This window comes from Sminthopsis crassicaudata, chromosome X, assembly GCF_048593235.1.
Source record: "Sminthopsis crassicaudata isolate SCR6 chromosome X, ASM4859323v1, whole genome shotgun sequence".
Taxonomy (NCBI): domain Eukaryota; kingdom Metazoa; phylum Chordata; class Mammalia; order Dasyuromorphia; family Dasyuridae; genus Sminthopsis; species Sminthopsis crassicaudata.
Window position 1 is genome coordinate 56,580,608 of NC_133623.1, and position 65,783 is coordinate 56,646,390.

The window sequence follows — 65,783 nt, forward strand, 5'->3', positions numbered from 1 at the left end:
ACAATCCAGCAGGACCTCCTCCTGCCTCATTCTTGTCCCTGTCCTCCCTTAAAATTCCTCTGGAGGGATTTCACCAAAGCACTAAAAGCCTTCTTCTCAGTCTTTTAACACTCAAAGGACTATGATAGGGTATTGATTGTGTTAAATCGATTCCATTTTTTAAAAATTTTATTTACAATTTGTCCTATCTGTGCATATTTACCATAAATACATTTGTATGCTGATTACCAGCAGATGTTGCAATTTTACTTCAAACAATGTTTATCCTGCAATCTCTGCAAAAGCACAAAGGTCATGTGTCAGCTTGGTCCTTTGAGGTATTCTTCCATTGCAGTCCTTCTGCATTAAGAGGCCTCCAGCTGTTCCTCTGCTCTGCTTTTAGCCTTGATATTGGATCAGCCCACTTCTTTTTTCCCTTTCCACACTTTCTGGATGAAATGAAATGGTTTTGCGTCACTGCTAGGCGCATCCTCATTTGAGAAGCATCTGTCATTTTTTTGGCCGTGTGTAATTTTGACCTTTCTGAGATCCTTCTGGCGTCCCTGCTTAGCATCACCTGGAAAATGTCGGTGTCAGGAAGATGTGATTTTTGTGTTAGGGAGCGAAGGCATTCGTGGGAAGAGTTGTGTGAATTCTCGGTTGTGGCCCAACGTGACTTATTCCTCTGAGGGCATTTTGAGTTATCCCATCCATCCATCCATCCATCCATCCATCCATCCATCCATCCATTCATCCATCCATCCTAGATGGATGCACATGGTTTGTAAACATCCCAGGTAGTCCGCGAGCTCTCTATGTGTCCACTTCCCCTCATTGCCCGGCCTCCCGCCCCCACCCCTTTTTGGAATCCTTGGACTTGTCTCCCGACAGTCTCATTCTTGAGAGCTGCTCGTACTTCTAGGGCTGACTTCTGCTGTAGAATTGTAGGTCAGGAGGAATACAAGACCATTCCTGGTGAAGGAACAAGCGGACATTGGTACCTACCTGCCCCCGAGTCCGGGACCCCTCCTCCCCCTGACTAGAGGGGCAGCTGTTGCCAGGCATGATGTAAGCTCATGACTTGTGGGGCAGATGGAGATTCCAAGAGGGTTTCCATCCAAGGGCATTCCTTGTGTGATCCCATCCCTGAGATTTTTTTTTTTCCACTTTGATTTTCCTGGGGCCACGTCCTGAGGAAATGATTTATTTGGGCCAATTTAAAGTTTTTTATGGAAACAGCAGTCTCCCCCTCCCTATCTCCTCCAGCTTCACAGGGTGAGCTTCATACTTCAAATCCTGGGTCCCCTCTCTGCCAGGAGCATCCCATGGACATGGAAGGGGGGGCTCTTAAGTCCAGGAGCTTCCCCCCACCTCTCTTCTGGGGGGCTGCCTCTGCTCGGCTTCTTCCAGGGCCCTATTAGGGTTCATGGAGAATTTGATTGAATGCCTATTATTGAGGTGTGGAGTGGGAGGACAGACCTAGATAGTGATTGCCGAATGCTACAGCCTCAAAGCCTTTCTGTGCAGCGTGGGGGTCTCTGCTAATTCCAGAGCCATTGTGAGGAACGGCAATTGATAGAGTTGGGAGAGAAATGGAGAAGACATCTTGGGGAACTCTGGCAGGTCAGGAGCAGAGGGACTTCAGGGAGAGCCAGAGGAGACAGAGATTTCAGAGGCGAGCAGAAACACGAGACGAAGGCGCTTCATAGAGACAGGCAGCCAAAGGCAGAGGAGGGCAGACAGAGACTCTTGTGTGAGCTCAGGCAAGACTAGCTAGCATCAGCATCTCCTATTGTTCTGGGGAGAAAAGTCTCCTCCCCTCCAGGGACTGGGCTTCACTGGGCCTTTTTACGGCTCACACACAGTCCCAGTTGGTCTTGCTCTAGTCTCCTCGGGACAGCTGAGCCCCTTTGTCCCCGGAGAGCCGGGCGTCAATGTCCCTTTGTGTCCCCTTTGCACAGAATTATTTCCCATTCCCAGGGTTTACAGAGATGCTCTCTCAGCCGACCCTCGGGACTGAGTGAGGGGTTCTCCTCCCCCATTGTACACCAAGGAAACGGGCTCTGGACAAGGCGAAGCGCTCAGCCAGACCCGCCGCAGCGGCCAGGGCCTCCTGGCTGCCCGCCCAGGATTCCTTTTGTGCCGTGCCCAGTTAAAATGGCTGCACCCTCCAGTGGGGCTCAGAGGACAGTAAAAGGGGGGACATGCAAGGAAGAAGGCCAGCCCGGGCAATTTTAACCCTCCCAGTAATAGTTCCAGTGAATTAAATGACCTTGGGCTAGTATTTTCCTCTCTCAGCTTCAATTTCCCCTCTTTATAAAGGGAAGTGCTCCCTTTCATCACTAGGAGGGAGGGAGGGGGCAAGAATCGGGGTGCAACCTCTGTGCGCACCAGGAGGTGGCGCTCTGAGCCCAGGCTGCTCCAGCTCCCTTTCCTGCACCTGCTCACACCCAGGTCCCGAGTTCCCTTTCCCTCCATTGGCACAGGGGCAGGTCAAACCTCTCTGGCTGCTGAGGTTCTCAGCCTTTCCCAGTGAGCACCCTGTTCTGGGCCAGAACTTGAAACAAGGTGCTAAGTCGGTGGAATTGAGGAGACGGTGGTTAAATCTAGTTTAGCATCGATTTAATCCTACAACAAATAACGGTTTCCTAGTGATATGATTGATGCATACTCAGTGTGGGGCATGTGAGGAGGAGCTCTCAGGGCCAGCAAGGACAAGCACACAAAAGCTCTCGGAGCCTCGGCCAGGATTCAGTCCGGGAGATTCAGAGGCTGAGAATCTCAGAACCAAGACTACACAAGGCCTCTGAGAAAAACTAGCCGAGCCCCAAGGGAAGGAGATAAGACTTTGAAGGAGACAATAAAGGATTTGGGCTTTAACTCCTGGCTGCATTTGGGGGGATTACAGAACTGAAACAGAGGCTGCCTCCAGAGACCCCAAGAAATCTGCTCCCAGAGAACATAATTTTAGAGAAGAATACTCCAGCACCCCAGCCTAGAGTGGCCGGAGCAGTCCAGGAGATAAAATACTGGATCTTAACCAAAACGGACTTTAGTTTCCTCATCTGAAAAATGAGGGGATTGGATTACATGGCATCCGAGGTTCCTTCTAGCTCCGGCTCTCTCATGGTAACCAAGGAAGGTCTCAGTCATATTTCCAACACTAATTCATAATTTGGCTCATGCTTGCCTCTCCTTTCCACTGAAATTCTAATCTTCCTTAATTTTCAGGACCTGAATTACCCACTCAGAAATTAGAGTACATTTCCTGAATCAAGTTCAAACTGAAAACTACATAATCTAATCACGGGAATGGCTACACTCAGCCTCTTCTGTTAATGTTTGTTTCCTCTGCTCCTGTTCTGTAGTTTATTTTCACCCACACCAGCACCCTGATTTCAAAGCTGCTTGAGGAGGAAATGATCTCTACCATCCCCGCTCCTGGGTGGCAAGCCAGGCTAATGCTGTGTGTGTCCCTTTGCAAAAGTCACCATTCTCAGCATCTGGCTGCTCCGAGGTAGGCAAGTCTGCGACTGGACACCTCAGTCAGCTGAGGAATGAGGTCAGATGCAATCTCATGCCTTCTCCCCCCCCCCAGATCTCTGGCCTATTTCTGTAAAATTCCTGCCAAACAAGTTCTTCCATTGGGGGGGGGGAGACAGACACAGAGAGAAGGGGGGGGGGAAGAGAGACAGAGAGAGAGAAGAACAAGAGAGATAAAGAGAAACAGAGACGCAGAAAGACAGGGAGAGAAGAGACAGAGAGAGGGAAGGGGAGAGGAGAGAGAACAAGAACGACAGAGAGAGACAGATACAAGAAGAGAGGAGAGAAAGAGGACAGACAGGAGGAGAGAAGGGAGGGGAAAGACAGAGAGAGAGAAGGGAAGAGTGTGGGAGGGGGGAAGGAGGGCGATGGAGACCGAGCACAAACAGCGGCAGCCTTGCAGGAGCCTGTTCAGAGCTTAAGACCCGGCCCAGCCCCCACAGATGTCCTTTATGACAGCTGAATCTCTCCATCCCTATTTCTCTTTGGCATTTCATGAAAAGACAGGTGTAATGTAAAATGAGGGAGTCGGAATAAATCAGGGGATTCTCCAGCAGAGGTTCGTGAATCTGGGGTTTTAAAAAACAATGTGATAGCTCTATTTCGACATAACGTTCCCTTTATGATTCCACTTAATTTGTGGGCTTGACATTATTCCGGAAAGAATCCATAACCGTCATGGGACTAAGGGCCGGTAACACACACACAACCCTGAAGACTCCCTGTTCCCTCCCAGTTCTGCTCCGCTCCTCCCGGGTTATATTAGTGGATCGCGGCAATCCACCCAGGATGAAACTCCCACGCCGATTCAGACGCGGCAGCAAGGAAGGGAGAAAACCCGAGTACAAACCAAATCAAAGCAATGGCGGGGGAGAGAAAAGGATGGAGGTCGGGTGGGATGCTTTCGCTCTGGAGAGGCTGAATTCTAATGGAGCCCCAGCCCGGGGCGGGGCGGGGCAGAAAGAGGGGGACTCGCCTAGATCCTGGAGCTGGGGGTCACCCTTTAATGGGAAGGGCTCACTGAGTAGGGAGACGGGAGCCTGGGGACCCCAGCACATGCACCTGTCTAGGCCCGGTTACTGGGGCTGGGGGGGAACCCCCCCCCCAGGAAGCCTGCAGCATACCCTCGGGCCCGGGAAGGAAGGCTGCCGCCCGAGGTCACCGTGGCTGGGCTCGCCGTAGTGCCGGGGGCCAAAGCGCCGTCAGGGACCCACGTCCAGCCCGAAGCTTGGGGGGAGGGGCGGGACAAAGGGACTCTCCGGAGGCTCGGTCTCCAGTCGAAAGGTCGCAGGATCTAGGGGTAGTCGGGCCGATGGATCGTCTAGCCTACTCGCCCCGCCCCCACTTTGCAGAGCCCGCAGGAAGCAGCGCAGTATAAGATCTCCTCTGGTAGGAAGATGGAAGACGGAGACGTGTTTTCTGCACCGAGACATGGCTGGCTACAGTCATTTTGGACGCTAGAGTGTGTTTCCTCCCCGCACCCCCTCAATCCGCAATCCCCCAGCTAGTCCCCTTCCCCACGCCCTTCGGCCAACCACGTGACGCTCCCCCTCCCGATTCTCCAGTGCCTGTGGGCAGGTGATTGTGGCCTCGCCCTACCCCCTCTGCACAAAGGCACTAATCAACGTCGAGGATCTCCGGACAGGCAATGACCTTAACCAATGAGGAGAGAGAGGGGGGAAACCATATCACGGTCGCGGGAGGAAGATTGGTGGTCTGAAGCAATCAGCCTCGAGTACGGCTGAACTGACGAGGCAGTTAGCCAATGAACACAGAGAGAGGCGGGGCTCCACCTGCGCGCCGGGAGCACAGCAGGCTCGAACTCAAAGAGGGCCATGGCCGGGCCCTATCAGACTTGACTTTGTTGCCAGGCGGCAAAGCGCCGGGAGCGCGCACAAGGGAGGAGGGGCAGGAGCGGTAGCCCAGCCAGAGCCAATCAAGGTTCACCTCAGCGGGCGGGGGGGCGGAACTGGCTTCTGAGTGACATGTAGAAGAACCAATGAGAATGTTGAAGGGGCGGGGCGGGGTTGCTCCCCCTATCGGGAGGGGGCGGCGGGTGACGGGCGGGTCCCTCCCCCAATGAGAGGCGGGGGGAGGCGGGTTCGCGCCGCCATGTCGCGGAGGCTGCTGCCCCGGGCGGAGAAGCGGCGGCGGCGGCAAGAGCAGCGGCAGCAACTGGAGGAGCCGCAGGAGCATCAGGAACCACAGCAGCTGCAGCGGCGGCGCCGGCGGGCGGCGGGAGCCATGGTGAAGATGGCGGCGGCGGGTGGTGGCGGCGGCGGCGGCCGTTACTACGGTGGAGGCGGAGGAGGTGGTGGCGGCGGCAGCGAGGGCGGCCGGGCCCCAAAGCGGCTAAAGACGGACAACGCCGGCGAGCAGCACGGAGGCGGCGGGGGAGGAGCCGGGGCGGCAGGCGGAGGCGGCGGCGGTGGGGTGAGGCGGGGCTGGGCCGGGGCCTACCCGGGCTGGCGGGTGGGCTGACGAGCAGACTGAGAGCTTCATTTTGGGCCGGGCGGGCGCGCGCCGGCCTCGTGCCGTTGGGGCCGCGGGGAAGGGGGGAGGGGCGAACGTTTTCTTGGAGACTCGAGCCGGTCGGGCTCGCGCTGCGGGAGCCGCCACTGCGCGTGCGCGGGGCCGCCGAGGCGATTGCTCCTGGGGCGGGGGAGGGAGGACGGTCGGGGTGGCCGCTGGCGCTCGCCACCACAATTTGCGCTTGCGCGGCTCGCCCGCGTGGGTGGCAGTTGGGAGGCTGCGCGCGCAGGCTGTGAGGGGGGCGATGCTAATGTGCGGCTCGATGTTTGCGCCTGCGCAGTGGGTCTGCCATCCTTCTCCCGGTCCGTCTGTTGGTCACACGTGGTGGTACCTTTCTCTTTTTGTGGCTGACGCTTGTAGAGGCTGCTCGCGTTGCCATGGTCTTAAATATCCGCCGTCTAAGTAGCTAAAGCCTCCTTCCCCGGCCCGGGCTATATGCCCTCCCCACAGAGAGGGGCTGCTCCCCCCTCGACCCCACCCTTCCTGTAGTCAGGACCCAGAAGCCTCCAAGCCCCCACTTGGGGGGCCTTTTCTGCTGTTTCTGGGCGAGGGTCGCCCCCCCCCCCCCCGGGGGGCTGGGCTAGGCTGCTGCTCTGTGAAATTTGACTTTTCCTGCCTTCTAAGGAGCCCAGAAGACCCGTTCCAACCCCGCCCAGTCACTGCCCCTGAGGGACCCGGCAAGTTGGTTTGGCACTTTGAGCCTCCGCTTGTTCACCAGTAAAAGGACGGGTGCCCCCGATGGCCCGAGACCCCTGTGGCTCTCTGTTCTGTGACCTTAGCTGGCCTGAGCTGGGGGGGGGCGCGACATTCCAGGAAGAGCTGGGGCTCCCATCCTGCCCCGTGTTTTTTAGCCACGAGACTCCATGGGAGCCCAGCCAAGGCAAACAGTCCCGAGCTTGGGCTGCAGCAGCAGAGCGCAGGGCTGTCCTTGTATGGGCTCTGCTTCCTCCTCCCTTTTCGGTGGTTAAGATCTAAGATCTCCCGAAGAGCTAGTTTCCTCTGGGGGCTCTGCCTTTGCTGCAGAAGCTTAGTGTTGCTGGGGAGGGGGGAGGGGGGCAGAGCCTCTTTCATCAGGGGCTTTGCCTCAGCTGTCCATTTTTCCAAATTTGCTTTGTTGATGGCTTTTGTCTTTACGTCACAGTCATTTCTTGGCTGAGCTTTTGAATCTGAGGTATTTTGGATTCCCCGGTAGTTTCTGTAAGTGAGTAGTAGCTTAGAGGGAGAAAATGAAACAGGCCCTTGTTTCCTTTCCTCAGGAAAATTACGATGATCCCCACAAAACCCCAGCCTCCCCAGTCGTCCACATAAGGGGCCTGATTGATGGTGTGGTGGAAGCTGATCTTGTGGAGGCCTTGCAGGAATTTGGGCCTATCAGGTATGGTGGCTTTTGGGGGGGAGGGGGGCGCCCTGGAGAAACTTCCATATTTTCTTTCCTAGCCAAGTCTGTCTGAGGTGCTCTCCTTGTGCTCTAATAGTTTTCATCTAATCATTTGTCTGCTCTCAAGTACAGAATAGAGGAGAGTTCTGTATTTAAATAATTTTTTTTGCAATTAGCATATATGTCATAAATCTCCTTCATCTTTCTGCTCACCCTTCCAAAGTCCTGGTAATCCCTATTGCATAATCAACCAAAATCCTACTGACCACGTCCAGAAATTGTCGGCATAGCTCTAACTTGATTCTTTGATATCATGGCTGGCCATCACATTGACTGCCATTCTTAAATCCTCCGAAGTTTGTTTTTATGTTATTGTTATTTTATGATTGTTCTCCTGACTCAGCTCACTTTGTCATTTTATCCAAGTTTTCTCAGAATTTTGAAAACATCCCCGTCATCCTTTCTCACAGTAGGTTGACGTGCCATAACTTGGTCAGCCATTCCCCAGTTGATGGGGAATCGTTTCCAATTCCATACCATCCCAAATAGCCATTTTCAATAATTTTAGACACAGAAACCCTTTCCTTCTTTCTTTGGACCCTCTGAGCTCTCAAAGTAATTTGTTTCAAAGGGTTTGCATGGTTGGATGACTTGGGGCGTTGGTCCAAATTGCTTCCCAGAAGGGCTGCACCAATTGAGTTTCACCAACATGGCATTCATGTGCCATTCTCCCCTCCCCCCAAAAAAAAACAACACATATACACAACTTTGCAACATTTGTCATTGTCAACTTTGCCAGTCTGCTTTAACTAATATTTGGGGGCAGCTGGGAGGCTGGGTGAATTGAACTCGAGGCCTAGAGTCAGGAAGACCCAGCTTCACGAATCCAGATCTGTCTTTAGGCACTTCTTAGATGTACGATCCTGGGCAAATCACTTCAGATTTCCTCATTTTAAAATGAGCCGGAGGAGGAAATGACAAACCATCTCAGTGTCTTTGCCAAGAAAAAGCCCTAGAAATCCCCATACAACTGCATAAAATTAGTAGCTTGGATTTCTTCTTGAGTCTGTCTGTATCCTTTGATCATTTATCAGTTTTTCCCACCAAAGACTGGATGCCAGTATTCCATGCTTTTGCCTAGAGCTTCCACTTCAGTTGATGGGACTCTTGTCGTTTCATCCTGGTCTCAACCGTTCAGCTCACTTGTTTGCTTTATATCTTCTAAGAGAGATTTTTTCCGTTTTGTGCAGACCTTGACAAGTCTTTGTCGTCCACATTATCCCTCAAACCTCGAGTTTTCGTTTAGGCCTTTTTAGGAAAGGTTGGGCCTTCTTGGTTGGGGTCCCACATTTGTTGTATAGTGGGAGGTTCACTGGATTTCTGCCATCAAAAACTCAGGTTTAAATCTTAACCGAGCTGCTCCATTTATCTATTTATGTGATGTTGGGCAAATTATCTTAGCCCTCATAGGATTTCGTTTTCCATATTTGTAAGATTGCGAGCGTTGCACAGAATTCCTGAGGCCTCTCTGGCACTAATCTAAAATCCAGTGGTGTTTCTGGCCAGAATTAGCCATCACTCCGTCTTCCATTCAAAAATCCTGGCCTTTTGCTGCGGCATCAACAAAGCTGCCCTGGTGGGCTGCGGCCTCCTGCCCCTTAACTCTCCCCCATCGCCGCCTCTCCTAAGGGAGTCAGTCCTGTAATTCACTGCCGCAGTTGGGAACTAGCTTGTCCTTTTATACACTGAAACCCGGAGGAGTTGGGCAGTGCTCAGTGGGTTCCTTCCGTGTATGTTTCGGCGCTCACATTCGTTCTGGGTCAAGACGTGTCGGTCCTCGCCGTGCTGCTCCCTGGAGTGTTCTGGGAGTTCTGAAGACGCCTCCTTTCTCCTAGTTATGTGGTGGTGATGCCCAAAAAGAGGCAGGCTCTGGTGGAGTTCGAGGACATCCTGGGGGCCTGCAACGCTGTGAACTATGCAGCGGACAACCAGATCTACATTGCTGGCCACCCCGCCTTTGTCAACTACTCGACCAGCCAGAAGATCTCCCGGCCCGGAGACACAGACGACTCGCGTAGTGTCAACAGCGTGCTGCTCTTCACTATCCTGAATCCCATCTACTCCATTACAACGGTGAGCCGGGGGGCTGTCGGGGCTGTCGGGGGAGGCCGGGAGGAGTTTGGGGCGTTTGCTGACCATCTCTTGTCTCTGGTTCCTCAGGATGTCCTTTATACCATCTGCAACCCTTGTGGTCCTGTCCAGAGAATTGTCATCTTTCGAAAGAATGGCGTCCAGGCCATGGTAGAATATCCTTGGTGACTGGGGTGTGCGGAGCCCCCAGAAGTGGAGAGAGGCAGGTGGTTGGGATATGGCCGCCTTGGCTTGCCCAGGTGGCATTTTGGTGACGGCTGTAGTTTGCTGTTGGGAACAGGATGCTTTGGGTGTTGCTGTGGCGGGCACATCCCAAAGGCATTTAACCACAAAGACTGTTTCCCCATGTATAACGTGGGCACAGTTGGCCCTGCTGGTAGGCTGGTTTGTTTCTCTGAGGTGTTTGGGCTTAAGTGACTTGCCCAGTCACAGCTAGGAAGTGGCAAGCACTTGAGATTGCATTTGAACTCTGGTCCTCCTGACTCCAGGGCGGCGCTCTACACTCTGCGCCATTGCTGCCCAGGCTCTGCTGCTTTTTACAAGATGTGCTTTTCAGATCCATAAGGCATTACAGACATGGGAGCCGTTACTTACTGTGGGTTGTTCACCCGGAGTCGGCCATTGTGGCTCTTGGTCCAGTCGGACACATGCCCCGGGGGAAGGCCGGGGTTGGTACAGGCTGGCATGGTTTGTTTCTCTCTGAGGACCATTTCCTTAACTAGTGTTCACATTCGACTCCGTGCAGAGTGCTCAGCGAGCCAAAGCGTCCCTCAATGGGGCGGACATCTATTCTGGCTGTTGTACCCTTAAGATTGAATATGCTAAGGTGAGTGAGCCTGCTGGCAGACTGGCTGCCCAGACCCCAAAAGGGGACCGGTGGTCTCTGGGCCCGGGGCGGGGCTGGCGCCAGAGCTCCCGACTGCCCGGCAGATGCTGCTGCCGTTCGAATGTCGCGCCAAGGTGGTGTCGCCTCCGACCTGACGTTGTTTCTCTCTGTGTGTAGCCGACACGTCTGAATGTGTTCAAGAATGATCAGGATACCTGGGACTATACCAACCCCAACCTCAGTGGACAAGGTAACCTTGCTGCCTTCTTTGTCTTTCACTCCCCCCGCCCGCCATGCCTGTCGGGGAACTCGCACATTCCTAGGTCGGCCTCAGTGTTATGTAATGCCATTGGACTTAGACAGGTCAGGGAGGGAGCAGGGGTCTTCTGTGGCGGCTGGCTCACGGCTTCTGCTTTGGCACCCGAGCGGGAAAAGAATGGGCTGTGGGACCGGGTCTTGGGGTGAGGAGCTTGTCTGTAAGCTATTTCTTTGCCTGAGCTCCTGGCCCATGGGCTGGGTCGCCCCGCCCTTGGCCACTGGCCCTGGGGATAGCCCCTCCCGGCCTTGAGGGCAGTTTGGTGACTGGAGCACAAGGACCTCAGAGGTTCTCTGGTCTGCCCCCCTAAGCTCATGTTGTTGACAGGGAGACCAGGCCCAGAGAAGCGAAGTGCGTGCCGGGGCGGTACTGAGCCCCAGCCCTTGAAGTTCTTTTCTAAATTGTCCGCTGTGAGGGGACAAGGGGTCAGCCCAGTGACAGGTGCTCTAGGGCAGAAAGGCCCAAGGGCTGAAGGCAGGCAGAGTAGTGGGCTCGGAGCTCCGCACCAAGAGAAGTGAGGCCGGGGGGAGGGAGAGTCTGGACTGGAGCCTGAGGCTCAGGGCTGGGCCCTAGAAGAAGCCACAGGCAGGCCCGGGCCTCGTGCCAGGGCGGGAGGAGGACGATTTCTGTCCTCAGTCAGGGTAGGGGAGCGTCCTCCACCTTGTTGCTCGGCCAGTAGCACCCGCGGGGGACGTGAGCGGCCGGCCCTTCCCTCACCAAGACTTAGCTGGCTTCTTGGTTGGAGAAGGTGGGGAGTGGCGCTGCTGCCCTCGGGCTTGTGTAGAGAGGAAGACCCCCGGGGCTCCTCCCCTGACTCCCGCGGGGGGCGGAGGCTTGGGAAGTGGCAGGGCAGGGGGGCTTCTCCCCCACCGCTCCTCATCGTGCTGGGCCGTCCTCGGTTCCTGAGGCCAGCCCCACATTGGTGAATCCCAGGGAGAGCAATGGCATTACATGAGTTGTAACAGAAACATGGAAAGCCCAGCTTTCTTCTCCAAGGTACATAGTAGAACATGTGCAGAGCGGCAGGGGCAGGCCTCTGGTTTTGACGGCCCTTGCCTTTCCTGGCCCAAGGCTGGGGGACAAAAGCAGGGCGGGGAGCCGCCCTGGCGCTCGGAGCGAGCAGGGGTTCGGCGGCCCCCCTGGGGACCGTTCCCTTGGCGGCTCTGCCTCTGTACATCGCTCACCAACACACAGGGTAGGACCCCCTAGCTCTTCTTGGAGAGAACACGCAGCCTCCTTCAGGTACCAGAAACAGCCGCAGATTTGAGCTCACTACATCAAGAACACCACACCGCGCTCCAAGGAACAGCTACAAGCACAGAGACAGAGAGAGACAGAGACAGAGAGACTCAACAGGGCGGCAGCCGCTGCTTTTTTTTTTATTATGGTGGTTTTTCTTTTTTTTTTTTTTTTTTTTTTTTTTAAATAAAGTCAAAATCAAACTTTGAACCCACGAATGTACACAGAAGTAGGAAACACAGAACAGAGGTTTTCTCCTAACCAGCCCAGCGGCGCTCTTTTCGGAGAACGTTTCATAAGCCGAAGTAGATTCCAGTGGCCCTCCAAGACTGTAGGATCCTCCTCTCCATTCCTCGCCATATTGGTTAAGTTTTTTGGTTTGGGGAGGGCTTTTTTTCCTTTTTTCCGTTTTGGTTTTTCTCTGCAGTCATCGGCTGCCCACCTAATACGTACCAACTGGAGATCCAAACCCCAACCAACCCCAACAAGGGTCAAAACAGCTCAGAACACACAGCGATGTCCCGGCGCGTAGCTGGGGCGCGTCCCGAGGCACAAGGCGGGCATAGCGGGGCCATGGGCACACTCGCATAACAGAGTCGCCAGACACGTACACGGAGAGCCAGCTACACAGGCAGCAAGCCGCACCCCTCCACCGCACCCCACCGCAGCACACAAATGTTGAGGAGGCGCAAACACGGAGGAAGGAACACTTTCCACTTATACACCACTATTGGCCACTTTCTGATCTCTGCTGAGGACAGAACATCTGTGAGCCAGTTTTGTTTAATCAGAAAAATGACTTGAAAAGAAAAATAAATTGAAAAAAAAATTGTAGCGGATTTGTAACGTAAATTGTATTTATGACTGTAAAACCATGTGATGCAGGGTCGCAGTGTATGTTTGATGGGACGCCATCTTTCAGAACTGTGCTAACTCACTGTTGAAGCGTCCAATGGTAAGAGAAAATACAGATTTGTTTTATGTGACAAATGGACATTGTACTCTGTACTGCTGTAAGTAGCCCTTTTCCATCTTTGTAATGACTGACTGTTGGAATAAACCCAGTATGAAATGCAGCTGGCGGGACGGCAACATTGTATGACTCCGGGAACGTTCACGCCTTGTCCATGATTGCTCATTTTAACGGATTCCTGCTTTTGTCAGCCTCCTCGGGGCTGGGGGGAGGGGGTGCCGGGACCTTGTGTTCTTAGCTTTTACTCCCTAGTGGCCACGTGAGGTGGATTCCGGGGACCATGCCCAAGGACCCGAGAAACGCAGACAGATTTGAGTGGGGTCGGGGGAGGCGAGGTAGGCCTTCCAGGGCGCCTCGGTTCCGTGCAGTTTGGACGTGTACGTTTTCTCCCGCACCTCTCCTACGGGCCCGTGGTTTCTTAGGTGACTGGAGGTCCATTAACCGTTTGGGATGAAGTTCCCTTTGTACCGTCCCTTAGCTTCCTGTAGTCTAGGATGGAGTTGGGGTTGGAGGTGTCTTGCAGAAGAAAGAGGGCAGAGACCCTCTCTTAAAATATAGGGTGTCTGGCCCTTTAGTAGGAAGAGGGACTGCATGACCCCCTCCCCTCCCTTCCCAAGGCTTCTCCAGCCTTTGGAAGAACCGAGTTTGTCTCTGTTATTAACAGACACTCAGGCTTCAGGCCTTTGCCCCTAGCCTCACGTGGCCTTAAGAGGAAGCTAGCTCCCAGCAGCCCCTGGGACAGCCGGCTCAGTATGGTTTGCCATACCTGGGGCTTGGAGAATTCTTACTACAGGTGCAGAGGCCCCTAGAGAGGGAAGGAAGTCTCCCCTTCCTCCAGGATGAGGCGCTGACATTTTTCTCTGTCCACAGGTGACCCCGGCAGCAATCCAAACAAGCGTCAGAGACAGCCTCCTCTCCTGGGAGATCATCCCGCAGAATATGGTGAGGGCAGGGGGTTCCCCTCCGTGGACTCCCGTGGCTCATGCGACCCTGCCCGCCGTCCGCCCCGCAAATTCTCACCCGTCCTCCCTCTCTTTCCTTCCCACCCCCCAGGAGGGCCTCACGGTGGGTACCACAGCCATTACCATGATGAGGGCTACGGGCCCCCTCCACCTCACTACGAAGGGAGAAGGATGGGCCCACCAGTGGGGGGCCATCGTCGGGGCCCAAGCCGATATGGCCCTCAGTATGGCCACCCCCCGCCCCCTCCCCCACCGCCTGAGTATGGCCCCCACGCAGACAGCCCTGTGCTGATGGTATATGGCCTTGACCAGTCCAAGATGAACTGTGACCGGGTCTTCAATGTCTTCTGTCTCTACGGCAATGTGGAGAAGGTGAGCCGGCAGGCCAGAACAAGCTTTGGGGTGCAAGGAAGCCCGGCCTCTGACCCTTGGCCTTTGGGCTGAGACCTTGGGCAGAATTGCAATTCTCTGAAGTTGTCAGGGAGACCGACTCCTCGCGAACGAGTGGGGAGAAAGGACGGCCCTGGCCCATTGGGCGAAGCTTGCTGATGGGGGGGGGCCCTGCCTTTCTCTCTGAAGGTTAAATTCATGAAGAGCAAGCCAGGGGCGGCCATGGTGGAGATGGCGGACGGCTATGCAGTGGACAGAGCGATCACTCACCTGAACAACAACTTCATGTTTGGACAGAAGCTGAACGTGTGGTAAGTACCTCCTTCCCCCAGCTCTGGCTCTGTTCCTTGGGGCTGGCCTGCGAGGGGTCAGAGGGGAAGGGGCAAAAGGAAGCCCGAGGAGGTCAACTCCCCGTGGCCTTGGCCTCCAAACAGCATTTTGGGGGACTGGATTTCTTACTGGGCATTTCACCAAACTGCCAGGAAGAGAGTGGGAGGCCAGGGTAGCCAGGAAGGAGCCCGGGGCACAGAGTAACGGTCTTTTTGGTCTTCCCCATTACACACAGCGTTTCCAAGCAGCAGGCCATCATGCCCGGGCAGTCTTATGGGCTAGAGGACGGCTCGTGCAGCTACAAAGACTTCAGTGGCTCACGCAACAACCGTTTCTCGACCCCGGAGCAGGCGGCCAAGAACAGAATCCAGCACCCCAGCAACGTGCTGCACTTCTTCAACGCGCCCTTGGAGGTGACCGAAGACAACTTCTTTGAGGTGAGCGTGGGGGCCGTCCCCCTCCTCCCCCTTCCCAGTCCCCTCAGCCTGGACCCCTCGCCACAGCTCTAAGCCTCGGTCTCCTTTCCCTGCTTTCCAGATCTGCGATGAGCTCGGAGTGAAGCGGCCCGCTTCAGTGAAGGTGTTTTCAGGGAAAAGTAAGTAAGGGCAGACCCTGGGGGTGGGGGTGGGTGCCGACAGCTTTTACCTCTGGCCCCAGCTGTGACCTGGCCCTTCTCATGACCTCTGGGCACTTTGGTTGCAGGTGAAAGAAGTTCCTCTGGCCTGTTGGAGTGGGAGTCCAAGAGCGATGCCCTGGAGACCCTGGGCTTCCTGAACCATTACCAGATGAAGAATCCAAGTGAGTGGCCAGGGATCAGCCTCGGGAAGGGTGGGAGAGAGCTTGGGGCCCAGACCCAGGGTGTGTGCTGCCAAAGGGTGGTCGAGAGCCCCAAGTGGGGCCAGGGACGCCTGGGCAGGCGGTAGCGGTATTACTCATGGCCTGGGCTCTGGTTAGGGGAACCCAGGCTTTCAGGTCTCAGAACTGGGGGGCTGGGATCTGGAAAGTGGAAGAGGCTCCCCACCCTGACCTGCTGTGTCTTCTTCTCCCCAGACGGTCCGTACCCCTACACCCTGAAGCTGTGTTTTTCCACCGCCCAACACGCTTCCTAATTGCACCGCCAGGTCAAGGCCAAGCAGGAAGCCCACCCGCCTTTCCTTTCTGCCGTTTTTTGCAACAGTTCTTGTATTCCTTTTCTAATGCTAGTTTTAGTAGAGGCTTAACCATAATGGAAACCCTGCAAGTCTGGAGAAAGGGGAGTCTCCATCTCCAAGATTAACCTTCACTTTTTGAAATTATTGTACATGTGATTTTTTTTTTTTTCCTGTTCATACATTTGTGCTGCCTGCCCCTGTGCTTCCAGCACATTTCAATAAAATTGTTTGGAAAATAAACATTGTGGTTATATGATCAGAGAGTGTTTCTTGGTCCTTCCATCTGCAGTCTGTTCTCCTCATGGGGACTACCTTGGCTCCCCAATGCTGGCGGGAAATGTCTAATAATTAATTTGTGTTTGTGTAACGGCTCGGGCTGAGCAGACACGGGGTAAAGGACAGTTCCCAACCCTGAGTAGCTTCACTTGTGGAAAAAAAGACCAAGAAGCTAGTGGGCACTTGGAACACAGAGGTTTTAATTAGGGCCTAAAGGAAGCAAGAGAGGAGACAGGTTGTGGAAGAGCCTGCAGCAGGACAGGAAGTGAGGGGTAAGGAGGCTGGAAATGGGACAGGCCGCATCTTGTATTTCCTCTTGGGAGGCAATGGGGAGGTGCTGGTGGGGAGGGGGGAGAGGTAGGTAGGACCAACCAATCCTGTGCCTTAGGAAATCCTTAGGGGGCTGAATGAGGACGGAGTGGGGGAGAGGCCAGGCTGGCCCCCTGACCTACAGGGGGAGTGAGCCCCGGGAAGACAGGGTATTCAGGGATGATATCAGGCCTTTTACAACAGCCTAGATACTGGGCTGAGGGTGAGGAGGACCAGAGAGAGGAGAAGCCAGAGGGTCCGGGAGCAAGGGTGTTACCCTGGCCATACATGGGCAAGCATGGGGGGGGGGGGGCTAGGACATGCAGATTTTAAATAAAAGTATTGGACACTTGCTCTTTCTGAAGGGCAGCAGGGAGGCTGGGACAGGAAAGGTAGAGTTGGAAAGAGTTAAAGTCAGGGGAAGGAGAGAGGCGGCGGCCGGGGCCAGAGTCCGAGGAGGGCAGCCGAGGAGACGGGAGCACCATGGGGTCAAAGGCTGCCCTGGGGACGGTGAGAAGTGGATGTGGCCCCTGGTCACTGGGGAGAGCGGCCGGGCCAGAAGCTGGACTTTAAGAGAGGGAGGTGCTCCTTGCAGATGGCTTTTGATGGCAAAGCCATTAGTGAGCCAGGAGAGGAGACTGAAAATGAATGAGGTGCAGAGAGGTGGCCTGAGGTCATTAAACGGCACCCCCCCCAAACTAAAGAGCGGGTATGAGGACAGTCCTGGGGTGTTTGAAGGAGAGAAAAGTTGTCTGAGGTCGTGCTCTGGGAACGTCTGCACAGCCAGGAAGGCCCCGAACCTCAAAGGAAGAGAAGGGGAACCTGAGGTGCCCGAGGGGGTGAGGGCAGCTGGCACTGGAGGGCACAGGGACCGAGGATGAAGGGACAGCGGCTGCCGGGGCCGGCACTGCAGGCTTCCCAGCCCAAGGGGATGAGAAATGGTGGCCATCCCCACAGTGTAGTGACCACGACAAAGGAAGCTGGAGATCAGACCGGGCAGGAAGAGCCCAAGCTGCAGGCCGGGTCACCGGGCTCGGCCCAAGCCCTCCTTCCTCTCCTTCCTTTAGCTCCGTTTTCCCTTCCTTCCTTTTCCTTCCTCTTTTTCCCTTCCATCCCTCCTTTTCCCCCTCCCTTTCTCCCTCCTTCCCCGACTGATGCAGTACCTTGGGGTGGGGGTGGGGGTGGGGCTCCCTTCCCCAGGCCCCGCCCACTGGGTATAGTGGATCCCTTCCAAACTGGCTACATAATTTTTTTCGTCCGCTCTGACATTCTCCGCTTTACCGATGGGTAAACTGAGGCTTGGCTAGGGGAGGAGGGCGCCCCCGTCAGGCCGCGCTTCGTTCTCTAGCCCTTGGCCTACCGGCGCCCGAGGCCGGACAAGGGGTGGGGTCAGGGAGAGGCCACGCCCCTCCGCCCTCATTCATCATGGCGGCAGGACGCCTTCAGGGCGCGCTGACGGCTGGGGAAACAAGATGGCGCTCTGATCTTTCTCAATATGGTCGCTGCGCACTGCCCCCTACCCCGCTGCCGAGCGCTGCCCTCACTCAAGATGGCGGCAGTCTCCAAAATGGCCGCGGGCCCTGCCCTCTTTAATATGGTGCTGTCCCGCCCCCGCCACTCCACTTTGCTCAGGATGGCGGCGGCAATCTCTGGCTCTCGCGGGCTCCGGAGCCTCCTGCTGCGGCGTGAGTCCCCTAGTCCGGGGGTCCGGGGTGGAGGTCATGACCTCGGGGCGGCAGGGGACAGGGTAGCTCTCTCCCTGGCTCTGACCTCTGACCCATTGTACCCCAGCCCCCCAAGTTCTGAACCCCCAGTGTGGGCTCACTCTCGCCGGTGTCTCAACTGATGACCTCGCTCTGACACGATCCCACCCGCGTCCTCTCCTCTCCTTCAGCCACGATCCCCCAGACGCCCCCGCCTCCACCCCCAAATGATCTTTCACTCCACTTACGCCCCCGTCAGGCGCCTCCTCCCTCCTTTCCCCAGAGAAAGCGGCCAGCCCACCCGTCCCCCAGCCCCCGCCACCCGCCCCTCCCCCAGCCCGGCTCTTCCTGACCTTTCTCCCACTTTTGTGCTCTGGACCTCCAGGCCCCATGACCTCTCACCCACAAAATGGATCTTCGCCCAGACCAAAAGGCCCCCCCTCCCCGCCAATCGCCCTCCCTTTCTCTCCCTGGAGCCCCCTCCTCTTTCAGTCCTCCTCTCCTAATCTTGGAGCCCCCTCCCCCTTCGGTCTCCCTCCTCTTTCCTAGTCTCTTTGGAGCCCCCTCCCACAGCTTTCCTTGTTCAGCTCCGCCCCGCCCCACTTGTTTTCCTGAAATTCAGGGTAACTGACTGGGGTCTCTCTTTGCTTCCCCCCACCCCCAAACCAAGAACTGGTGGCCGGCCACAAGCCCCGGCTGGGCCCGCGCTCCATGAGCTCCGCTGAGGAGCTGGCGGCCTCCCAGGCCAAGGAGCACGACTACGAGTCCCTGCGAGTGACCGAAGCGGGCGCCCACGTCCTGCACGTGCAGCTAAACAGGCCCGAGAAGAGGAATGCCATGAACAGGGCCTTCTGGAGGTCTGCGCGGGGGAGGGGCTGGGGGCTTGAGGGGGCGGGGCCGGGGAGGGGAGTGGCCTCCTGGGCGATGGTTCTCCAGCCTGTAGCGGCGGAAGCCCCCGAGGCCCGCAGGGCCCGGCCCAGGGGGCTAGGGGGGGCGAGCTGGGGATACTAGGAGTGAGGGCCAGCCCAAGGAGTGCCATGGGGTGGGGGCGGGGAGGAGACTTTGGAGGATGGGTACGAATTGGGGCTGCCACTAAGAGGAGAGATCACAGGGCAACAGTTTGGGACAGCCCGAGCACAGAGAAGTGGGATAGCCCGAGCTCAGAGAGGTGGGATAGCCCGAGCACAGAGAGGTGGGATAGCCCGAGCACGGGGAGGTGGGACAGCCCGAGCTCAGAGAGGTGGGATAGCCCGAGCTCGGGGAGGTGGGATAGCCCGAGCTCGGGGAGGTGGGATAGCCCAAGCACAGAGAGGTGGGATAGCCCGAGCACGGGGAGGTGGGATAGCCCGAGCACGGGGAGGTGGGACAGCCCGAGCTCAGAGAGGTGGGATAGCCCGAGCTCGGGGAGGTGGGATAGCCCGAGCTCGGGGAGGTGGGATAGCCCGAGCACAGAGAAGTGGGATAGCCCGAGCACGGGAGGTGGGACAGCCCGAGCACGGGGAGGTGGGATAGCCCGAGCACGGGGAGGTGGGACAGCCCGAGCACGGGGAGGTGGGACAGCCCGAGCACGGGGAGGTGGGACAGCCCGAGCTCAGAGAGGTGGGACAGCCCGAGCACGGGGAGGTGGGACAGCCCGAGCACGGAGCACGGGGAGGTGGGACAGCCCGAGCACTGGGAGGTGGGACAGCCCGAGCACAGAGAGGTGGGATAGCCCGAGCACGGGGAGGTGGGACAGCCCGAGCTCAGGGAGGTGGGACAGCCCGAGCACGGGGAGGTGGGACAGCCCGAGCTCAGAGAGGTGGGACAGCCCGAGCACGGGGAGGTGGGACAGCCCGAGCTCAGAGAGGTGGGATAGCCCGAGCTCAGAGAGGTGGGATAGCCCGAGCACGGGGAGGTGGGATAGCCCGAGCACGGGGAGGTGGGACAGCCCGAGCTCAGGGAGGTGGGACAGCCCGAGCACTGGGAGGTGGGATAGCCCGAGCTCGGGGAGGTGGGACAGCCCGAGCTCAGGGAGGTGGGACAGCCCGAGCTCGGGGAGGTGGGACAGCCCGAGCACGAGCACGGGGAGGTGGGACAGCCCGAGCACGAGCACGGGGAGGTGGGACAGCCCGAGCTCGGGGAGGTGGGACAGCCCGAGCACGGGGAGGTGGGACAGCCCGAGCACTGGGAGGTGGGACAGCCCGAGCACTGGGAGGTGGGACAGCCCGAGCTCAGAGAGGTGGGACAGCCCGAGCTCAGAGAGGTGGGATAGCCCGAGCTCGGAGAGGTGGGATAGCCCGAGCACGGGGAGGTGGGACAGCCCGAGCACGGGGAGGTGGGACAGCCCGAGCTCGGGGAGGTGGGACAGCCCGAGCTCGGGGAGGTGGGACAGCCCGAGCACGGGGAGGTGGGACAGCCCGAGCACGGGGAGGTGGGACAGCCCGAGCTCGGGGAGGTGGGACAGCCCGAGCACTGGGAGGTGGGACAGCCAAAGCACAGAGAGGTGGGATAGCCCGAGCACAGGGAGGTGGGACAGCCCGAGCTCAGGGAGGTGGGACAGCCCGAGCACGGGGAGGTGGGACAGCCCGAGCACGGGGAGGTGGGACAGCCCGAGCTCAGAGAGGTGGGATAGCCCGAGCTCAGAGAGGTGGGACAGCCCGAGCTCAGAGAGGTGGGACAGCCCGAGCTCAGAGAGGTGGGACAGCCCGAGCACGGGGAGGTGGGACAGCCCGAGCACGGGGAGGTGGGACAGCCCGAGCACGGGGAGGTGGGACAGCCCGAGCTCGGGGAGGTGGGACAGCCCGAGCACGGGGAGGTGGGACAGCCCGAGCTCAGAGAGGTGGGATAGCCCGAGCTCAGAGAGGTGGGATAGCCCGAGCTCAGAGAGGTGGGACAGCCCGAGCTCAGAGAGGTGGGACAGCCCGAGCACGGGGAGGTGGGACAGCCCGAGCACGGGGAGGTGGGACAGCCCGAGCACTGGGAGGTGGGACAGCCCGAGCACGGGGAGGTGGGACAGCCCGAGCTCAGAGAGGTGGGACAGCCCGAGCACGGGGAGGTGGGACAGCCCGAGCTCAGAGAGGTGGGATAGCCCGAGCTCAGAGAGGTGGGATAGCCCGAGCACGGGGAGGTGGGATAGCCCGAGCACGGGGAGGTGGGACAGCCCGAGCTCGGGGAGGTGGGACAGCCCGAGCACTGGGAGGTGGGATAGCCCGAGCTCGGGGAGGTGGGACAGCCCAAGCTCAGGGAGGTGGGACAGCCCGAGCTCGGGGAGGTGGGACAGCCCGAGCTCGGGGAGGTGGGACAGCCTGAGCTCGGGGAGGTGGGACAGCCCGAGCACGAGCACGGGGAGGTGGGACAGCCCGAGCACGGGGAGGTGGGACAGCCCGAGCACGGGGAGGTGGGACAGCCCGAGCACTGGGAGGTGGGACAGCCCGAGCACTGGGAGGTGGGACAGCCCGAGCTCAGAGAGGTGGGACAGCCCGAGCACGGGGAGGTGGGACAGCCCGAGCTCAGAGAGGTGGGATAGCCCGAGCACGGGGAGGTGGGATAGCCCGAGCACGGGGAGGTGGGACAGCCCGAGCTCGGGGAGGTGGGACAGCCCGAGCACTGGGAGGTGGGATAGCCCGAGCTCGGGGAGGTGGGACAGCCCAAGCTCAGGGAGGTGGGACAGCCCGAGCTCGGGGAGGTGGGACAGCCCGAGCTCGGGGAGGTGGGACAGCCTGAGCTCGGGGAGGTGGGACAGCCCGAGCACGAGCACGGGGAGGTGGGACAGCCCGAGCACGGGGAGGTGGGACAGCCCGAGCACGGGGAGGTGGGACAGCCCGAGCACTGGGAGGTGGGACAGCCCGAGCACTGGGAGGTGGGACAGCCCGAGCTCAGAGAGGTGGGACAGCCCGAGCTCAGAGAGGTGGGATAGCCCGAGCTCGGAGAGGTGGGATAGCCCGAGCTCGGAGAGGTGGGATAGCCCGAGCACGGGGAGGTGGGATAGCCCGAGCACGGGGAGGTGGGACAGCCCGAGCTCGGGGAGGTGGGACAGCCCGAGCTCGGGGAGGTGGGACAGCCCGAGCTCGGGGAGGTGGGACAGCCCGAGCACTGGGAGGTGGGACAGCCAAAGCACAGAGAGGTGGGACAGCCCGAGCACGGGGAGGTGGGACAGCCCGAGCTCAGAGAGGTGGGACAGCCCGAGCACGGGGAGGTGGGACAGCCCGAGCACGGGGAGGTGGGACAGCCCGAGCTCAGAGAGGTGGGATAGCCCGAGCTCAGAGAGGTGGGATAGCCCGAGCTCAGAGAGGTGGGACAGCCCGAGCTCAGAGAGGTGGGACAGCCCGAGCACGGGGAGGTGGGATAGTCCGAGCTCGGGGAGGTGGGACAGCCCGAGCACGGGGAGGTGGGACAGCCCGAGCTCGGGGAGGTGGGACAGCCCGAGCTCAGAGAGGTGGGATAGCCCGAGCTCAGAGAGGTGGGACAGCCCGAGCACGGGGAGGTGGGACAGCCCGAGCTCGGGGAGGTGGGACAGCCCGAGCTCAGAGAGGTGGGATAGCCCGAGCTCAGAGAGGTGGGACAGCCCGAGCACGGGGAGGTGGGATAGTCCGAGCTCGGGGAGGTGGGACAGCCCGAGCACGGGGAGGTGGGACAGCCCGAGCACTGGGAGGTGGGACAGCCCGAGCTCAGAGAGGTGGGACAGCCCGAGCTCAGAGAGGTGGGATAGCCCGAGCTCGGAGAGGTGGGATAGCCCGAGCACGGGGAGGTGGGATAGCCCGAGCACGGGGAGGTGGGACAGCCCGAGCTCGGGGAGGTGGGACAGCCCGAGCTCGGGGAGGTGGGACAGCCCGAGCACGGGGAGGTGGGACAGCCCGAGCACGGGGAGGTGGGACAGCCCGAGCTCGGGGAGGTGGGACAGCCCGAGCACTGGGAGGTGGGACAGCCAAAGCACAGAGAGGTGGGATAGCCCGAGCACAGGGAGGTGGGACAGCCCGAGCTCAGGGAGGTGGGACAGCCCGAGCACGGGGAGGTGGGACAGCCCGAGCACGGGGAGGTGGGACAGCCCGAGCTCAGAGAGGTGGGATAGCCCGAGCTCAGAGAGGTGGGACAGCCCGAGCTCAGAGAGGTGGGACAGCCCGAGCTCAGAGAGGTGGGACAGCCCGAGCACGGGGAGGTGGGACAGCCCGAGCACGGGGAGGTGGGACAGCCCGAGCACGGGGAGGTGGGACAGCCCGAGCTCGGGGAGGTGGGACAGCCCGAGCACGGGGAGGTGGGACAGCCCGAGCTCAGGGAGGTGGGATAGCCCGAGCTCAGAGAGGTGGGATAGCCCGAGCTCAGAGAGGTGGGACAGCCCGAGCTCAGAGAGGTGGGACAGCCCGAGCACGGGGAGGTGGGACAGCCCGAGCACGGGGAGGTGGGACAGCCCGAGCACTGGGAGGTGGGACAGCCCGAGCACAGAGAGGTGGGATAGCCCGAGCACGGGGAGGTGGGACAGCCCGAGCTCAGGGAGGTGGGACAGCCCGAGCACGGGGAGGTGGGACAGCCCGAGCTCAGAGAGGTGGGACAGCCGGAGCACGGGGAGGTGGGACAGCCCGAGCTCAGAGAGGTGGGATAGCCCGAGCTCAGAGAGGTGGGATAGCCCGAGCACGGGGAGGTGGGATAGCCCGAGCACGGGGAGGTGGGACAGCCCGAGCTCGGGGAGGTGGGACAGCCCGAGCACTGGGAGGTGGGATAGCCCGAGCTCGGGGAGGTGGGACAGCCCAAGCTCAGGGAGGTGGGACAGCCCGAGCTCGGGGAGGTGGGACAGCCCGAGCTCGGGGAGGTGGGACAGCCTGAGCTCGGGGAGGTGGGACAGCCCGAGCACGAGCACGGGGAGGTGGGACAGCCCGAGCACGGGGAGGTGGGACAGCCCGAGCACGGGGAGGTGGGACAGCCCGAGCACTGGGAGGTGGGACAGCCCGAGCACTGGGAGGTGGGACAGCCCGAGCTCAGAGAGGTGGGACAGCCCGAGCTCAGAGAGGTGGGATAGCCCGAGCTCGGAGAGGTGGGATAGCCCGAGCTCGGAGAGGTGGGATAGCCCGAGCACGGGGAGGTGGGATAGCCCGAGCACGGGGAGGTGGGACAGCCCGAGCTCGGGGAGGTGGGACAGCCCGAGCTCGGGGAGGTGGGACAGCCCGAGCTCGGGGAGGTGGGACAGCCCGAGCACTGGGAGGTGGGACAGCCAAAGCACAGAGAGGTGGGATAGCCCGAGCACGGGGAGGTGGGACAGCCCGAGCTCAGAGAGGTGGGACAGCCCGAGCACGGGGAGGTGGGACAGCCCGAGCACGGGGAGGTGGGACAGCCCGAGCTCAGAGAGGTGGGATAGCCCGAGCTCAGAGAGGTGGGATAGCCCGAGCTCAGAGAGGTGGGACAGCCCGAGCTCAGAGAGGTGGGACAGCCCGAGCACGGGGAGGTGGGATAGTCCGAGCTCGGGGAGGTGGGACAGCCCGAGCACGGGGAGGTGGGACAGCCCGAGCTCGGGGAGGTGGGACAGCCCGAGCTCAGAGAGGTGGGACAGCCCGAGCTCGGAGAGGTGGGACAGCCCGAGCTCGGGGAGGTGGGACAGCCCGAGCTCAGAGAGGTGGGATAGCCCGAGCTCAGAGAGGTGGGATAGTCCGAGCTCGGGGAGGTGGGACAGCCCGAGCACGGGGAGGTGGGACAGCCCGAGCTCGGGGAGGTGGGACAGCCCGAGCTCGGGGAGGTGGGACAGCCCGAGCTCAGGGAGGTGGGACAGCCCGAGCTCAGAGAGGTGGGACAGCCCGAGCACGGGGAGGTGGGATAGTCAGAGCTCGGGGAGGTGGGACAGCCCGAGCACTGGGAGGTGGGACAGCCCGAGCACTGGGAGGTGGGACAGCCCGAGCACAGAGAGGTGGGACAGCCCGAGCACTGGGAGGTGGGACAGCCCGAGCACAGAGAGGTGGGACAGCCCGAGCACAGAGAGGTGGGATAGCCTGAGCACAGAGAGGTGGGACAGCCCGAGCACTGGGAGGTGGGACAGCCCGAGCACTGGGAGGTGGGACAGCCCGAGCACAGAGAGGTGGGACAGCCCGATCACGGGGAGGTGGGACAGCCCGAGCACAGAGAGGTGGGATAGCCCGAGCACAGAGAGGTGGGACAGCCCGAGCACTGGGAGGTGGGACAGCCCGAGCACAGGGAGGTGGGATAGCCCGAGCTCAGAGAGGTGGGACAGCCCGAGCTCAGAGAGGTGGGACAGCCCGAGCACGGGGAGGTGGGATAGTCCGAGCTCGGGGAGGTGGGACAGCCCGAGCACTGGGAGGTGGGACAGCCCGAGCACAGAGAGGTGGGACAGCCCGAGCACTGGGAGGTGGGACAGCCCGAGCACAGAGAGGTGGGATAGCCTGAGCACAGAGAGGTGGGACAGCCCGAGCACTGGGAGGTGGGACAGCCCGAGCACAGAGAGGTGGGACAGCCCGATCACGGGGAGGTGGGACAGCCCGAGCACTGGGAGGTGGGACAGCCCGAGCACAGAGAGGTGGGATAGCCCGAGCACAGAGAGGTGGGACAGCCCGAGCACTGGGAGGTGGGACAGCCCGAGCACAGAGAGGTGGGATAGCCCGAGCACGGGGAGGTGGGACAGCCCGAGCACGGGGAGGTGGGACAGCCCGAGCTCGGGGAGGTGGGATAGCCCGAGCACGGGGAGGTGGGACAGCCCGAGCACGGGGAGGTGGGACAGCCCGAGCTCGGGGAGGTGGGACAGCCCGAGCACTGGGAGGTGGGACAGCCCGAGCACAGAGAGGTGGGACAGCCCGAGCTCAGAGAGGTGGGACAGCCCGAGCACGGGGAGGTGGGATAGTCCGAGCTCTGGGAGGTGGGACAGCCCGAGCACTGGGAGGTGGGACAGCCCGAGCACAGAGAGGTGGGACAGCCCGAGCACAGAGAGGTGGGACAGCCCGAGCACGGGGAGGTGGGACAGCCCGAGCACGGGGAGGTGGGACAGCCCGAGCACGGGGAGGTGGGACAGCCCGAGCTCGGGGAGGTGGGACAGCCCGAGCTCAGAGAGGTGGGATAGCCCGAGCACAGAGAGGTGGGACAGCCCGAGCACGGGGAGGTGGGATAGCCCGAGCACGGGGAGGTGGGACAGCCCGAGCACAGAGAGGTGGGATAGCCCGAGCACAGAGAGGTGGGATAGCCCGAGCACGGGGAGGTGGGACAGCCCGAGCACGGGGAGGTGGGACAGCCCGAGCTCGGGGAGGTGGGACAGCCCGAGCACAGAGAGGTGGGACAGCCCGAGCTCAGAGAGGTGGGATAGTCCGAGCTCAGAGAGGTGGGACAGCCCGAGCTCAGAGAGGTGGGATAGTCCGAGCACGGGGAGGTGGGACAGCCCGAGCACTGGGAGGTGGGATAGCCCGAGCACGGGGAGGTGGGACAGCCCGAGCTCAGAGAGGTGGGATAGCCGGAGCACGGGGAGGTGGGATAGCCCGAGCACGGGGAGGTGGGATAGTCCGAGCTCGGGGAGGTGGGATAGTCCGAGCACGGGGAGGTGGGACAGCCCGAGCACGGGGAGGTGGGATAGCCCGAGCACGGGGAGGTGGGATAGCCCGAGCTCGGGGAGGTGGGATAGTCCGAGCACGGGGAGGTGGGACAGCCCGAGCACGGGGAGGTGGGATAGTCCGAGCACGGGGAGGTGGGACAGCCCGAGCACGGGGAGGTGGGACAGCCCGAGCACGGGGAGGTGGGATAGCCCGAGCACGGGGAGGTGGGACAGCCCGAGCACGGGGAGGTGGGACAGCCCAGGCTTGAAGGGAGTTAGAGGATAGCCCAGGGAAAGAAGGGGAATGGGGGCGAGGCTCCCGTCCTGACCCGGCGCCCTTTTCTCAGGGAGATGGTGGAGTGTTTCAACAAGATCGGCCAGGACCCGCGCTGCAGGGCTGTGGTGATCTCGGGGGCCGGGAAGATGTTCTCGGCAGGTGCCTGCCGGGCCCCCTCCCCTTCCTCAGGCTGAGCCCCCTCTCCCACCTGCGGCAAGGAGCAGACACCTGTGGGCGGGCCTTTTCCGTAGCGGGAGACGGAGGCCCCAGGAGTCGAACCCCGGTCCTGTTCACAGGAGCCCCGCCCGGCCGGCAGCAGTGGAGCACCGGGTTTGGGGCCACGAGGCTGTAGTTGGGCTGGAGGGGACCCCACAAGGTGCCAGGGAGTGGCTTATGCTAGGGGGTCCCCGCTTTGCGCCATGAGGGGCTCCCCGTGTCACAGATAGCGGCCCAGATGGAGATGGGACTGGAGGGGGGTGTCGGGGGTAGAGGGGGGGACCCCAGCTCATCTCCGCCGCAGGGATCGACCTCATGGACATGGCGGGAGACCTTCTCCAGCCCCGAGGGGATGATCCCGCCCGCGTCAGCTGGAACTTGCGCCAGCTCATCTCCAGATACCAGGAGACCTTCACTGTCATCGAGAAGGTGGGGCTGCCCGCGGGGGGGGGGGGTGGGGGGGGGGCTGGGGGAGGGGCCTGGGCAGCTCCTAGAGCCCCTTTTCCTCGCAGTGCCCCAAGCCGGTCATCGCCGCGGTCCACGGTGGTTGCATCGGGGGAGGTGAGTCTGGGAGGCCCGGAGCTGGGGGCCGGGCCCTGTGCCCGCGGGCGGCCCACTCACCTCCCGCCTGCACCCTGCAGGGGTGGACCTCATCTCGGCCTGTGACATCAGGTACTGCGCCCAGGACGCCTGGTTCCAGGTGAAGGTGAGAGCAGAGGCTCGGCAGGGCGGGGCTCCGGGGCGAGGGCAGCCCTGACCCTCCTGTCACCCGCAGGAGGTGGACATCGGGCTGGCTGCCGACGTGGGGACGCTGCAGCGCCTGCCCAGGATCCTAGGGAGCCAGAGGTGCCAAGCGCCAGGGGCTGGGGGCGGGGGGGGGGGGGCGGCCGGGCCAGGGTCTCCTCACCGCTCCGCCTCCCCTCCCCAGTCTGGTGAATGAGCTGGCCTTCACTGCCCGGAAGATGATGGCCGACGAAGCCCTGAGCAGCGGCCTGGTCAAGTAAGGCCCCTCCCCCGGGCTCCCCAGGCCCGGCCCTGACCCTGGGGGGATCCCGAGGCTCCTCCCCCTCCTTCCCTGGGCTCCCCAAACCATCCCCGAGGCCCCTCCCCCTCCTCGCCCGGGCTCCCCAGGCCCGGCCCCGGGGCTCCGCCTCCCTCCGGGCGCTGACCCGGGGCCTGTCCGCCGGCCCCCAGCCGCGTGTTTCAGGACCACGAGTCCCTGCTGGCCGCGGCCTTGGGTCTGGCGGGCGAGATCTCCAGCAAGAGCCCGGTGGCGGTGCAGGGCACCAAAATCAACCTGCTCTACTCGCGGGACCACAGCGTGGCCGAAGGGCTCAACTTCATGGTGAGCCCGCCCTGCGGCCCCCTGCTGGGTGCTCCGCCCCTGCCTTGGGGAGGGAGACCCCAAGCAAACAGACTCATGGGATGAAAGGAAATCCCCCGGGGGAGGGGGAGAGAGGGAGGGAGGAGCTTCGAGGAGGCAAGGAGGGCGGAAAATGGGAGCGGGCGCTCATCTCCTGGCCAGTACTGGGGAGAGCCCTTGGACTGCAGCCCATAAGCTGGTGGGGGCCGAGCTCAGCCTCAGCTGGAGGAGTGTGGGGGTGGGTGGGGCCAGAGGCTGCGGGGGGGGCGGGTTCGAGGTGGTCGTCCGGCCAGGTCGGACCCTCTGGGACCCTTTTCCTGGAGGGCCAGATCCCGGCGGGGCTCGTCCTTTCCTTCTCCAGCTTGTTTTACAGATGGGGAAGCTGAGGCTGTGCCAGCCAGGGCCCCCAATCAGGCCCATCTGAGGCCCGGCTGAGCTCAGGTTGGGCTCCCAGCACCCCCAGGGGTTGTTCAGGAGCGTCTCAGGGGCCCGGGATGGCAGTAAGGCTCAGGGAGGAAGGGCCAGGAGGAGCCTCTGCAGCCAGGCTCCTTCATCTGGCTTTGGGTGGTCTCTGCAGGGGCATTGCCCAGGGAAAAATCTACCCCCAGTCGCATCCCAGCTGGGCACCCTGGGCAGGCCACTTCTCCCTGTCTGCCTCAGTTTCCTCATCTGTCAAATGAGCTGGAGAGGGAAATGGCAAGCTCCCCAGGAAACCCCAGATGGGTCCCAGAGCCAGCCACAAGTGAATGACCAGTGCCCCCCCTTTCTCTCTCCTTAGACTGCCTGGAACATGAGCATGCTGCAGACCGAGGACATAACCAAGTCCGTCCAGGCCTCCTTGGAGAAGAAGGACCTGAAGAGCGTCACCTTCTCCAAACTCTGAATGCTCTTTGCCCCCACACACCCCCATTCCCACTGCCCTTTGACCCCCTGGAGGCCGGACCCCTCTCACGGAGGCCGTGGGTTCTCTCTCCTGACCCCCTCCACATCCCCGGATTCCCTGATGGGGTGTGGGGGTCACCTGTGTCACTAATAAAGTCATTCTGTGAACCCAGTGACTCCAAGTGCACTTTATTCCTCCTGGGTGTGAGCTGGGGCGGGGAGGGGGGGGGGAACCAGATGGAAGAGGTCAAAGGCCCTGGTATTCTGCCTCACACACCTGTTTGTTCTGGGCTGGGAACCTGCCCACTTCTCCAATAGCACTCCCAGCCTCTGCAGATAAGAATCTAGATAAGGCTTGGCTGTGGTCAAAGTTTGGGGGGTGCAGCTTCCTCTTCTGAGGAGCAGGGGAAGACTAGGAACCCCCAGACCCACTTGGAATGAGGAGAGGGTCCCCCTGAGGGGGGTGAGAGAGAGGCAAAATCCCCCCATAAAGGGAGCTGGTAGGAGGGGAGGGAAGGAAAGAAGGGATATTCATCCCCCCAGCCCTGCTGCCGTCACACCCAGGACACCCCTGCCCTGCCCTGCTGGGATATAAAAGGCATAGCGGGCACGCTCCTCGCCCCATTCCAGACACCAGCTTTTCCCTCTGCTGCCCAGAGCCCTCTCTGTGCCAACATGGCCTTTATGCCTGCTCCCGGCTACCAACCCAGCTATAACCCGGTGAGTGACCAGCCAGCGGACCCAGCCCCGAGCCCGGAGCCCCCAGCTCTGCTCTTCCCCAAATCTGATCTCCCATCCCCACGATGACCTTGGGTGGTGAGGAGAGCAAGCCGGGGACCACAGAGCCTCCCTCCCTCCCTCTCGTTGAGGGGACTTCATTCTGGACCTCTAACCCCCCCATCCTCTCCCCCACCCAGACTCTCCCGTACAACAGAGAGATCCCCGGGGGCCTTCGCTCAGGGATGTCCATCTACATCCAAGGGGTGGCCAGTGACCACATGAAGAGGTGAGGGCTGAAAAGGGATGGAGGAGAGGATGGGAGAATGGCTGGGGTCTCTGGACAGAGGAGGGTGGGAAAAATGCTGGCTCTGGCCCCTCACATATCCTGTGTGACCTGGAAGTCACTCACCTTCTCAGAGATCTCAATTACAATCTGAAATGAGGCTAAAAAATAGTGGGAAGGAGAAAACCTGCATCTATTAATTGCCTACTGTGTGCCATGCACTATATTACAAATGTCTCATCTTAGACTTCTATCTTAGCTGGTCTCTAAGGTCAAAACGGCCTCTCATCTGGTGGTCCTGGCACAGGGGAGGGAGGATTAGAAGTGAGCGCCCACGGCCCCGCCCAGCCCCACCGTCAGATCTTCCTGGAGGAGGGAGTCGGTGGGGAGCCGGGAGGCTCGAAGGCCCGGGCTGCGGGGCCTGGGCTGCGGGGCCCTGATCTTCTTTTCGTCCCGTGGCTTCTCCCTGCCAGGTTTTATGTAAACTTTGTGTTGGGGGGCACGCCCGGCTGCGACGTGGCCTTCCACTTCAACCCGCGCTTCGACGGCTGGGACAAGGTGGTTTTCAACACGATGCAGGGAGGCCGCTGGGGCAGCGAGGAGAGGAAGCGAAGCATGCCCTTCAAAAAGGGAGCCCCCTTTGAGATGGTCATCATGGTCATGGACGAGCATTACAAGGTCTGGGAGAGGCCCGGGCGTGGGGCGGGGCGGGGCGGGGTCCTTCCGAGGCGCTGCCCCTTAGAGCGATTTAGGAGAAACTTCCCAGAAGCGGGCAAGAGGACAGCGGCCGTGGGGCCCCAGGGCCAGCCCGAGGTTCAGGCCATCAAGAAGCACTTATTAGGCGCCTATGGTGGTGGGTTTCAGAAAAGGCGATTTAGTCTAATCTCAAAGATTTCTAGAAAAAAAAGCCACGGAGGTAGTGAGATCCCTGGCCCCGTGGGACTTCAAAATCTATTGGCTTGGCTGCCTCAGGTGAAAAAACTGGACAAAAAGTGTGTGAGGTCCGGGGCCGAGACAGACCTCGATCATGGAGTGCTCCCAGTCCTCTCTCCTGGGTACCTCCTCAGCTCTCCCCGGCTGCCAAAGTCCTCCCCGCGGGACGCGGCCGGGCGGATGCATCAAATAACGAATGCATGGACGCATTTATTAGCTTGGGAAGGAAGAGATCTGGGCCCAAATATTGCTCTGCGGTTGGCACCAAGTGCCCATTCCCGTTACCGGGACTCAGTTTCTTCCGCTGTCTTATAAGGGGCTTTCAATTCAACCTGGCCTCCAAGCTCTGAGCTTCCCGAAGGCTGCGCCCCCTCTGCTTGTACCTCCTCTCTCCTATGGCAGCGTATTTTCCTATTGTTCATCAGGAGCCGGGAAATTGGGACAGTAGGACATTCCTAGATTTGGGATTCGCCCATGTAGAGCAGGGCAGCCAGGTGGCGCTATCGAGCCGGTCCTAGAATCCCGAGGGCCTGAATTCAAATGCAGTCTTAGCTGCGTGATCCTGAGCCAGTCACTGACCCCCGTTCTCCCTGTTGGAGAAGGAAATGGCAAACTCTCTGCCGAGAAATTCCAGATGGGGCCACCGAGAACCAGCAGGGCTCAGCGACAATCCCTCTACCAGAACGGGCACTTAGCAAGCTCTCCCGTGGTCAGTCGATGAGCATTTATTAAGTGCCCACTGTGTACCTGGAACTGTCCTGGTGGTCCTGGGGATGCAAATATAGACAAAAGATGATCCTTGACATCAGGGGGTTCACAGATAAACAGGGAAACGAGCTGCAGACTCATAAACTGGGAGTGGCGGGCAGGGAAAGCTTTAGCCCTGAGGGATCGGCAAAGACATCGTGATTTTTATTAAATTCATATGACATAAAACCCCTGTGAGCACATGATTATCCAGATCTGGGGATTTACCTTTACCAAGGCAACCTAGAGGGTTGGAGCTCCTCTTGGGATGCACTTTGACCTGAAGTGTTAGCTAGTAGTTATTAGAGGCAGGATTTGAACCCTGGATCCAACCGGATGTTCTGAGAGGTCCCAGGAAGGGGAATGGTTAACGATGGGGGTGGGGGTGGGAAAGACTTGCTGGTTTTGGACTTGAGTCCTCCTAACTTCCTCCCTCCCCATCAGGTGGTGGTAAATGGCAGCCCCTTCTATGAGTATGGACACCGGGTACCTATACAGATGGTCACTCATTTGCAAGTGGATGGAGACCTGGAGCTTCACTCCATCAACTTCCTTGGAGGAGGCCCTGACCCAGGCCAGGTAGAGAGTCTGGAGAGGGATGGGCCCACTGAGGCAGGGCTCGCCCGGGAGAGCAGGGCTGGGGACACGTTCCACTCTGTCCTGCTGGGGTGCTGCAGAAAGTTCGGGGGCCGCAGGGGCCCTAAGCGGGGAGCTCAGCACGGGAGGAGGAAACTCCGAAACGCTTCCTGGGAAGACGGGTGGGTAGCTGGACCACTGGCTCTTCTCCAACTCCCGCCATCGGCCTCCCCCCTTCCCCAGTTTTAGAGAGGAGGGGAAATAGCTGGCCTAAGGTCATATGGCTAAAGAGCAAGCAAAAGAAATAGAATTCATCAACTCATATATAATTCATATAAGATCATTCTTAATTCATAAGCTATAATTCAAGCCCAGGCAGGCTCTCTACAGATGCAGCTCATGAAATTACGCCATGGTTGCCCCATTGTTGTTCCGCCTTTGGGCACGAAGACAACCGCTTCTGCTGAGGCTGCTCAGGGAAAGGGCTGCATTCAGAGCCAGGGGCCTGGTTCCAATCTCAGATCCCCCTCCCCCCCGGGCCTCATGGCAGGGCGTGGGGCCTGCCTCGGTTTGTCTCCTCTGTGATGAGAAAGTTGGATGAAACGCCTCCCTCTGCTCTGAACACGGAGGCCTTCTGTCATTTCAGAGTTTTTCTTGTTTTGAGTCCCTTTCTGCAGACGTAGGGACAGGAAGAAATCTGGGAGAAGGTTGGGAGTCTATCCCTCCGACTAAAGATGGCCAAGGAGTGGGGCTTCCCGTCTCCCATCTGTGTCTGTGCGGGACAGCCCAGAATTTCCATTAGGAATGTTCGGGTGCTTGGTTCCCTTGTAGAACTCTGGTTGTGCAAAGGGTGAAGAAGGGGGCAACCCTCCATCCCCTTTTTACCCAAAGCTTTGGGGAAGCCCCGGAAAGATACTTCATGCCTTTCTATTCTCTCCTCCAAGATTCCTGTGACAATCCCAGCGTATCCAGTAAGTACCCCCTGGGGGAGAGGGTCGGGGCACAGAATCAGGAAGTGGCTCCAGGAGGAAATTAAAGATGGTGGGGAAGCGGAAGGTCCCTTTCCTTACCTTCCTTCCTCCCTCATCCTCTAGGGCCCAGGAACCACTCAGACGAAGCCGCCCTATGAATTGCCGGTGAGTAGGCTTTGGCTAGAGGAAGGCCTGGGTCCGCAGATGCTCACCCCTGGCTCCTGAGGTAATAGTCAATCAGCAGAGCGTCTGAGCTCTGGCAGAGACCCGGGTTTGAATCTCGCCTCTAACCCTGACCGCCTGAGTGACCAGGGAGAAATCATTTACCTTCTCTGAGACCCAACTGAAAAGTGCTTAATCCTGTATTCTGAAGGGTCCCCTAATCTCCTGCTCCTTTCCCCCCTTTGCAGACCATGGAAGGACCACCAATCTTCAATCCGGTACGGGATTAGTGTGGTAGGAGATTGGGCTCGTGGGGGGCGTCGGAGACGGAGTCCAGAGTCTCGGGTGGGGAGGGCCAGATTAACTTCAGTGGGAATCCAGGGGATCCCCCATCCTCCCTGCCCCCACAATGGAGCCAGAGGACTTGGGTTCAGATCTTAGGCCACGTGACACCTTCCCCAGGACTGGTTTGCCTTGTCTACATGCAATGGGGAGCTGGCGGGGGCCCCCAGTTAGATGGCATAGCAAAGGGGGCGTCAATGCCTCCAAGGCCCTGGTCGGCTCTCGATCCTGTCTGTGACCCTTTGATCAACAGCCTGTGCCATACTGGGGGCGAATGCAGAGTGGTCTTACAGCCCGCAAAACCATTGTGATAAAGGGAATGGTGAATCAGCGGGCCAGCAGGTGAGAGACCTGGGATGTAGCCCACTAGCTCCCACCTTTCTGGGGGCCCATTTCTCCAGATTTCCAAACTCTTAGGACCCAGCTATCCAGTCTCCTCCATGGAATCCCTCCTGGGGACCCACAAGCCCCTCAGCCCTCTCCCAGGGTGGAAGCCATCGGATACCCTCCCCCATGCCCCTCTCAAGCTTTTGTCCCTTGGCAAGCCCCACTCCAAGTCCCCACTCAGGTCCCCCAGAGACCCAAATGTGGCTCTCAGCCCCGGAATTCTTCCTGGGGAGTCATAGGTATCTCAACCCCATCAAGGGACCGGTAGCCATCCCTTGCTATTTTCTCCCTCCCCCAGCAGTTCAGCTTTCTCCCTACAGCAGTCACTCCCCACCCACAGAGATCCCTACACTTTGGGGGTCCAAGGCCCTCAGGGGCCCAGGCCTAGGGGCCCGCCCTCAGCTCCTGCCCTCTACCTCTCTGTCCCCCAGTATCGTCATCAACTTCAAGGAGGCCGACTCAGAGAACGTGGCCCTGCACATTAACCCTCGGGTCTCCGAAGGGGTTGTGGTCCGCAACACCTTCATGGATGGGAAGTGGGGGAAAGAGGAGAGGACCATAAGCTTCAACCCATTTACCCAGGGCCAGTACTTTGATGTGAGTCTGGGGGCTCGGGGACCTGCCTCCTCCTCCCTTATTCTCACCACCCCTTCCTTCTCACTCTGCCTCTTTCCCACCCACTCTAGCTGTCTGTCCGCTGTGGCCACGACCGCTTCAAAGTCTTTGCCAACGGCCAACACCTCTTTGACTACACCCACCGATTCTCCGACTTCCACAAGGTGAACATGGTGGAGATCAAGGGAGACCTGTCCCTGTCTTATGTGCAGATCTGAGCCCCAGCCCGGCCCCCAGAGGCTTGCCTCTCCATGTGTGCTGGATCTTGTGTCTGATGGAGCATTGGCCACTTTTCTTCTCAATCACTTGTCTGTGTATTCATTCGTTCTCTCGTTCGCTGGTTCCTTGATGTCCGTCTGATTTCACAAACATATATTAAGTGCCTACTGTATACCAGGCACTTTCCTAGACCTGAGACAGACACAAATAAAACAGTCCCTGCCCTCATGAAGCTCCCACTTCACATGGAGGAAACAATGAGTATGTGGATAGGGAAATTCAAAGTAATTTAGGGCCTAAAAGAGAATAATCAGGGGGTCAGGAAAGAACACAGTAACCAATACACTTCATAAATGTCGGTTGACTGAAATGCCTACTTTATGCATATTATTTCATTTGATCCTCATGACAACTCTGGGAGATAGGCGCTATTATTCCCATTTTACAATTTACAGAAATTAAATGACTTTCCCACAGTCACCCCACCAGTAAGCTAATAAGTGCCTAAGGATGGATTTGAATTCATCTTTGTGACTCCAGAAAAACTCTTCCTAATTGTCTCTTGTAGGAAGCCCAGGAATTGCCCTTTCTTCCTATATATGGCATTTTGTTTCCACTGTGATTTCCTTAACTTGTGGGAAATCCTCTCACCAATTCAGATCTCCGCCCGTCCTGTGACTTCCCCCCTAAGGGTCATCTGAAAGGAGGCTGTACTCTGAAATGTCGGTTACTACGTCCTAGTGGGACCCATGAGTACCTGGCAGTTGTGACACTCAGAATATTCCCAACACCTTTAACATGTCCAAATTAACTTATTAACTTAAGCACACAGAAAAGGCGGTATGTCACTGTACTAATTATCCAGCAAGGGAGTACGATGCCGGAATTGGCCACCAGGTGGTGATCTTCTTGAACCACTAGACCCGTAGCATTGACCCAGAAGGCCTCAGTTTCCTGGCCATAGCAAAGTATTACACCTGCTACCCCACTCCAGTCTTCAAGTCTCTCTGTAAGTGTGCTGGTTGGGTTCAGCATCGAATTGAAAGAGATAAAATATAATAACTATTACTCAATTCTATTGATAAATAATTCTATTAGTTCAATTCTATAGAGCTCTCAGGTTTGCAAAGCAATTTTTCAAATAATTCGTTTTATTTTCCCAATGAAATAAGTGCTATTGGGACCTTCAATTTACAGAAGAGGAAATGAAACAAAAAATGATTAAGTAATTTGCTCAAGGTTTACACACTTAGCAAATGGTTGGAACCAGTTGGAGCTTTGGTCTTCTTGGCTAGCTCCAATCCCACACCACACGACGGCCTTCCCCTCCCCCAGTCATACGTCCCCTACTCCCAATTCTTGACATTCACACTCAAAGCTCTGATATCCAACATAGCAAAGTATGCTTATTGAATATAGCAAAAATGGGAGAAAAATGTTACACATTTTGCAAGGGACCTATCCAAGCAGAAGATCCTAGATCTAGAGCTGTTAAGGGACATCAGAGGCCATCTAGCCCAGCCCCTCATTTTAAGCCCGATAACTCTCTAAATCTCCCTCTTTCTCTCTCCATTCTTCCCAGGGATGGTCAGGGAATTCCCAACCGATGAGCATTCACTGCCTGGGAAAAGGGAGTAGGGGGAAGTGGGCTTGCAGAATCCTACGTCCGGGTCACAGACACATAAAAGAAATGATTTTTCTCTTTGGGGCACCAACCTGGCGAGAATATCACAATCGCAAATCCCAGGGTTTGGGACGGACCCCCTTCTGTAGCCTGTCTTTACCAATGGGCTCCTGGAGTCGGTGTCAACAGTAAAAACCGCCCTATCGCTCCCCGAAACTGGGCGACTTGATCTCAAAGCCAGCTGCGGATAATTTGTAACAGAGAGTCCAGGTCCAGAGGTAACCAACAACCAGTGCAGTTCTCCATCCTTCTGCACAGCAGTCGGGAAGTATCAAAAGCCAAAGTGCTCAGAGGGAAAGAATCATATCGGCAACAATAATGATGATAAGGCAGCAAGGCCATGGAAGGAAACAGTGATTAAGTGATTTGTGGGGGATTCACACACTCAGCAAATGTCTGAAGCTAGAATGGAACTGGGTTTTCCTGAGCGCCCAACTGCCCAGCTCCAAGCCCACACTGCCCACAGCCTTTCCACTCCATAGTCACACTTCCCCTCTGCCCAATCCCCAACACCGCACCCACACACAGACATTCACAAGACTCAACTATCCAATGTACCAAAGTGTTTATTGATCACAGCAAAAATGGGAGAAAAATCGTACACATTTTAAAATGGATCCATCCTAGCAGAGAATCTAGAGTTAAGAGACAATGGTGGCTATCTAACCCAGCCCTTTATACTTTACAAATATTGTTTCATTTGATTCTCATAGCAGCCCCAGGAAGATCTTTATTCCCCATTTTTACTTTTTTAATATGATTTTTATTTTTTCCTATAATAATAGCTTTTTATTTTTCTCTTTTTCCAGTTGGTTTTTTTTATTATAGCTTTTTATTGACAAAACATATGCAAGGGTAATTTTTCAACATAGCTTTTTATTTTTATTTATTTTTTTTAAATTTTATTTAGCATTTTTTCCACAGTATATATGCATGAGTAATTTTTTTTATAATATTATCCCTTGTATTCATTTTTCCAAATTATCTCCCCCTCCCTTCACTCCCTCCCCCCGATGACAGGCAATCCCATACATTTTACATATGTTACAATATAACCCAGATACAATATATGTGTGTAAATACCATTTTCTTGTTGCACATTAAGTATTAGATTCCGAAGGTATAAGTAACCTGGGTAGATAGACAGTAGTATAGCTTTTTATTTTTCAAAGGACATGTAAAGATAGTTTTCAACATTCACCCTAACAAAACTTTGTGTCCCAAATTTTTCTCCCTTCCCACTTTCCCCCTCTCCTAGACAGCAAGTAATCCAATGTAGGTATATCCCATTTTTACATATGAAAAAAGAGAGATAAAATGACTTGTTCAGGGTCACACAGCTGGTAAGCTTCGGAAACAGTTACCAAAAGCCAGCCAATCTCGACCTGCTGAATACAAATTTCATGCTTCCTTATTCTGACTTGAGTTTACTGCCTCTGAGCATAAAGGCTGCCTAGCAGTTTCCCTGAATCTCGTGGAGTCTTGTCTCAGGGTAAACAAAGACAAAGTGAGACAGTCCTGACCTCAAGGGTTTACACTATATTGGAAGAGGAAAAGCATTCATGGGATGTTAAATACAAAATATAGTCAAGGTAATTTGGAGGGGATGGGGAACTGGAACAGGCTTCCTGCAGGAGGAGGCTCAAAGTAGAAGAGAGAAGAAAAATCAAGCATTTTTAGGGATGACAGAGCATGTGTTAAACCTAGAAAGGTAGGCTGGAACTAGATTGTGGAGAGCTGTAGAAAGCAAATTAATTTAAATTCTATCCTAGACTCCAAAGGGTATTTTAGTCTGAAGAAGAGAAGGCTTGGGGAACATAAGGGAGCTATCTGGGATTGATGCTGGGAGATCATTTGGTCAGTGGGTCAAGCTCAAACAGAGATAAATGCCTGCCCTGTTACATGTTGACTTAGAAAACCACAAATGAATATTATCTATGTAATATCATAGGTCTATTTATTTTGTCACACATTTCCCAATTATATTTTAATATGCTTTGAGGGTGGGACACTTGGGAGTTTTGCAAGCCATTTTCTGTCCACAGTGGAGTGTTACACCTCTGTTAATAACTCCCTAAGTTTTACAGTTGAAGAAACTGAGATCCAGAAGAGTGACTTACCTAAATTCAGACACATCATAAGTGGATGAATCCAGTTTTAATCTGGGTACAAATTCAGAGTGCCCTTCCTCCCTCCCCCTCCTTATTCCTTTTCCACTTCTTCTCTGTCTTAGTTCCTTTCTCTTTCCTTTTTTAAAATTTATTTTTTTAAGAATAAAAGGAAACACATTCTTTCTTTCTCCTCCACCCTCATACCCATTATAAAGGAAGAAATTTTTTTTAAAAACCTTTTAACAAATATATATAATCAAGGAAAACAAGTTTCCTCATTGATTGTATCTCAATCTGCATCTAGAGTTCATCACCTTTCTGTCAGAGGTAGATAACATGAGTCTTGGGGAATCATTGTTGATCTTGGAATTAATTGAATTTCACAAATCTTTCAGAGCTATTTTTTTTTTGCAATATTGTTATCATTGCATCGACTGTTCTGCTTCTGCTTACTTCACTCTGCATCAGTTTATACAGATCTTCCCAGACTTCTCTGAAACCATCCCCTTCCTCAGTTCTTGCACTATAAGGTAACACAATGAACACGATGATGTTATTCCGTCACATAAGTGGATTGCTGGTTCCTCTCGGAAGCTGGCTTCTTCTCAGTGTCTTTCTCTCTCTTTAGGGCTTCTGTAATGACCAGGATCTTACTTCTATGGATAAATGGACAATGAATCGGGCATTAAATTGAACAGGAAGAGAATAGCTTTAATTGAAACTGAGCAGGGAAATTGCTCAGATTCTCTCTTCCCCACCCCAATAAATCAAATTTATTGATCATACATTGATTCTTAAAGTCAGAAAATGGAAAATTTTCCTATAGATTAGTGAAAGTCATGAGGACCCAATCTTTCTCAGATTCTTAACCATTTTTCACAGTGCTGTTTCATTTACTCTTTTCTATTTTTTGGTCTTTATATTGCTTTCCTTTCTGAATAAATCAGTCCCTCTTCCCTACCTAGGAAACCCCTATGACTAACAAAAGTTTAAAAACAAAGGAAAAAAGTTGTTCTGTAAAATCATTCATCAACTGTGCCTTGAATAATATGAACCAATCAATAAGCATTTATTAAGAGATATATGCTGGGTAAAAATGGAGGGCCATCTCAGAGGAAGGACACTAGCATTAAAGGGGAACAGGAGATAATTTTGGTAGGAGCTGGGACTTTAAATGTGACTTGAAGGAAACCAGAAAAGTCAACAGTCAGTGATGAGAAAGATGGGTGCTCCAAAATGGAGGATAGTCAATGAAAATTCTCTGGAGTTGGGAGATGTAATGTTGTCTGTGAAGAACATCAAGGAAGCTAGTGTCACTGATTTGTCGAGTGTGAAGAGAGGAATAAGGTATAAGAAGACTGGAAAAGTAGAAGGGGATCAAATTATGAAAAGTTTTGAAATCCAAACAGAAAATCCAGAGAAATCTTAGAGTTTGTCTGTCAAGAAATGCACAGGAACTATATACAAACATAATTTTAAAAACACTTTATACAAAGATTTAAATAATTTGAGAAAATTTTAATTGCACATAGGTATGGATAGCCCTTATAATAAAATAAAAATAATATCTAAATGTATTTATTTATTTAGTGCTGTAGCAATCAAACTGCTAAATAATTTTTATAGAGCTAAAAAAACAAAACAAAACAAAACAAAATTCATCTGGAGAAAAAAAAAACCCTCAAGAATATCATGGGAATCATTGAAAAAATGGGAAGGAAGGGGAGCCAGCAGTATCAGATCTCAGACTATACTACCAAGCTATAATCATTAGAACAACTTGGTACCACGTAAGAAATAGAAAGGTTGGTCAGGGGAACGGCTCAGGTTCACAACATACAGAAGCAAGTAAGACAGTGATCTAGAGTTTGATCAACCCAACAGTTGGGGCAAGAACTCACTATCTGACAAAAACTGTTTAGAAAAAACTGAAAAGTAATTGCTAGCAGAAATTAGGCTTGGACCAACATCTCACACCATATAAAAAGACAAGTACATAATTTAGAAATAAAAAGGGGGTTACCATAAACAATTTAGGGACGCATGCAAGAAAATATCTGTCAAACCTACAGCTAGAGGAAGAACTTGTGATTATTTTAAAATAAAATTTAATAAATTTAAATTTAAAGATAAATTTAAAAGTTTGTGCATTGGGGCAGCTAGGTGGCGCAGTGGATAGAGCACCAGCCCTGAATTCAGGAGGACCCAAGTTCAAATGTGGTCTCAGACACTTAGCGCTTCCTAGCTGTGTGACCCTGGGCAAGTCACTTAACCCCAGCCTCAGGGAGGGGGGGGGGAAGTTTGTGCATGAAAAAACGAATTCAGCTAATAATTAGAAGGGAACCAGGAGACTGGGAATAGCTGAACAAATGATGGAAGACTCTTGTGCTGGAAGAAATGAAAAAAGAGATGATTTCAGAGAAACCTGGGGAAGATCTGTATGAACTGAGACAAAGTGAAGTGAGCAGAAACACAGCAATTCCTACAACAAAAGAATATAAAGACAAACTAAAGATTTAAGATTCAGGGACCAATCATGACACCAGAAGACCCATGTTGAAGCATGTTTCATGAGGGAATTTGTTTTGCTTTGCTTGACTATGTGTATTTGTTACTAAGTTATTTTTTCCCCCAATGGTTGAGAGAGAAGATTGATTACTGTTAACTACAAAAATAAGATTTAGAAAATGAGTTGAAAAAGGAAATGTATGATTGAAAATGATAGACTCGTGATGTGGGAAACTGATACTTGTCCTAAGTGCCAGTGCAGCCTGGGAGTGCCCAGAGAGGCTGAGGAGGTTCCAAGAAAAGCAGCTTATCAGATGGCAATGGACAGGATAGGGAGGGAGTGGATAGGGCTCCCTCTGCACCATTTCAGGGAGCACCCCCATTGATGGGGGTCACAGATCTACTGGTGTGTCTCAGAATGAGTTCTCAAATGGAAGAGGAATCGGTAGAAAAAAGGAATTTCTTTCACTGGCTCCCGGAGAAAGAAGTAGGAGCTGCAGGGGGATGCTGGGAAGAGGAGAGGGTCCCTAGAATGTGGCTGGGGAGCCGTGGTTTCCAGTTTCCCCTTCATTGGAGGTTTTTAATAGAGAGGAGACGACCCCTGCCCTCCTTTCCAGATCTGAGTTTCTGCTTACTCTCCTCCCCACATCCTGCTCCAAATGAGTCTGAGGATCTCAAAGCACCGGATGGAAGTGGGATTAATTCTAGAGACCTCTCTACAACCTCAGACTTCCCTCATGAACACATCCCCACTCCCCCTCTCTGTTGGGACTTTCAATCCCTTTCCCCAGTGCGGTACCCAGGGAGGAGGGCCTGAAAGTCAGAGCGGGGGATGGGCGGGGAGGGAGAGCACTGGGAGCCAGCACAGGCACTTGTCCCTGCTCTCCCGCCCAGCTCCCTGGGGCTCTGTGACAGCTGGGAGATGTGTGCAGAGGGATGGATGTGTGGATGGATGAGGGTGTGTGAGCTGCCTCAACTTTCCCTGGCCATTCATTTCTGGAGAGTCTCAAAGCACTTTCTGGCTCCTCCAGTGGGGTCTGCGATGTTTGGGGGCTTCCCCCATCTCCCAGGGGGGTGTATCTGTGCTAGGGGAAGCCTCGGTACCCAACTGGCAACGGGCTGGCTGGACCCCACCTCTCATATTCGGGACACCCGGCTGGGCCCGGCTCTCGCGGGCAGGGTGGGGTTCAGGAGCTGTTATCTGCCCGCTCTTCCCCCCCTTCCCTGGGCTGAGTCACTGAGCCCCCCGGGGCGGGCGGGATGGATGAGTCAGGGCCCTCCCCCCACACCCCCATAGTTATAAGACTTGTCCCAGCCGGCATTCACCTCCCACCACCAGCTAACACCTGCGCAGGCTACACCATGGCCAGCTACGTGAGTGTGTGCCCTGGGGACGGACGGATGGATGGAAGGGGGGAACATGTGGCTCCCAGCTCTGCCCCCCTCGAGCTCTCCTCTCCCACCCCTTCTCCTTGGCTCTGTCTCCCCCCCCTCCCGTCGCAGGGCGCCCCTCCCTGAGCTTCGGGCTCACCTCCCATTGCCTGTGCCCCGCAGACCCTCCCTCACAAGGCCGCGCTCCAAGATGGGCTCAAGCCTGGCTCCGTGATCCGAGTCAGGGGCACCCTGCCGCCCGACGCTAACCGGTGAGTCTGGGGTGTGGAGGGCGGGGCCAAGAGGTGCTGGGGCCTGGGCCATTCACCCCGAGATCATTCCTGGGGGCGGTTTCGGGGTCCCCTGGGGGGCGAGTGTGTCTGGGGGACTTGGGGCTCCAGCTCCCCTCCTCCCCCCCAGAACTTCCACCTCCGGCCTCTGACTCCAGAAGGTTTGGCAGCCGCGAGGTTTGGGCCCAGCGACCCCCTGGCCACCTCCCGCCCGGCCCAGGGGACCCCAGGCTGGACGCCATTCCGTGGCCAGCCCCGCCTCCGCTTGGGTTTGGGAATCTCGGGTCTGCCCCAGCCCCCCTCCCCCCCCCCCGCCCGCAGCCCCATGGAGGCCCCCAGGCCTCAGCCCACCCTCCCTGGGAGTCCCACCCAGAGCCTGCCCCATCCCGGTAAGAAGCCCCACCCCCACCCCCGTCCCTGATCCCCTAAAGCCCCCCCCCCGTGGGTGCTGACGCCCCCTGCTCTGCCGCAGCTTCCACGTGAACTTGCTGTGCTCGGAGGGCGCGGGGGCGGACGCCGCCCTGCACTGCAACCCCCGCCTGGACTCGGGGGAGATGGTGTTTAACTCCTTCCAGAACGGCACCTGGGGCCGGGAGGAGCGCAGCCCCAGCCTTCCCTTCCAGAAAGGGCAGCCCTTCGACCTGCTGCTCATCACCGCGGACGACGGCTTCAAGGTACCCGCGGGCCTCGGCTCCGGGCGGCCGGGGGGGGGGGGGGCGCTGCTGGGACCGCTGGCCAGCGCCGTCCGGGGGCAGGGCCGGGGGGGGGTGGGGGTGGGCTGCTGGGACCGCTGGCCAGCGCCGTCCGGGGACGGGGGGGGGCGGGGGCGCTGCTGGGACCGCTGGCCAGCGCCGTCCGGGGGCAGGGCCGGGGGGGGGCGGGGCGCTGCTGGGACCGCTGGCCAGCGCCGTCCGGGGGCAGGGCCGGGGGCGGCGCCCGGGGCGTCGGCAGGGACGCGGCCTCCCACGGAGGCTGGGGGATCGAAGGCCCGGGCGGCGGGTCCGGGCGTGCGAGGGGCGCAGGCGTGTCTCCCGCCCCCGGACTGGCCCAGGCCTCGGGGCTCGGAGCTCGGGTGCGGGAGGCCCGGCTGAGCCGCGCTGCCCCTTCCGCAGGCCGTGGCCGGAGACAGCGTGTTCCACCACTTCCCGCACCGCGTGCCCCTGCCCCTGGTCCGGCTCCTGGAGGTCGGCGGCGACGTGCAGCTGCAGAGCGTGTCCGTCCTGTGAACGTCCGGGCCGTCCGGGCCGCGGGGGGTGGGGGTTTTACTGGGAACGCGAGGCCGGGGAGGGAGGGGGGGCCTCGACACCTAATAAAGTCTTTGTCCCCTCCCACCCCGCTCGTGGCTCTCGTGTCTGCCTTTCCACCGAGGGATGGGGGGATCAAGGCGCCCCCTTTCCAGGCCTTCCCCTCCCTGCCTAGAGCATCCCGGGACGCCCCCCCACTCCCTCTGCGCCTGGGAAAAAGATGCCAATAAAAAACCGGGCAAGGGAAGGGGGGTGGGGAGGGGGAACATGGCGGCTGAGGAGCTGGAGACTCTGAGCAGTGTGCCGTTTCTGCAGCCCCCTGAGGTTTCCGAGCCCTTATACATCGTCTCACATAGTCCCCACAGCAACCCCTTGAGGGGGTCACATTTTACCGCTGGGGAAACTGAGGCTCAGAGAGTGACCTTTCGGGGTCACACAAACTAGCAGGTGCAGTGAGGGGGGTCAAGCCGAGGTCTAAGCTCCAACTCTGAACAATGACCCCCTTTCTCCCCCCCCCCTTCCATGGCCGCTTTCTCCAGCAGGGCTGTTAGACAGACCGTTAGAGCTGAAAGGGACCTCAAGGGGCTTCTGCTCCAACCTTAGTTTTACAGATGAGGAAACTGAGGCAGAGGGAAGGGACTGACCCAGGGTCACACAGCTAGGGGTTTGCCGTTTCCTGCTCAGATTCATTTCACAGATGAGGAAGCTAAGGTAAACCAGCTTAGGTGACGTGCCCAGGGTCACAAGGCTACTCCGAGGCATCGGCGGAATTTGAACCCAGGACCTGAGACTCTTGCTCTTGCTCTGCCCACTCTGCCAGTCGGCAGTCCGCTCTGCCTCTGATTTATTTTGTTCTGTGTAAATGCCTGCGTGTTTGTGGGCCTGGAGACCGAGCTCCGCTTCTTGCTTCTTCCACTGGGCATCAGAACCCCAATGCTTGGGGCACACGGGGAGAACCTAGGAGCAGCAGAGGCTCCAGACCGCCTTGTGCTCCCCGGGAGGAAGCGGAAGGGCAGAAAGCAAACATCTCAAGTGAAATCCCCACAGGGTCTCCCTGCCCCCTTTTGAGACCCTGAGCCTGGAGGCTCCCAGAATCCTGCTGGGTGATGGGGAGAGGGGCAGGGCCAAGCTCTGGAGGGTCTACAAGCATTTCCACTAATGCTTCCATGGAAGAAGAGGGCAGAGGGAGGGATCATCACCTGGGAGAGTGACATCTCCCCATCCCCACCCCTGGGAACTGTGAGGTTCCGTCGCCAGATCCCCAAGGGGGCAGCAGGGCAGGAAGACCCGGTTCCTGCGCCCAGATCACCTGGACTTGCTGCCCCCACACATTCCCAGGCTGAGGACCTTGAGGCCATTGGAGTTTCCCAACAGTGTCTGTCCCTCCCTCAGAGGGAGCTGGCTGCCACCCTCCTGCCCGGCTTTCTGCTCAGGTCACCCTCTAGAGCTGAGGAGCAGAACTCGAGGGGACAGTCCCCCCACCCCCACCCCCAGGGCCCTGGCACAAGGTGGTAGTGGTGGCTGGGTGGCAAGGACAGTCAGAGTCTGCTCAGATGCCAGCCGGGGCCAGGAGGAGGAGGAGGAGGAGGAGTGTGTGGAGAATGAAGGTTTCCCTAGTTGGGATTGCAGCAGACAGCCAAGTTTCCCGTGGGAAACTGTGGGTTAGCACGGTCTCAGATCTCTCTGATGGCTCTGATGGGCTGGAACGGACGGAGTGCGGCAGGGCCCTCCGTGGCCTGCGTGGAGCATGGCACCACCAGGCCTTCTGGAGTGGGAATGGGACATGTGGGGGAACCCCGGGAACAGCCCCCCTTTTCCCAGCTCCCCTCGGGCCCGTTGCCAGGGCTGATCCTCCAAGCTCTGGCACTCCCCAGCCAAAGGCAGGGAAGCGATGCCCAGCCCCCATTCTGCCTTCTATCCATTCTTGGGCTTTTATGGGGAATTGAGGGCCATCACGGCCACCCTCACCCCCTATATATATCTTCTGGGGAGCCAGGGACAGGAGACTGGGACACCCACATCCCCCAGAGCTAGCATGGCTGGAAGCTGAGTGCTGCCCCATCCCACTGGTCTGCCCTTGGCTGCCCCCTCCCCTCGGGCTGCCTCACAGGCTCCTCTCCTGGGGAGAAGCCCCTTCTCCCTTTCTCTCGGTGCCCCAGCCCATCCTGAACTGGAGATCAGATAACCCTGGCCACACTCAGCCCCTAATCAATATCCTCCATGTGCTCCCTCTACTATGTCCTCTGGGACTCTGTTCTGTGTGGGTTTGTTATCATTAAATACATCTTATTGCACTCTTTTGTTTTTAGGTCACCTATATTTCTCCCATATTCCTCTCCTAGCTTCTTTTTAATTCCTTTTAATGTTTTTTTTTAAGACAAAAGTCCCATAAAACCAACATATAAAACCCTATTCCCTATTCCACAGCCATGGGGCCCCACTTCTATCCTCATCTGTTAAGTCATTCTAGAGTTCTTTCTATTGTCTAGATCTCCTTCCACATTCTGTGGCTCACCGAGATCCACCTTTCTCCTTAATCTACTACACCTCTTGGCTTCCACTCCCAAGCCGGCTGTTGCTGTTCTTGCAGGCTCCTGCACTCAGGGCCAAGGGAAACTGGGCCGCTCTGGGCTTACCACCCTCTCCCTCTGATCCCACTGGCTTTAGTTACCCCCTCTCTTCCGTTAAAGCCCCCTTCATCCTGTTCACGTTCCTAGTGCTGGCAGCCATGGACTCCCCCAGTCACTCTGGCTTCTCCCTGAGCAGTTCAGTTATTTGTGACTCCCAGAGAGCCGGGGCTACCCAGTCCTGGAGAGCTGGCCAGGAAGCTGGAATTTAGGGCCCAGTCCAGACACGTACTCCTTGCGTTTCTCTGCACATTTAATTGCTCAATTCTCCCATTTCCTAGTCTTTCCTTGTCCGTGAAATGCTGTGTCTCTGTGTCTGTGTCTGTGTCTGTGTCTGTTTCTCTTTTTACTTCTATTAACTTCTTTCAAAACTCAGCTCAAATTCCATTTTTTTTAACCTGTCTCCCTTACAGCTTCCTCCCCTCTGAGCAAATTAAAACAAAACAAAGCAAAACTTTTAACATAGAGACACACAGATCAATGTTTTGTAGTTTTTTAAGTCCTGCGTTGGCAATATCCAAAAACAAGCGTTTCTTTTTGCATCTTTAAGTTCACCACCTTTCTAGCTGGGGGTTGGGCTTTCATTTTCCATCTTTTGGACTCGAGGGTTATTACCATGTTTTTCAGAGTTCTGAAGTCTTTCGGCGTCGTTTTCCTGGGCAACTTTGTTTGTGTTTACGTCAACTTCCTGTTCTGCTTCCTTTGTATCAAGACATTCCAGTCTTCCCAGTTCCCTTTGAAATGATCCATTTCATCATTTCTGATGACACAATAATTTTACATTACATTAACATACCATAATTTCTTTTTTTATGAAAGCTTTTTATTTACAAAGCATATGCATGGGTAATCTTTCAACATTGGCAAAACCTTCGGTTCCAATTTTCCCCCTCCTTCCCCTTCCCCCCTAGATGGCAGCTAATCCAATATATGTTAAATATGTTGAAATACATGAAATCTAATACATGTAAACATAGTTATACAATTCTCTTACTGAACAAGAAAAATCAGATCAAAATGGCAAGTAATTGAGTAAGAAAACAAAATGCAAGAGAACAACAACAGAAAGAGTAAGAATGCTGTGTCCCCACGGTGCTCTCTGGGTGTAGGTGGCTCTCTTCATTACAAAACCATTGGAACCGGTTTGAATCATCTCGATGTTGAGAAGAGCCACGTCCAATAGAATTGATCATCGTATAGTCTTATTGTTGCCTTGTACAATGATGGTTCTGCTCATTTCACTCAGCATCAGTTACTATTAATTTCTTTCCAATTTTTAGCAGCTGCTATAAATAATTTGGCACAAATAATTCTTTTCCCTCCTTCTTTAATTTTTTTGGGGAAAACACACATATATGTATGTATGTCTACACAAACACACACATAGACATATATCCTATATATATATATATATACTTACACATAGCATTTATAGTATAATGTATATATTCTATATATACACATACACACAGAATACTATAATGTGTATATATATATATTTGTTATATTCCATAAAACATATTATATATGTATTAGGCCTATTATATTAAATACAATACACATGTACAACATACACACACACACACACAAACTCTAGCAGCTAGTGTTACTGCTGGTTATGATCATGCTAACCAGAGTGATTTAAGGTTGACGATATATCATCTCATTTGATCCTCATCTAACAACAGCTCTCAGAGGTCAGTGTTGCTATCATACCCATTTTATAGGTGAGGATGTGAAAACTGACAAAGAAATATCTGATCTAAAATAAGTATCAAGAACTTAGATGTTCTGACTGCAAGGTCCAAGCTCCGTTCAGTGGATCCCATTTGGAGACTGCCCCAAAGAAGATCATTGTCTTCTGGGGCTTATTGACCACCCAGGCAGTTCAGATGGTATTGAGAAGCCAAGAGCATCTGTTTTCTTTTCATCATCGGGAAACCATTCCCCCCCCCCCACTCCATACAGCTTAGGATGAATTGATCAAATATTAAATAAATATTAATATTTATTCTTTATTAATAAGTATATTTATTATATTATTATAGAATTTATTTTATTATTATTAATAATAAATTACTATTCTTATTTAAGATAAATAAGAATATTAATAATAAAGCATGACATTTATTAAACATTCTGTTTTTGACACACACCCCTGTAGCTTAGAGGTAGTTCACTTCCTCAGGCTCAGGTCTCTTCCCTTGGTACCCAGAACCTCAGACATTTTCTGAATTGAAATCACTATTTATGAAATAAAATTTATTTAATAAAAATACATAATAAATAATAAAAAATAAAAGTAAAATTTATTTAATAAATACAAATTAATACACATTAATTCCCTTCCCCATTGTGCAAACTGGCTTCCCAGAGTTTCAGGAAGGATGAGAAGATTTCCTGAACTTACACAGAGCAGGGACATTTACTCCCATTTACTGCCACTGGATAAAAGTTAAATGGGGCAGATGGAAAGCTTCCTGGCTGAGCAATCCCTCCCATTCAGAGTAGCTGATTTGATTGCGTCATGGCTTAAAGTCTGCTCCCACGTTTTCTGCATCCCACACTCTTGCTCACACTGCTCTGGCCCTGACATCTCCCTTCAAGAAATCCATAGTAGAGGGAGAGAGGGAATTATAGAGCAGGTGAAGAGGAAAAAATAAATTCGGGGCAGATTTCCTCCTGTCTTATTCTTGCAAAAAGGACCTGACACAGGGCCCTTCCTGCACTAGAAAATTGGAATTTGCTCTGCAGTTTGGTTCAGAATTGTTCCAGACTTCTGGGGGAGAACCGTTCAAAGGGGTAATGAAAATAAAGGCAATCACACACTATTCATGTGGAAAAGATGAAAAGGTATCGCTTAAATCACAGTGCACAACCCGGGGAGTTCAGACTTAGCTGGATAGCACTAATCAATGGGGTGGCAGCTCAACTAGATCCAGAAAGCAGTCTCCGGCGGAGCATCCCAGGGAGCTGCTCTCAACCCTGTCCTGTTAAACATTTTTCTAGCAGCGTCTTGGATAAAGTCATGGATGACTTGCTTATCAGATTTCCCTATGGTCCAAAGCTCGAAGGGTTAGTTGACACACAGAGTTTGGATTCAAAAAGATCTTGGCAGGCTAGAGCATCAGCCAGAAATGGGTAACTGAATTTAATCAGGTAAGAAGTCTTAAGTTTAGGCCAGAAAAATCATTTTTGTAAATACAAGACGACTAGACATGAACAGACAGAAGCTTATCTGAAAAAGATTTGAGGGTCTTAGTGGATTCGAAGTTCTCCAGTTTGGGAGCATGTTTTGTGTGTGGACCTGGTGGGATATGCAGAAAGGCAGTGTGTCGTAGTGGTTAGGGTTCAACAATCCCACCTCTGATACTCATTGTCTGTGGGACCTGGAAATTTAACAAGATTTTCTGAGTCTTAGTTTTCTCATCTGAAAAATGAGCTGGGAGGAGATAGATGATCTCGAGGTTCCTTTCATCTCCAAATCTTTGATCTCATAGAATGATGGGTGGGCCCCCAGATAGCTGAACAAAATAGTTAGATACATGGCAGGATTACAAACTCACCTGCCTTGAAGGGAGGACTTCCTTCTCCCTCCCTCCCCTTATTGTGCCCCAAATCCTCAGAACCCCCTATTCCTCCCTTCGGCTTCTCTTTTAACCATTGTCCGATTGGGAGTCTCGGAACAAGACATTGTGTAAATACAATAACCGACAAAGCTTGTACATCACAAAAGACATTTTTGTCAAACAAGATGCATTATTTGTGTGGCAGAAGATGTGCAGTATTTATCCAAGAGATCCAACATTTGTTTTTTGTTTTGTTTTATTTTATTTTATTTTATTTTTATTTACCAGATATATGCATGGGTAATTTCACAACATTGACAATTGCCAAACCTTTTGTTCTAATTTTTCCCCTCCACCCTCCGCAAAGGCACGTTGACTAATACATGTTAAATATGTGAAAGTATAAGTTAAATACAATAGATGTCTACATGTCTAAACAGTTGTTTTGCTGTACAAAAGGAATCGGACTTTGAAACAGTGAACAATTAGCCTGTGAAGGAAATCCAAGATGCAGGTGGACAAAAATAGAGGGATTGGGAATTCTATGTAGTGGTTCATAATCATCTCCCGGAGTTCTTTCACCAGGTGTAGCTGGTTCAGTTCATTACTGCTCTATTGGAACTGATTTGGTTCATCTCATTGTTGAAGAGGGCCTCGTCCATGAGAATTGATCCTTATATAGTGTTGTTGTTGAAGTGTATAATCCCCTGGTCCTGCTCATTTCATTCAGCATCAGTTCCTGTGAGTTCTTCAGGCTTTTGTGAATTCATCCTGTTGGTCATTTCTTACAGAACAATAATATTCCATAATCTTCATATTCCACAATTTATTCATCTATTCTCCAATTGATGGCATCCACTCAGTTTCCAGTTTCTGCACTACAAAGAGGGCTGCCACAAACATTCTTGGTCCCTTTCCCTTCTTTAAGATCTCTTTGGGATATAAGCCTAGTCGTCTGTATCCTTGTATCCCTGTACCATAGCTGGGTCAAAGGATACGCACAGTTTGATAACTTTTTGAGCATAGTTCCAAACTGCTCTCCAGGAGATCCAGCATTTGTAACAAGGCATTCCCGGTATGGTCCCTACCCTCCCATCTCCCAGCTTCGTGCTTTGGCTCTGATCTTAGATGGGTCCCATTACCTGGTTTTCAAGCCCAGCCCCCAGGAATCCTCCTGTCCCCACCCCTCACTCCAGCGGCAGGCCAGGAAAGAGCTCTTGGGGACCTCCAGAGCTTTAGAAGCTCCCTCCAGCTCTCTTAAGGTTCTCCAAATCTTTGGTTTGAAGCTGCCCAGGTGGGTTCCCCGAGGGCAGGGCTGGCAGCCAGTGCAGAAGAACTCTGCCCAGACATAACTACTGGGACATTGGAAAGAACCCCGATTCTGGGAGGAGAGGCCCCTGGCTCCAGGCCAGGCTCTCAGCTTAGACAGGCTGCCTCAGCCAAAATGCTTCCTTTCCCAGCCTCAGTTTCCTCATTTGTAGAATGGATTGTCCTCTGAGGTCCCTTCGGGGTCTGTTTCCCTTCTTAGGTTTGTCTTCCCTCTCAGAGTAATCCACGTACAGGGAGCATCTGGGGAGTCCACTCTCTCTTCTTCCCTAGGAGTGTGTGTGCGTGTGTGTGTGTGTGTGTGTGTGTGTGTGTGTGTGTGCAGACCCACACATGGCAACAGAGACCCACCTGGATGTGCATGTATGTACATGTGCATGTTCATGTAAGTGTGTGCACACACACTGTGCATGTATGTGTATGTGCACTGTGAGTTGGAGTGAAGGCTACACGTCCTCCTCTGGTTGTTTTGTGGCCAGGATGAAGTGGAGCTCCAGGTCTCCCAGCTCCCTGCCTTCCACTCCTCCTGTTGTGTCCTCCCCCGCCGGCCTGCTTGGGGGCTCACTTCTCATGGCCGAGGGGCACTGGACGGAGGCTGAGTGCTTTAGCTCCTGAGCCACAGGGTAGCACCATTATGCCGGGAAGCCGGGGACCTGGGATGGGGGAGCCCTTCCTTGGACCCTGAGAAGGAGCTGAGGGACCACCAAGGCAAGCCCTTCATGGGGCAAGCATTCTCCTGCCGACAGAAAGAAGCAAGTTAGTGAGAGAATCAGAGCTCCAGCTCAGGGGGAGCTGGTCTGGGCAGCTAAGCTCAGGCCTGGGGGTTCTGAACATCCCTGGGAGAGCCACTACTCCAACTCCCAAGAGGTCTTGAAAGGTAGCTCCACCAACCCAGCCCGGGCAGGGGAGATAGACAAGTTAGCATCTTTTGCCACTGGGAACATCCCCTCCCAAAGGAGGTCAGCCTTCTGGGACACCCAGCTTGGGAGGGGACGGGCTCCCACTCTCCCCTTTCAGTGTCTGATGAGTAGAAGAAATGGGCATTTCTAATCTGCCCTTCCCCAGGAGTTCAGAGCCAGAGAGGATCTGAGAGGAGACTCCAAGCCATATCCTGGGAAGGGGATCTTTGGACAGAAGAATGAGATATAGGGCTCGGAGATTTACTGTCCCCAGGTCATCTCCAGAAAGAGGGAGGAAGATGTGTTTAGTGTGACTCAATTATTTCAACATTCTTTAATCTTTAAAAAAAATACATTTGTTTTGCCATCACCTTATTTCCAAACACATTTAAAATTTATCTAAATATCTTATTTATAATTTATCTGATTTATTTATAAATTTATTATATAATATTATTACAATTAATATTATGCAATGATTATTATAATTTATTGAAATACTTTATTTCTTTTAAAATAAACTTCTCTCTCATCCAGACGCCCATCTCTTGCAACAACAGCAATAATAAAATGCAGCTTTAGTGAGACTAAAATATCCCCTGAATGTCTGTAATATTCCACATCTATTGCCCCCCACCTCTGTGAGGAAGAGAGGATCATGCATTTTCTCCCTCTGTTTGGTCATTAAAAATACATGGTGTCCAGTTTCAAAGTTTTGATTCTTTCTGTTTCCATTTTTGTGGTTTTTATGTACTTTGTTGTATACGCTTCTTATCTTGTTCTTGTACTTGTGACCATCGCCTCCCCCTCCTTCAAGTCAGCATAAATACATTTTAAAGTAGCTAGTCTAAAGGGACAATAGCAGGAAATAAGATTGGCAAGGGGACCCTGGAAGTTACATACAAATCTTCCCAAAGATCAAAGGAGCAGAACTTACAAAATGCACCCAATATTAAGCAGAATCAGTGGAAGGCCATAGGGGCTGCTCATGAGGTTCTAGGTTCTGTAATGTGTAAATCACAGACAAATTGCAGACTTCCACAATTCTAGACCAATAGAAGTTCAAAAGGTATTTGGGGGCACTAGGTGGTGCAGTACCAGCCCTGAAGTCAGGAGGACCCAAGTTCAAACCTGACCTCAGACACTTAACATTTCCTGGCTGTGTGACCCTGGGCAAGTCACTTAACCCAATTGCCTCAGGGAAAAAAAAAAGTTCTTTGGGATGACAAGTGTGGGATGGCTTGGGGATGATTTGGAAATGTTCGTTAACAAGATAATTCTTGTCTTTCCCCCACCCCTATAAAATTAGACCTCAAGCCCCTGCCCCCCCCCCCCCCAGCTCTCCATCAGGGTCCAGGCTGCCCCTTTTCCATGGCTGGAAGAATGATATACTCTGCCCTCTGCCCCATCCTCCCCTCCAACGCCACCCACCTTCCTTCAATGTCTGCTCCCTCCACATTCTGCCTCCATGTTTCCTTTGTGGCTCGTCCCTGCCTGTCATAACCATGTCCTCTGTGCTTAATTAAAATGGGATTGCCAACCTGGATGCCAGTCGTAGTCCCAAAGTACTGGTTGTACCTGCCCTCGTTTCATAATTTCATAAATTAAGCATTAATCTAGTTGTTGTCTTGATTCATTCTGCCCACGCTTTTTTTTTTTTTAAACAAAAAATCATTTTTATTGACATGTCGCCTACAATTTAACAATGTGTTTCTCTTCCTCCTCCCCCAATCTTGTCTCCCAGAGCCTTCTCTTCTAACCCAAAATAAGACAGGAAAAGCACTTGTGCAAAATCACCAATAGACTGAGAGAATCCAAGATGATGGAGAGTGTTGCAGTGGGGTTAGCACCCAGCCCCCTTGTGGGGCTGGGGGGCTGGGGTGCGCCACCTTCTTTGGAAACTCTGGGCCCGGCCTAATCACTCATTATCATTTAATTTTCTCTAAGCTCAGTAGCCATGCTGTTGGCATTCTTCAGTGTTTCTCTGCCAGAAGTTTTTATTCAGTATGGACTTTGTTCCAGGTTCTGGGGGAGGCTCAAGGGTGAAGGACATGAAGTCCCGGCCCCACAGAGTCCAGCCAAGGTTGGAACACACATGGGACGTGGGAGCTGCCGGGAAGCCGATTTTATTTCCATATCATCAAGAACGTTTTAAAAACCCAAAATTACTACCATGGTACAGTCTGTCTCTTCAGATAGTAAGTTTCTCCTCCGAAGTACCAAAATAACAAAGTTTTTGCTTTTGTTTTTGTTTTTTTTTAAGAGTTGGGGGGAAAGCAATCAGAGGAAAATGAAAGAAAGAAAGAAAGAAAGAAAGAAAGAAAGAAAGAAAGAAAGAAAGAAAGAAAGAAAGAAAGAAAGAAAGAAAGAAAGAAAGAAAGAAAGAAAGGAAGGAAGGAAGGAAGGAAGGAAGGAAGGAAGGAAGGAAGGAAGGAAGGAAGGAAGGAAGGAAGGAAGGAAGGAAGGAAGGAAGGAAGGAAGAGAAAGAGAGAAAGAGGGAATGAGGAAGGAAGGAAGGAAGGAAGGAAGGAAGGAAGGAAGGAAGGAAAGAATGATGACAGGAAGGAAGAAAGGGAGAGGAAAGAAAGGAAGAAGGAAAGAAAGAAAAAGAAAGTAAAAGGAAAAAAAAACAGAAGAAAGCAAGAAAGGAAGGAAGGAAGGTAAAGAGAGGGAAAAAGAAGGAAAGCAGGAAGTAAAAAAAAGAAAATAAAGAAAAAAAAGAAAAAAGCAATTAGCAACCCAACCAACATACCAGCTGTGGGGATGGGAAATGCAACATTTCATACCCATTTTGCAAAGAGTGAATCAAAGTGATTTTTTTCTCTCTTCCCTTTCTCCTAGGGTCCAACTTGGTTGTTATAGTTACACAGTGTCCAGTTTTGTTTTGTTTTTGTTCTTTCTATTAACATTGTAATTGTTGTGTGTATTACTTTGAACAGAGAAACTCAGGGTCTGGGATGGGGGTGCTAGTGATTAGGGAGGCAGACAACTTTCATTCAAGGCTACAGGGGAAGGGTAATAGAACTCCCTGGGACACACAGGGAGCCCTTGCTTGATCCCAGCTGACCAGGATTAGTAGGGGTGTTCTGTCAAGAGACCAGGACTGAGAGCTCACTTTGTTCTGCATCAGTTCATAGAAGTCTCCTCATGTTTCTCTGAATTCTCGTCATTCCGTGTGGTACAACAATGATCTATCTCAGTCGCTAACTGTGTGACCCTGGTCCAGTCCCTTAACATTTCCCCGTCTCAATTTCCCTGCCTGGACAATGGAGATGGTGGTAGCATCCACGTCACACGGGATTTTGTGAGGCTCCGGTGAGACAACGTCTGCATTGTCGAAGTTTTCCAAACCCTTGCACGTCTATAGAAATGAACGCTCCTTTTATGACTCGGGCCCTGGCTACCCTACCTGGCACAAAAGGAATAGATTTCAGCTAATCTACTCATAAAAAAATGTGGAGAACAAGTGCTTAGAAGAAGAAGAAAAGACCATTTATCCCAGTTTTTAATTTAACCAAGTCCCCTCCCCTCGGGTGCACACACCCACATCTCACTCATGTTCTGACGGGTCCTGGATTGCTAACTCTCTCAGGCTCAGCTCCAGCTTGGGCTCCGGCCCGGGAGCCCTGCTCTAACTTGAACCTGGGATCTCCAACCCCTCCCTCCCTGAACCAGCTCCAGCCCTCCCAAGTCAGCTTCTTCCCATCTGCCCTGTCTGGTACCGCACCCTCCCGGGAGAGTTCGCCCTCTTGGAACTCCTGCCCTGGGACCCTCCCTGTCCCGATGAGTCTAGCCCACGGCCCGCTCCCTGGTCCCCCTCAGTGTAACTACCAGCCACCCTACTCCTCTCTCCCTTTGCCCCCTTCCAGCTCCAGACCTACTATTCCTGGGCAAGATTTGCCAGTAAAGTCCCCTGTGGTTCCACTCACCGTCACCGGGACTGCTCACACTTTCCTGGCCACCAGCTCACCTTGGAGACGCCGTCTTCCCTTTCTTACAATATAAGCTCAACAATACCCCAAAGGAGAATATTAATCTCCTCAGCACAGACCTTGACACATGGTAAATGCTTAAGAAATGGCTTTTCTGAGCTAATAAAGGTACGAGCTTTCCCAGCGTTGAGCATCATTCATCCATCCATTCCTTCTGAATCCCACTTTCCTGGGTGCTAGGAGGATGGAGGGAGCACGAACTTCAGGGAGGCGAATGGAAATTATTGTATTGGGGAGGGGGGACAAATTCATTTGGGAGAGGAGCATAACCCCCCCCAGTCACCCTGTGATGGGAAGTGGTCCATCCTCCAGAGACCACAGACTATACCCCAAAGTCACTGCCCCAGGGGAGCTTGGGGAGAATGAGGGAAATGGTGGTGGAGAGAGGGACCTTGGGACAGGGGTGATGGAGTTGGGGGCTAAGGCCAGCAAGAGGCCTGGGGACTTTATGGAGGCCAACAGAGACCTTGAAAGCTTGGCCGATCACAGAGAGGGAGTTTCCCTTTACCCACCCCCTGCGGCCCAGGCCCAGGAATCTTGGCTCTGAGCTCCGGCTCCGCAGACAGGGATGGCGGAGTCTTCCCGATCCATCTGCCAGAAAAGACTCCCACAGACAGAATGAGAGGCCCTTGGGTAGCAGGGGAGAGGCCTGGGACCAAGCGCCCGGAGCAGCCCTGCCCCCAGGTCTCCATCCCTGGCCCAGTTGGGCTGCAGAAGTTGTCAGACCGGTTTCTTCTTCTGTTCCCAACCACCCCCGCGATCATCTGACAGGATCCTGGGTCTAGAATATCCCAGAGAGGTTGTTCTAGAACTCATTAAGCTTTGGGGCCCTTCCTGGGGGATGGGAGCCAGGAGCCTGAGACACACAGCTGTACGTGGGACTGGAAGGCATTCTTTCCCATTAGAGAAGTCTCTAATTTGTGAGAAGGGTCTGCCCTGGAGCCTCAGAGACCCCTCCAGCCTTGCTTGGGGAACCCCCTCCACAGCGAGGGTTCTAGATCTGCCTCTCCCTAAGGGAGGACTTCCTTCAAGTCCTGCTGCAGATCACGCCAGCTCTAGAAAGACCACCTTCACCCCCTGCCCACCTGGATTGTGCCTTTGGCACACCCAGGACCGAGCCCCTTCCAGGCGCTGCTCCCTACTTCAGCCTCCCAGGAGCTCTGGGCCTCCTCAACGCTCCTTGGGCAGTCTGTTTAGGGAAGCCTATAGATAGACACCTTCACAGAACCATGTGATTAAATAAAAAATCACAAAATGAAATAAATATAAAATTAAAGTAACTTAAGTTTAATTACAATTAAATAATTTAATAAAAATTTAAAAAATAATTAATTATAAAATCAAATATATGGAATTATAAAGGAAACATTCAATAGAAATATTACCTAAGAATTTAAAAATCTGTAAGTCACATTTGCAGTTATTAAGACATTTAAAATGTTTGTCCTTACTTTTTCTTTTTTTGCTGAGGCAATGGGGGTTAAGTGACTTGCCCAGGGTCTATTAAGCGTCTGAGGCCAAATTTGAACTCAGCTTCAGGGCTGGTGCTCTAACCACTGTGACACCGGTCCTTCCTTTTTGAAGAGGGGCAATGACACCACGGATGGTCCTGACTCGTGTGTGTATGTGTGTGTGTGTGTGTGTGTGTGTGTGTGTGTGTGTGTGTGTGTGTGAGAGAGAGAGAGAGAGAGAGAGAGAGAGAGAGAGAGAGAGAGAGAAAGAGAGAGAGAGAGAGAGACAGAGAGAGAGACAGAGAGACAGAGAGACAGAGAGAGAGACAGAGAGACAGAGAGACAGAGAGAGAGAGAGAGAGACAGAGAGACAGAGAGAGAGAGAGAGACAGAGAGAGAGACACAGAGAGAGACAGAGGGAGAGAGAGACAGACAGACAGAGAGAGAGAGGGAGAGAGAAGGTGTGGATGTGAGTGTGTGTGTATATGTGTGTCTATGTGTTGGATTTAAGTGAAGCAGTTACACAAAATCATCAGCTTCCCTTTCTCCTCCATAGTCATTGAAGTCCATCAGCAAGACAAAAATCTGGTGATCGTCTGGGATTTGCGTGGACGACCTCAGTTAGCACCTTCCATTTCTGCCCAATTCCCAAGCCCTGGTGCACCTTCATGGCCCAGACTGTTATTGCCTTCGCTCCATTCCACCAGGGACAGTCTCGAGGTAGAACCCCGTTAACTCACCAGTAGACTTCAGCTGTGTCAGCTCCCCTCATCTGCCCGATTGGTTTTCCAGGGGTGCAGCTGCTGAAGATGCTCCAGCTTCTTGGAGTCTCTGTGAAAGTTGGGTGAAGGTGGACATTTAAAACAAAGGCAACATAACGGGCCTATCGACTATTTACCTTATTTAATGACTATTTAACCTAAATTTAATGACTATTTAATCTAAATTGAATTTAAAAGCAACGATAACTGTAAAGAATATTTTGAAATATCTGAAACAATCTGTTGTGTGATGTAAAAACATCTGGGATGATGTCCCAGCTGCAGCTGATCCTGTTGTATCTTGTTGCCTAAATCCACAAGAATATACTAAATATATAATGTTTAGAATATAGTATAGAATATATTAAAGAATATACTCTATTTGCCTAGAGATTAGTGAAAATAAAGATATGATTTTTTTCCACCCAACTTCACAAGCTTCCTGAAACATCTTGATGGACTCTGCCTTAGTACTCCTGGGAACCCGGGTCCCCCGTCCTGGGTAGTCTCTGAGGGTCACTCTTCAACCCGGCAGCCACTCAGCCTTGAGCCCCTCTCGGGGTCTAGCGGAGCTGGTCCCAGGACGCCAGGCACATGGTGAATCTGCTGCTAGCTCTGTCTCTCTAGCCTGCTGGGACCTGCCAGAGCCTTTCCTCTCTGGCTCAGCCTTCAAGAGCCAGGGGCACGGCAGCACGGGCGAGGCAGCCCATTTGGGGGTAGCAAAGGACCAGAAACAAATGATTCCCCATTGATTGGGAAAGCAACTGTCAAGCCAAGAAACATTTAAAAATAAGTGCTTCCCATAGGCAGAAAGTTAAAGGCTGTTCCTGCCCACCAGAGTTTGCTCCCTAAGGGAGCATCACGCAATCTGGCCAGAAGAGACCTGGGCAGCATGAACTGGCGCTATTGCAGAGGGAAGGCCCTAGTGTGAAGGGGGATTGGGAGAGGCTTCTGGAGGAAGTAAGATTTCAACTGGGAGCCAGGAGGAGGAAATGGGGAGCTAGAGCATTCTAGGCTTGGAGTCCAGCGCTGGAGTATTTTGTTTGTGGAATAGCCAGGATACCGGGGTCACTGTACTAGAGTATGTACAGGGAGTAAGAAGAATGAAAAAGTGGGGAGGGGGCAGATAAGAGAAGATTTGACTTTTGATCCTGGAAGGATATTGTGGTTCACTCTTGTCCGACTCTTTGTGTGACACTTTGGGGTTTTCTTGGCAGAGATACTGGAATGGCATTTTACAGATGACAAGACGAAGGCAAACAGGGTGAAGTGACTTGACCAGGATCACACAGCTAGGACATGTCTGAGGTTTCATTTGAACTCAGTCGTTCTGACTCTAGGCCAGCTGTTCCATTCACTGTGCCACCCAGATATGAACAGACAATTTTCAGATGAAGAAGTTGAAACTATTTCTAGCCATATGAAAAGATGCTCCAAGTCATTATTAATCAGAGAAATGCAAATTGACAACTCTGAGATACCACTACACACTTCTCAGATTGGCTAGGATGACAGGAAAAAATAATGGTGAATGTTGGAGGGGCTGTGGGAAAACTGGGACACTGATACATTGTTGGTGGAATTGCAAATACATCCAGCCTTTCTGGAGAATGATTTGGAACTATCCTCAAAAAGTTATTAAACTGTGCATACCCTTTAATCCTAAAGAGAACTTAAAGAAGGGAAAGGGACCTGTATGTGCAAGAATGTTTGTGGCAGCCCTTTTTGTAGTGGCCAGAAACTGGAAACTGAGTGGATGCCCATCAATTGGAGAATGGCTGGATAAATTGTGGTAGATGAATATTATGGAATATTATTGTTCTATAAGAAATGACCAGCAGGAAGATTTCAGAAAGGCCTGGAGAGACTTACATGAACTGATGCTGAGTGAAGTGAACAGAACCAGGAGATCATTATATACTTCAGCAACAACACTATATGATGATGATCAATTCTGATGAAGTGGCCCTCTTCACCAATGAGAGAATCCAAATCAGTTCCACTTGTTCAATAATGAATAGAACCAACCACACCCAGCGAAAGAACTCTGGGAGATGAGTGTGAACCACTACATAGCATTTCCAAACCCTCTATTTTTGTACACCTGCATTTTTTATTTCCTTCAGAGGTTAATTATATTTCAAAGTCCGATTCTTCTTGTGCAGCAAAATAAATGTATGGATATGTATACATATATCGTATTTAACATATACGTCAACATATATAACATGTATTGGTCTACCTACCATGGGGGAGAGGGTGGGAGAAGGAGGGGAACAATTGGAACAGAAGGTTTTGCAAGGGTCAATGCTGAAAAGTTACCCATGCATATATCTTGTAACTAAAAAAACTGTAAAAAAAAAAATTAAATTAAAAGCTTAAAACAAAAGAGAGAAAGAAAGAACCATACCTTAAATCCAATCACTCTGGTTCTCATTGATTGGTCAACAAAAGGTTGCAGGCCAAGCCCAATTTCATCATATTTTCGGCCCTGATTGCCTCAGAGTAAATGTAAATAACAATTGTTTCTCTTTTGGCCAGAAATACAGGGAGTGTCCCTCTTCCAGATTTTTTATTCTCTCCCTTTCTCCTTCTTTCTTTCCTTCTTTCTTTTCCTTCCTTCCCTCCCTCCTTTCCTTCTTTTTTTCCTTCCTCCCTTCCTCTTTCCTTCTCTCCTTCCTCCTTTCTTTTCCTTCCTTCCTTTCTTCCCTCCCTCCTTTTTTCCCTTTATTTCTTTTCCTCCCTTCCTTTCTTCCCTTCCTCCTTCCTTTTTTCCTTCCTTCCTTCCTTTCCTCCTCCCTTCCTTCCTTTTTTCCTCTCTCCTTCCTCTTTCCTTCCCTCCCTCCCTCCTTCTTTCCTTTCTTTCTTTCTTTTCCTTTCTTCCCTCCCTCTTTCCTTCATTCCTTTCTTCCTTCCCTCTTTCCTTCCTTCCTTCCTTCTCTCCTTCTTCCTTTTTTCCTACCTTTCTTCTTTCTTCTTCTTCTTTTTTTTTTTGTTTGGACTGGGTAAGAGGCCATTCTTTGGCTCAATCCTTATCTAATATAATCACTGACTGAACATTGCCAAAGTCAATTTTTAGACCTTATCTGAAAAAGGCCGATGGCTTCTACTGTGTGTGGGTCATCTCTACCCTGCCACTGGCCCCCAATGGTGACTGCACAAGCCTTAAATCCAACTCCCTTGTAGGTCCCGGCATCGCCTCCCTGATGTCGTGGTCATTTTGGAGAAGGAAGCACAGCCAGCCACAAGCACATCCCTGAAGCAGCCAGAATTCTGGAGTATAACAGCAGCAACAACAGTAGCACACAAAGCTCGAAGGCTCAAAGCAATGTGTTTACAAACCTTTTCTCCTTTTACATTACAGCTTACTCTGAGAGGGATGGGCCATTATCACCCTCCCTTTCCAGAACAGGAAGCTTAGGTGCTTCCCTCAGAGTCCCACAGTGGGCATCAGAGGGACATGAACTTGGGCCTCCCAAAGTCCAGATCCCCTGGTTTTAGCCATCTGGCTGGCTCCGCTTAGCTCTGCACCTTCATAGTTTTGATCCCTCAGGTTCAGCAGTGACATCAGTGCCGGCTAAATCAGATAAGGCTCATGTGGACTCCCATGCTGTGATGGAAACAAATCTGTTAGAGAGTGCCCTAAGCTTGAAGTTAGGAAGACCTCAGCTTAAATATGGCCTCAGATATTCACTTTGCTGTGGGACTCTGGGCAGGTCATTTCACTCCGTCTGCCTCAGTTTTCTCATCTGCAAAATGCTTTGGGAAAAGAAATGGCAAACATCTCCAGTATCTCTGCCAAGAAAATCCCAAATGGGGTCACGAAGAAACCTCGGAAACAATCGAACAACATTTAAAAAAATAATAAAACTTTATTTAGGAATGTCAAAGCCATCCTTAGTTCCAGCCTTGTAAAAAGAGGCAGTGAGCTGGATTTGGCCCATGGGCCATGGCTGGCCGATTTCTGGCCAAAAGTGAATTTAAGGCACAATGCTTTCCAGTTCTTGTCAAAAAGAGGGTCCTTCTTGTGGCAATGGGCGTCCCTGGACTTAACAAACACTGGCCCATTGTAGAGAATCGGGGTTGTTTTTTCCTTCTCTGCTTTGTTCTGCCGGTTTCCTTCTCTGTTTTCTACACAGAACAACTCGTTTTGATGATTACTCTTTCATAACAGAGTCTGAGGTCTGGTGATGCTATATCCCTTCATTATTTTCTCATTATGTCTGGAGCTTCCAGGCCTTTGATGTCACCCAATGAATTTTGTTTTGTCAAATACTATAAAGTGTCTTCTCCCTGATCTCCCTATTGCTAAGATAAAGCACACACTTCTCAGCCTAGCATTTCCTATTTCCAGCCTTATTTCCCATCACTTCCCTCTCCCAGCTACAGAGAGCCATGGTGCCCAAATGTTGGGCTTACTGCAAGGAAGACTTGAATTGAAATCTCCTTCAAAGCCTTACTAGCAATGTAACCCTGGGCAGGTCACTTTACCTTTTCTGCCTTAGTTTCCTCATCTGTCAAATGGGGATAATAGTAGCACCTGCCTCATAGAGTTGTTTTGAGTATCAAGTGAGATATTTTATAGTATTTTCCTCAATTATATGTAATGACATTTTTAGCATTCATTTTTAGAAGATTTTGAGTTCCAAATTTTTCTCCTTCCCTCCCTTTGCTCAAAACAGTAAAAAATCTGAGAGAGGTTATTTACATGCAATCACGTAAAACATATTTTCTTATAGTTACAGTTGTGAAAGAAGAAACAGACTAAAGGAAAAAACTCAACAAAAACAAAGTGAAAAAAGTTTGCTTTGATTCATGTTCAGGCTCTTATCCTTCCTTGTCTCCATGTGGATAGCATTTCCCATCATGAGTCTTTTTGGACTGTCTTGGAACATTGTATAATTGAGAAGACCTAGGTCTATTGTAATTGATTGCCACACAATGTTGCTCTTACTGTGTACGGTGATGTCCTGGTTCTGCTCATTTCACTAAACATCAGTTCATGGGAGTCTTTCCAGGTTGTTCTGAAATCATCCTGCTCGTCATTTCTTGTAGCACAGTAATATTTCATTACATCCATATGTTCGGCCATTTGCCAATTGATGGACGTCCCCTCAAATTCTAATTCTTTGTTACCCCCAAAACAGTTGGAGATGATATTTATAAAGCCCTTTGTCAAGCCTTAAAGGGCTGCCTGGAAAGCAGCCCCTTTTTAGTTCTGCCCTCCGAGAATCTCAGCATTTCTTTCTGAGAACTTCCATGATCTTTCCCAACAGAATGCAAACTCTGGAGGGTAGGTATTGCCACGTATCTTTCTGGGGATTAAATGAGTATAATTGGCTAATTGAGTTTATTTTCTCTATTTGTCCTTAGAACCTTTTGTGGCGGAAGAAATAAATCATGGTCTTAACTGAGAACTTTTTCTAGAAGGGAGTCCATCTTCCTCTTTGTGGAGATACCCCAGACATATGTTTATACTAAAGCTTTAAGACATGTCTCCAGAGGAATTCCGGAGGAGAGGGGTAACGGGACAGGAAGAGTGGACTCTGGCTCTCTTCTTTGGGATCAAGATGAATCGGGGCCATGTGAGCCCCAACCAGGGTCCCGGCTGGGAGGTGGCCCCTTAGAGACGGTATACAAAAGGATTCTTTTCTTCCTAAAATTCTGAAGTCTTTTTGTGGCAAAGTCTGAGTCAGAGGAAATGTACTCCTAGCTTCTCCTTCCTGTGCCCTCCTCCCCCGTGAAAGGCTCTGCTATTAGTCATTTATTCCCCCAGTATGAATGTCAGAGCCACCACTCCCAGGGACATGTGTAGACTAAGCCCCATCTCCAATGGAGACTGGGAGACTCCGGTTCAAGGAATCCCCAGCTCCACATGGGGATCCTTTGACTTTGGCGCTCAATTCTACAAGGTACTTATAATGCGTGCTGGTTCGTTGCCACTTGGGAATTCTGGGAGTGGCCTAGGGGGGTCTATGGTTCACCTCTTTTCTAGGACTTCTGAACAGAGGAATTTTTTAGGGCTTTTTTCCAAGGAGTGGGGAAGGTAGTGAGACTAACTCACCATGTGACTTTAGACAAGTTCTTCACCCTATTTGGGGTAAGTGGGCCCTCTGACTCACCTACCTTTCCAGTTTTAGTTCCTATTATTCTCCTCAAAATACTATTTCTCCCAGGCTTTCTAGTTTTTCTCTGTAGGGGATATTCCATTTCCCACCTACATGTGTTTGCACAAGCAATGTCTCACGCCTGGCACACACTCCCGGCACACACTCCCTTCTATAGTTACCTCCAAATGATTTTGTTTTACTTTCTTTTTACTTATGTGGGTACATGAATCACACAGAATAGCAAATTAGCTTTGGCAAGGACCAAAGGCACCTTAGAGCCCACATAGTGCTCCTCCCAGCCCTGAAAGGCCTATCTGACAAGTGGTTATCCAGCCTCTGTCTTAAGACCTCCAAAGATGCTCTAGGATTCACTACCTCCTTAGGTAGTCCTCTGCCCTTCAGGATAACTCTGTGTTAGGAAGTTGGTCCTAAAACTGTCTTTTTGTAACTTCCTCTCAATGCTCCAAGCTTTATCCTTAAAGTCCAGATAGAACAAGGTTCATATCTCTACCACGTGATAGTCTTTCCAAGACTCGTGGCTCCCAAATCACTCCAGAGTCTCACCATCCAACCAGTTTGGAATCCATCCGACTGTAAA

General features: G+C 53.5%; 4 protein-coding genes across 5 annotated transcripts; all 4 read left to right on the forward strand.

Moving 5' to 3' along the window:
* Positions 1 to 5,601: 5,601 nt before the first annotated feature.
* On the forward strand, positions 5,602 to 16,029 carry HNRNPL (heterogeneous nuclear ribonucleoprotein L). Of its 2 annotated transcripts, XM_074277840.1 has the most exons (13): positions 5,602 to 5,955; positions 7,311 to 7,429; positions 9,328 to 9,565; positions 9,653 to 9,738; positions 10,313 to 10,409; positions 10,587 to 10,659; positions 13,808 to 13,879; positions 13,991 to 14,271; positions 14,479 to 14,600; positions 14,855 to 15,056; positions 15,157 to 15,214; positions 15,322 to 15,417; positions 15,670 to 16,029. In XM_074277840.1, the coding sequence occupies exons 1-13, from the start codon at positions 5,602 to 5,604 to the stop codon at positions 15,726 to 15,728; spliced, it is 1,857 nt and encodes a 618-aa protein (XP_074133941.1). In that variant the 3' UTR covers positions 15,729 to 16,029. The 2 variants fall into 2 exon arrangements, with proteins under 2 accessions (XP_074133941.1, XP_074133940.1); XM_074277839.1 differs by having other exon boundaries at positions 13,808 to 14,271.
* A 1,860-nt stretch (positions 16,030 to 17,889) lies between these two features.
* ECH1 (enoyl-CoA hydratase 1) lies at positions 17,890 to 29,455 on the forward strand. Its single transcript, XM_074277853.1, has 10 exons — positions 17,890 to 18,040; positions 18,729 to 18,915; positions 26,897 to 26,985; positions 27,347 to 27,471; positions 27,555 to 27,603; positions 27,684 to 27,748; positions 27,818 to 27,888; positions 27,971 to 28,042; positions 28,237 to 28,387; positions 29,184 to 29,455. Exons 1-10 carry the CDS (start codon positions 17,905 to 17,907, stop codon positions 29,286 to 29,288), a joined length of 1,050 nt encoding a protein of 349 aa, XP_074133954.1. The 5' UTR covers positions 17,890 to 17,904; the 3' UTR covers positions 29,289 to 29,455.
* A 373-nt stretch (positions 29,456 to 29,828) lies between these two features.
* On the forward strand, positions 29,829 to 35,325 carry LGALS4 (galectin 4). Its single transcript, XM_074278144.1, has 10 exons — positions 29,829 to 30,007; positions 30,205 to 30,293; positions 30,764 to 30,968; positions 32,415 to 32,549; positions 33,491 to 33,517; positions 33,641 to 33,682; positions 33,928 to 33,957; positions 34,275 to 34,363; positions 34,840 to 35,005; positions 35,095 to 35,325. Exons 1-10 carry the CDS (start codon positions 29,963 to 29,965, stop codon positions 35,239 to 35,241), a joined length of 975 nt encoding a protein of 324 aa, XP_074134245.1. The 5' UTR covers positions 29,829 to 29,962; the 3' UTR covers positions 35,242 to 35,325.
* Positions 35,326 to 42,821: 7,496 nt separating this feature from the next.
* Positions 42,822 to 44,537, forward strand: LGALS7 (galectin 7). Its single transcript, XM_074277861.1, has 4 exons — positions 42,822 to 42,919; positions 43,100 to 43,188; positions 43,679 to 43,880; positions 44,319 to 44,537. The coding sequence occupies exons 1-4, from the start codon at positions 42,908 to 42,910 to the stop codon at positions 44,430 to 44,432; spliced, it is 417 nt and encodes a 138-aa protein (XP_074133962.1). The 5' UTR covers positions 42,822 to 42,907; the 3' UTR covers positions 44,433 to 44,537.
* The last annotated feature ends 21,246 nt before the right edge of the window (positions 44,538 to 65,783 follow it).

What these genes read in the sequence shown, in the direction of transcription:
- HNRNPL (XM_074277839.1), top strand. Translation starts at nt 5,602, where the DNA reads ATGAGAGGCGGGGGGAGGCGGGTTCGCGCCGCCATGTCGCGGAGGCTG. An exon ending in TCTACGGCAATGTGGAGAAG is followed by an intron (nt 14,272 to 14,478) that starts GTGAGCCGGCAG and finishes TTCTCTCTGAAG; the next exon opens with GTTAAATTCATGAAGAGCAA. An exon ending in GGACAGAAGCTGAACGTGTG is followed by an intron (nt 14,601 to 14,854) that starts GTAAGTACCTCC and finishes CATTACACACAG; the next exon opens with CGTTTCCAAGCAGCAGGCCA.
- LGALS4 (XM_074278144.1), top strand. Translation starts at nt 29,963, where the DNA reads ATGGCCTTTATGCCTGCTCCCGGCTACCAACCCAGCTATAACCCG. An exon ending in GACCACCAATCTTCAATCCG is followed by an intron (nt 33,958 to 34,274) that starts GTACGGGATTAG and finishes TTTGATCAACAG; the next exon opens with CCTGTGCCATACTGGGGGCG. An exon ending in GTGAATCAGCGGGCCAGCAG is followed by an intron (nt 34,364 to 34,839) that starts GTGAGAGACCTG and finishes TCTGTCCCCCAG; the next exon opens with TATCGTCATCAACTTCAAGG.
- LGALS7 (XM_074277861.1), top strand. An exon ending in CTGCCGCCCGACGCTAACCG is followed by an intron (nt 43,189 to 43,678) that starts GTGAGTCTGGGG and finishes GCTCTGCCGCAG; the next exon opens with CTTCCACGTGAACTTGCTGT. An exon ending in CCGCGGACGACGGCTTCAAG is followed by an intron (nt 43,881 to 44,318) that starts GTACCCGCGGGC and finishes CCCCTTCCGCAG; the next exon opens with GCCGTGGCCGGAGACAGCGT.
- ECH1 (XM_074277853.1), top strand. Translation starts at nt 17,905, where the DNA reads ATGGCGGCAGTCTCCAAAATGGCCGCGGGCCCTGCCCTCTTTAATATG. An exon ending in CGGGAAGATGTTCTCGGCAG is followed by an intron (nt 26,986 to 27,346) that starts GTGCCTGCCGGG and finishes TCTCCGCCGCAG; the next exon opens with GGATCGACCTCATGGACATG. An exon ending in CTGAGCAGCGGCCTGGTCAA is followed by an intron (nt 28,043 to 28,236) that starts GTAAGGCCCCTC and finishes GCCGGCCCCCAG; the next exon opens with CCGCGTGTTTCAGGACCACG.